We start from the raw sequence: 72,089 nt of genomic DNA, 5'->3' as shown, positions 1-72,089 counted from the left end.
CTAAACTGCTCAATTACACTAATCCAGGAATTTAAGAAAAACAAAAACATTAGCATTGATTACAGCATCACTAGAATATGTAACAAATTGTATACTGAAGTCCTCCTGAAGAATGCCATCTCTCTCATTGATACAGACAAGCCTGTAAAATAGCTTTGGCATTTTAATGCTCGCGCATTCTAAAGTTCCAGATGACAGCTGCATAGCCAACATTTTAAAGTGATCAGAAAACTCATGCTACACAATGGTCACAGCTGGACCCATCGATCAAACTGTTTTTGCTCAAATGAGATTCAGGAGTTGTTAGATAATTAAACAGTGTACGTTCTGGACTTCAGAATTTTAGTCATGGGAGCTAGACCTGGAAGAAAGTAAAATTGGAACGCTTTCTGTGTTGTTTTAGCCTAAGCTGAAGATTTTTAAATCCCTGCATGATTCTAGGACATTTACCAGTGTCTGCATTCAGAACCGTGCCCTATAGTCGTTATCAGCTCTATTGGTCATGAAAGTGGAGAGCATTTAAATGTTTTGGATTGGATTAAAATACTAATATTCACCCATGTGAAAGTACAGTGTTCAGTAGGAGTGAGAATTGCATCTTTCTTCCTGAGCAGAGTAGAGAAAAGAAGCCCTTGGCACCAGTGATCTCAGTTCCACGACTTCTGCACTTATGGGCAATTTGTCAGATAAGATCATTTTCGCTGGACGATACAGAAATCCTGATTGTAATAGTTCAAATTGTGACACTGTTTTTTTTTTTTTTAATTTGATATAAAAGAATTTCAAAGCTCCAAGATCAGTACAATGGGCTTCGGTTCTGTTTCCTTGAGGCTGCCTCAGCTCTGCATTCCTACCTTATTTTGTTTCTTGCTAACACTTATTAACCCTATCTGTGTGCCAAACTTGGTGTAAATGCCTTCGATATGTTTTAATTCATGTACTCCTCACAACAGTCCTCTGAGTTAGACCATCTTGTTTTTCTTATTTTATTCTTCAAATAAGGGGATTTTGGTTTCATATTAACTCATAAATCCTCAAAATATCCCATGAAGTAGGCAGTGTCATTACCCATTTTACAGAGAAGGGAAATGAGGCACAGAGAGATCAACCAACTAGCACAAGACTACATAGCCGGCAAGTGGCTGATTTTGAAATTGAAGGTAATATCCTGACTCCAAAGCACCTACTCTTAACCACTAGGTTGTCTGTCCTCATTGTCTCAAGATGGCACACAGCTGCGGGGAATCCCTTCCCATGTAATCACATGAGGGCAGAGGGGGAGTTCATTCCCTTGTTTTTATTTTTAAGACTCACCCCCCCCTTGTCAGAGGCCCCCCTCTGCAGACTTTCATTCAGGTCTCTTTTGCCACCCTTGTCACCCTTGCCCAACTTCAGCTATCATCAGCAAGAGAATGGGACCATCATGATGGACCCATATGTTCACAATTAGTCCTGTGGCCTTGGGGTGCAGCCAGGTTCTCCTGAAGCCTCCTGGAGAAAGAACATCAGGACAAGGTGAGTGCTCTGCCAGCAAGGACACAGGGGACAATGGATGTGGACTCAATGGCCATCACGTCTGCTGCAGTGTCCCCCTTATGGTCAGGTTCCAGGAATGTGGACATATGGGTTGAGTATCTGAGATCCAACAGTCCTTAGCCTAAGCCCTCCTTTTGGAATCTCAAATCATAGAGTCATTATGCCAGAGATATGCCAGAAAAGAAACACACCTAGAGCAAATTCATTCCCCTTGAATACCTCTTACACTGGAAATTCATTCTTTCCTCTGACAGGTAGCTGGTGAAAAATTTCTCTGTGCTGTTTTTCTGGTGCTAAAAGGCAGTGTTGAACAAACAGATACAGTCAGCTATGTGGAATTTACATTGTGGTTGAGGAAAGACTTCTATAATACATAAATAAACATGATCATTGCCAGGTAAGGGACTAGAGAGTAACTGGAGTGAGCTGGGAGATATTTTAGATAGGATAGTCAAGCAAAGCTCTCCCAGAAGGTGACATTTGGATCATCTTCAATGACATTTGAATCCCTTCAATGACAGGGAGGCAAAAAGGACGTGTCTGGACAGCAATTAGCATCAGGGTTATGAGGTTTGCCTGTATCATTCCAAATCTCAGCACTGCCACACCCGTGCACATATGTCACAGCTCTGTGCATCAGGTCCCTCAAACTGTATAACTGAGATGAGTCATAAGTTTGTTGGGAGGATTAGATGAGTTAACACATCTCACAAAGCATGTGCTACAGAGCGCCTGGGGCATTGTGAGTGCTCAGTAAACGTTAGGTTTTGTTATCATCTCAGAAATATTAGTCCAGATGCAGCTAACGGCAGGTTACCCTGGTAGGAGTGATGCTCCTGGAGAGTAGACACCGAGGCAGGAATAGTGGGGACAGGGAGCTAAGTGAACATGGGAGAACGTGGTATGAAATGAGGTCTGACAGGGATCCGGGGATGAGACCACTCCTATCAGCAACTCTTAACCCTGGTTCTATATGGGGATTGCCTTCGGATGAAGTAAATCAGAAGCTCTAGGAATGAAGGTCAGCTATGAGATTCTGAAGTTCAGCCAAAGAGGAAAATCACTGACGTGCCTTTTGTATTTTAAAGAAAGGAGCTTGAGTTTTATTCTAAGAGAAAAGCCAAGCCATCGGTATGCTTGCGGTGTCCTACCCACTTCCTCCCTCAATCTCATTTCTGCACATGAAGTTCTTGACTATCTTTCAAGGATGTCGCATTCTCTTAGATTGGAAGACTCCTATGACTATCTCTCCTTCCTCTGAGCACTACAACACTTTCTCCTCCTGAAAACACAGGATTCACAGGTTGTGTTCTGCTGTGCATGTTTTTTTATTCCCCACTGGAAGGTAGATTCTCCAGCTGCAGAAACTGTGTCTCCTAAAACAATGTCTTGTACATTAAGATACAAAGGCGTATTTTTAAAGCATGAATTTAAAGGCCTTGCCTAGAAACAACTGCCTAGGCTAAAAGCTCAAGTTATAACAAAGCTCCCATTGCTTTAGCAAACCAGCCCATTTAACAAGCATCCAAATGTCAGGCACTAAAAAACAAAGAGATCAAAGACGGTTTCACCAGGTTATAGTTATGTGTTGAAATCGGCAACACAAAGAATGTCATGATACAGTTAGGGACAGACAGGCATAGTAAGAATGTAAACTACCAGGTCTAAGTGTGATTTCACCCAGCAAGTTATGTAACATACACACAAAGAACATAAAGTTCTAGGTTTCATATCATCATGGTACCTGGTACCCAAGAGCGATGAATTCAATTTGGGAGCAATTTCAAAAGTATCAAGAAAAAATGGTGGAAAAATTAGATCCCTCAATTTAGACTGATTTGTAAAAGAACTGTTGGAAGGCCTAAGTGTACACTCCACTGAAAAAAAACCCACCTAGTTTTACATGCACTATTTATGTTTATATATCAAAATCATTTGATTTTCATGGCTGCGATGGACACCAGTTTGTCGTAAGTTTCCAAATGGATGACTATTGAAGACAGAGGTAGACGATATTACTATCTGGGGCTTCTGGAGTGTTTTGCAATATAATAAAGAAGAAGAAATTAGGTTGTCTGTCTAACAAATAGAAGTGAACTCCATATGGAACAAAGGCGGTCACTTTACATGGGAACTTACCTTGAACAGCAGTCTACAAACAAAATAAAAGTTAAAAATGGCCTTGTCAGTTCAGGGCTGGAAGAGCATTTAAATGTCTGGCCAACTCTAGTTCACATTGTGATATATAGTTCTCCTGGGTACAGACTGTCAAGCTGAGTTAGTGTCAATGAAAGAAAATGGGAGATGGACTTTCAGATGTTCTCATTCAGCTAAAAAGAAAAATACAGTTCAAAGAGCTTTTACCCACTGAGCTTTTCACATAACCACTCAGTAGGATGGACATAGTGCTTGGAAAAGAGGGCTCATAGGAATAGTAAGAGAACTTGATATCTATCATCATTTTATAAAGTGAATCCAGGTGATTGCTTCACAAAAGAGCAAATAGATAATTTCAAAAGAGTGAATAGGTGGTAAAGATAATATAATCACCCAATTCACATGGTCACTTAACTGGGGAAGTGAATTTAGAATAGCTGCTCTTAAGCAGCTTTCATCGAACATACTCTGCATCAACCAAGCCCTGCTTTCCATTCCCTCTCAATCCATACTAGTCCATGTTGGCTATAGCCTGTGACCTTCTCAACTTCACCTTCTACAGACATTATGTCAGGAACAGTGCTGCACGCAGCCCTTAGAATTGACAGCAGGGTCACTCAAGATAAACTAGGTGGGATCTTTGGAACTATTTTTCCCTCTGGACACACAGCAAAACCTAGACCACGTGTGGTGAAATGCACTTGTAGAACTTGGACTGAAATGTTCTTAAGTTCAACTTTTATACAAACTATCTCTGTGTAGCTTTTCCACTGATGACATAAAGTCACCTTCCATTTGCCCAGCATCTGTCAGTTAAATATTTTGAGCTATTTCCTTTTGGATGGTCCTCTGATCAACAGCATGATTTTAGAACATCCTCACCTTTGTCAACAAAGCAGGGTTTGTGTGATCTGCCCTTACGCTTTATAAAAACAGACTAGAAAACAACAACAACAAAAAAGTGCTGATGCATGTTAAGAAGTATATAGTCTCACAAATTTAATGAGGATGGATGCGATTATGCCTCAATAAACTCACTCATCTGGTCCTTAAATTAGCCAACCATGAGTACAACTGTGAAAGCAGAGCTCAAAATGTAGGACATACACATGTAGGAAATACATCTTCAAAGCTGTATCTGAAAACTTCCAGATATAATTAGAGCTTTTGCTTACTTTTTTCTTTTCTGTCTCCAGTGCAGACATTTCAGTTAATTAAGCCTTTAAATTTATGATATATTATTAATAAAGTCTGCATAGGTATTTTCTTTTGTTTTATTAATTTATCCCCCTACACCTAGAAATCTCTGTGTGTTGATGACAGACTAATGCTTTGCCCACTGCCGTAAGACTATTTACTGGTGGAAATGAATACGAAGTTATTTAAATCACTACAGATAAGCAATTGAAAAAAAAAAAAAAAAAACAAGCTCCAAATGGTTATCAACATTAAGACTGAAAGTCTATGAGGTCTTACACTATGTAACTGCTGAATATCTGCAGTGTAAGAAGAAATGTCCCTGAGTGGTTCCAAGGAGGAAGGTATTAAAATCAGGATTAAAAAAGAGGCATTTGATGTAATTCAGTCCTAGCTCTAATGATAAAACTAAGGACTTTATGTAGACCTAGGCCAAAAGTGAATGTACTGGTCAGATTTAATCAAATACTGAGCACAGGGATAAATTGGGAAATTATCTAATGCAAGGAAGCCAAAGGAAAGGATGAGTATCAGAAAAATTCATCTGAGATTTTAGGACCTTGGAATTTTTAAGATGGGAAAATCTGAGTAAATCACTCAGTCAGTGCTTGCCTTCAGACTTACTCTATTAAAATCTCCAGCATCAAACATTTTGTTAAAGGGCCATCTCCTCTGCCTCACCCTGCATCCTGCCTCTTCTTTCCCCACCGTTTACTCTTCAGGTTGGAAACTGCAATGTGACCTCAGAAATCCAAACCAGAACAAACAACAACAACCAAACCCCCGGGTCATTCAAAGTGAAAATGTGTCAAGAGAGAAGATTTGAGTCAAATCCAGATGGCGATGTGCCATGAAGTGCTAACAGAGCTCTTCGTTTTCAGCAGAGAGCAAGAACAGGCAGTGTTTATAATGACGTGTTAACATCTGTCTGTGAATATCATCTCCATGGCACCAAAGTACACCACCCAAACAAAGGAAATTCACAATAAAAGCAAGACTCTACATATTCTTAATGGGGAATTAGTGTTAGAACTGACAAAGACTCATTGTATACTCTTGACAAATCCAGGTCAGGTATACGATCCCTCAAAGAATGACTTTTGTACTAGATCAGACAAAAATAAGAAGGTAGACGCTAAGGAAGTTTTAATGTGAGTCATGTCTAGCAGTTCCTCAGTTAGCAGCGAAGAAGAGTAGAAATAAATACCAGCATGAAAAACATATTTACCTAAATTTAACCCCAGATCCACCATTTATTTGCTGTGTGTCCCTGGGTAAGTCCTTTAATGTTTGTCAGCTTGGGTTTCACTATTTAAAGGAGAAAACGGTAGGCAACTCCTTGTAAGAATAATTAAGAGATGTGGACTCTTCACAAGCAACCCACCTGTTAATGTGTGCTCAATAAATGGTAGTTTTCTTTCTGCTTTCCTCATGAAATAGTCTCTGTTACTTTGATCTAAATTCATAATAGCTCATTCATCATAAATCAGTTAATTTAGCCTAGAAACATAAAATCGCTTTATTATTTTTTTTCTAGGTACTACTTTTGGTCATGTTCGCTTGAACCCCCTTTCTCAGCCTTGAATGGCATCCCAGGAAGATTTTGTGACTTTTGAGATATTTTTCCTTACCAGAAGTTAAGCCATACAAGGTACAATTCCAGTCATATCGAATCCAATGCTTTCCCATGTGCTGTATCTGGCTATGCAGGGGAAATTGTCTAAGAAAAGAGAAATGGTTGGCAATTTTACTGCCCTCCCCCTTGCCCTTGTAAACTTTAAGTCCTGCTCATCGTGACCAGGAGAACGGATGGGGGGAACAGGGCAGGTGTCACTCGAACAGGGATCAGCTGCAGTCTTTCCATGGTGGGTTGCTGTTGCTCCTCTAGCTAATGCTGATTGGCTGGCAGTGCTTTCTGTGAGGAAGGCATCCCAGGGTTGGCCTGCTCCTTGAGCACCCATGTGAGGTCTTTGGAAGGTGCTCCAGAGCCCCCTAGCCCACAGTTCCTGAAATGAGAAACTGGTCTGGGTTTCGTCTCTGGTCTCTAGTACCTTCTCCAGCTCCAGCCCCTGATGGTCCACCTTGAACCCACCCCTACTAGGATCCTTGTATGCAGTAAACATGCCAGAAAGTGCTCCGCTCAACTCCTTCTAGAGATTTCCATTTGGCCCATGAAAAACACACATTCTTGTCATCCTAAACTGGTGGCCCCAGCCTGCTCCATTTCTTTTCTCTCTCTCTGGCTTACTCTTTCTCTCCCAGGTCACCTTTGGCCCTGATCAGGTGGGCATCTGGTAGAGAGGCAGATGTGTTGTGTAAGCAGGTATCCAACTGCAGATCAGAATGCCAGCCTTCCCGGTTTTCCATTTTTGCAGAGAAGCCTTCTATCTTTTATGCCTTCCCCTTAACCCTCCTGCTGTCAATAAACATGGGAATTGGGGCTGGTGTCCCTCTTCCTTAGCTGGGAAGGGAAGGACTCAGTATTCATCACTAATACGACATTCCCCAGGAGGCTAGACTTTTTCTTCCCATCTGGGCATCACCTCAGTCTTAGAAGGCTGGGGCTTCTCCTTTTCATGGCACTGATTCTGCAGGATTCTGGCTACAGTGTTAGTTCTCTTTAAAATGTAAGGAATATGCTTCTGTTAGTTTTCAGCTATGGATATAGGCCACCCATTTGAGGATAAAGGGAAAAGTGTTCATAATATTGGATCGCAATGTCATCACAAATGAAAAGAATGGCAAAGAAAAATCTAAGAAATAATAAAGTTGAATACATGGCAAGAAACATGACTGTTTGGTTTTCATTTGCTTTTCTGTCTATAGTGTTATCACAAACTGACTCTGACTCAACTTTACGACTGGTCTAGTGTTCCCCACACACTCCCACGCAAGTGAGTAGGAAAAATTCAGCCTGTGAGTTCTGTTCTCCACCTCTCCTTCACGTTCCTCTCTGAGATAGTGTTTGATGTGTGAGTTCAAGGAAACTCAGGGGACCTTGGGGAAGATGGGGTTGGGTTCTCAGATCTATACACTATCCGCAAAGTCCATGCCAGTATTTCCTGTACAGTGGCCAGCCTGATCTTTCTTGGGGTGCACATAGCACCTGGTTTCATCCCTGGGTATTCTAATTAGCATCTGCGGCTGAATCTGTAGCTAACAAGAGGCCTATCAGTGCCGAGCTCAGCTGTGGCCAGTTACTTCTCTCTGCAAGCTCAGCCTTCATTTTGCTTGTGCAGAACTAGATACCCCACACCCTCAACAGGTTCCCTGGCCATTACCACTTTTAAGGCAAGTTCATCTCATCACTACCTTGGTGGGTCCCATGACACACCCACTGGCCTTAGACTCAACATCTATCACATGTGGGAACCAGATAGGATTGGAAATGCCAATGAGAACTTTCATTTTATTCCATCCTTTTAATGAGGATACTGGGTCCTCTGTCTTCTCTAGGGTGATTTTTAAAAACTATTGTGTATTTTTCTCATTGATTCTATATAACTTTTAAGTCTCTCTGGGAAATTTTCAATATCCATTGGAGTAAGAGACTGAACTACCAAATACTTAGTTCACTGAGATTGGACAGGGTGGCCATCACCTCCAAGGTAATTTACAGAAGAAAGAAGTCATCATTATTTACTTGGTAGTTTCTCTCTCTCTCTTTTTGAGAGAGAGCACAAGGGAGAGAGTACATGAGAGAAAGAGACCATGAGCTGAGCAGAGAGGGGCAAAGGGATAGGAGAGGTATGGGGGAAGCCAACTCCTTGCTCAGCAGGAAGCCCTATGTGGGGCTTGATCCCAGGACCTCAGGCCAGTAACCAGAGCAGAAGGCAAATGTTTAACCAACTGAGCCACTCAGGAGCCCCACACTTGATAATTTCTAGTAGGCATTTTGTTACACTATTTGTTGCTTTATCTGAATATATAAGGAAATCTTTCTACAACATTGTAATATGACTATTAAAGATAAAAAAATAATGGAAAGAGTTTTCAATAACCACAAAGTTCTAAATGGTTAGTGTGTTACCTTTGTCTTGTGAGGGAATATATAGGTAATAGGTAAATATTATAGAAATCTATGGGACAGAAAATAAAAGGGGCACTTAAGCATATTGCAATTACTATAGAAAATAAACATTTTTTTCCATAATTTTAGAAGCTTTCAAAAAAAAAAGAAGCTTTCTTCTTTTTGGAAAAAGATACATTAACATCATTTAGAGTTTTCAAATGTGTCATCTGTAATCTGATAGTTGAAAGACTACACTTCTAGAAAATGACACATTTGAGCTGAAGGTACTTTTTTTCTTCCAAGAAATTCCAAAATATATCATAAAAGCTATTTAAAAAAAAAAAGAAATTAGTGCCATCATTCTTCCACCTCTTTAATTGATATTGCCTCATAAACCCTATAGTTTACAACTTCGAAAAGCCTCAAACCAGTTTTTCAAAGTTATAGCTGGAGTAAATTTTAAAAGTATTGCTTCCCAAAATATCCTTGAAAATATACTTATGTTAATTTAAATGGTTTAAAGTTAATAAAATTTCCCAGGTTTGGTTACTTTTGCTTTAAAAAATAAATAAATAAAACCATCAATTACTGATGTGTGAATGATGGTATATTAAGCCAATCACTAAAAATGTCTTGGAAACTGGATTTTTAAAATGTTCAGAATAGCAAAATTATTTAGTATTCAATTGAAATCATGATTTTTTAAATTCATGTGCTAACTAGAGCTTCCCTTCAATGTGTGATGCATATTTACTACTTGTTTCAATTACCAATGTTCACTTCTTCTCCAAAAGGATGATTATTAGCTGGACCAAAGATGGGATTCACTTAGTCATAGAGTTGTGGCCAGGTCTGTTGTAACAAAGTGAGGTGGAGAACAGAGGTAACTAGCAATAACTAATAACTACTGAGTGCTCACTTTTCACAGAACGTCCTAGTATGCTCTATGGGTGACTTTAAAGAAAGCAATAGTCTCTAGCTTCACCGTGTTTAAAATTAAATAGGAAAATTTAAAAGAGCATCTATATATATATATGAATAAATATGCTAATTTAAAAGTATAAACAAATATAGCAGACATATCTTGTATTTGTAGCACACACACTTTCAGAGATGAGAATATTATTGCAACTCTTTACTTGTTTGCAATAGACACAGTTTAAGAAAGAAGAATAGGGTGCAAAATGATGTAGGACCATTTTGTTATAATACAGAAGAAATAGCCATAGACTTTCCACTTGAGAGGAATCAGCAAGTCCACCCGTTGGTGTGTCCATGCGATACATGGTTTAGTCAAACTGGTAATACAGTGTTCCTCTGAAGAGCTCCCCAGAAAAATCCAATTCAGAAAATCATAATGGATAGATACCAGGGTCCTCATGCAAGTTTATTATTTGTCCTTCCCTAAAATAGAATCTAAACGAGGACTGCTTTCTGGCACGAAGAAGGAGGTAACAGCAACTCAAAGACCAGAGTTACCATATTGAACCTAAGTTACTTTTAGACATTGTAATAGATAAATTATTGGATTCATCTTAGAGTCTAGCAGGCTATTTAAAATAGTGATTATCTTCTCAATTACATTGGATATGATGTTTCGATTCCTAGAAGCATTTTTTAATTAATCATTTTATCCTCTCTTCTGTAAATTCACTATTTTAGTTGGCTATATTTTATCCGTGGGTTAATTCGGTTTTTGCTGTAAATATGCTGCATAACAAACATCCACTAAATTTCCATGACTTACAAAAACCATCATTTTTTTCCCATATTCACATGTTGGTAGATGATCTCTCATTTGGCTGCTCTCAGCTGGGCTTGTCTCGTCTTTCCTTAGCTAGGCGGAATCACAGGCATCGGGTTGGTCTGAGTTGTCCTTTCAGGATCCAGGCTGAAGAAGAAATAGCTCCCTGAGAAATGTTCCCATTATGGCAAAGGACAGCTATTCCAAGGGTATTGGGTGAACCTTGCCACTAAGGCACAAGTTGGGAAAAGGCGCATGATCATTGCTGTTCAACATTCCATTAGTTAAAGTATGTGTCACTTGGACAAACTCAAAGTCAATATGGTAAGGAAATATACTCCATCCACAGGTGAGTGATAGCACAGCAGGTGAGAGAGGAAGAACTATGGACGCATAAGACAATCCACCCCAGTAATGTAAGAAAAGAGATAGATAATAAAGCCTGGTGTCCAGTACTATCTTCCAAATAGTCCACTAAGAAAATCACAATTGCAAAAGAAGTCAGGATGTAGCAATTTAAACTCCTTAGTAAGGATGACTCAAGCTCATACCCACCCCAGAGTCAGCTCCATACCTATTCAGTCATCTCAGGCCCTGATGGGGAAGCTTTTCCGGCTCAGTTTATAGCACATTCTTTTCCCCTTCTTTTGGTTTAGTATTTCGGCCATGATTCCCCGGACAACAGCTTTTCTTCTGGGTTTAGCTCTGGCCTCTGCCGCAGATTCTCACTCTTACCAAATCCTTCATTGTTACTCAGCCTGGGTAGGTATTCCCACCGTCCAACCCCTCACCAGAAGCATCTGGCAGGTACAGCCTGGCAACCATGACTCCTGACTGGATGCTGTCTCTTGAAAATATCCAACTTCTTATTGAGAATGTTTATACTCAAAACACGAAAGTCATTACGCAGTGAAAGATATTATGAAGTTGGACTTCTTAATCAATAATACTTAAAGAAAATTTGTGATTCGATTTTATATATTCATTTATTCATATTTATATATTCGTTTTTGTTTAAAACAAAGATCAAATATAAGAGATTGGGCTTCTTAAATACCAGAGAAGCCATGAGATATGGTATTTATGCTTTTATCCTTACCTGTGTCATTAAGACTTATAGTCACCTTTTTTTTTTCACCTTTTATATATCTCCCTGTCTTTGATTTCTTGGTAAACTCATTCAAACGATGACAGCATGAGCCTTAAAAGTTTCACAGAATTCTACTCATCTGATACTAAGTATCTGAGACAAGGCCACAACTTTATCTTTGTTAATTAAAGACATATATCTTTGGGGCATCTGGGTGGCTCAGTCAGTTGGGCATCCGACTCTTTGATCTCAGGGTCATGATGTCAGGGTCCTGGGACTGAGCCCTGGACTGGTGTTCTTGCTCAGTGGGGAGTCTCCTTGAGGTTATCTCTCTCTCCCTCTCCATCTGTCCCTCCCCTGTCTCCTCCCCTGGCTCATGCATATATGTTCTCTAAAATAAATCATCTTTCCAAAAAACCAAATATATCTTCTATTCGAAACTAATCCCAATGTCTCACACATGTGTAGTCCCTCCAATTTGAAAGTTGAGAAACTGCACACAAATTTAACAAATACGCATTTAAATGATGCAACTGCTAATTTAGATAGCACTTAACATTTGATGCTTTAGTTTATTATTTATTGGACCATATTTTTCAATGAACATCTGATGTAAAAGTCTTATTCTCACAAACTACATTTTCATATTGTTTTTCTTCACCGACTTAAGAGTCAGTCATTCTAGAGAATATTTGTGGGCCATCTACCATATATTGAGCATTGGACACTTCACAGACTATAGGAACCAGCAGTATAGACAAGGCTTCTGTTGTCAAGGAGATTTTAGATATCATCTGCCAGGAAGAGAGATAAGAGAGAGCAAAATAAATTTAAAAGAAAAAATATATTTTTGGATAGTTCAATGTTTTATGGAGAAAATAAGCAGAGAAATGAAATAGGAAATGACTCCCAGTATGTGTGCTATTTGATTTAGGGGGTCAGGAAAGATATGTAAGCTGAAATCTAAAGGAAAAAAGACATAACCAATGTGGGTCTCCAGCTATGTGGACATCTTGGGGAAGAGATCTCCAAGCTTGGAGGAAAATAGGGGAAAGGGTCTCCTGTGCAAATGGAGCCTGTGGTATCCAACATACAAGGTAAAGACAAGGCACGACACTGCTGCCCAGTGAGTAAGGGGGAGCATGGTAGCTGGTGGGCTCAGTGTGGTGGGCAAGGTCATGTCACTGAGAGTTTTGACACAGATGATGGTGGTTTCCAGGGTGTAGCATATATACAGGCCAATAAAGAAGCAGTTTGCCTAAAAAAAAAAAAAAAAAAAAAAAAAGAAGCAGTTTGCCTATGAAGCAGCAGCAAGGACCAGGTGTTTGGGGATCTTATTCATAGTAATCGCTCTCTCACTGACACACTACACAAACTTGAGCAAACAAAACACTCTTCTGGATCTCATTTTTCTTACCTGTAAAGATAGGAATCTATACTGTCAAGTTGCCATTATAGATATTAATAAATTAAATTAAACAAAAATCTAATGATCTAACATTGACTGACGACTAACATTGTTATATTAAGCCTCTTTATTTTATGTTAATCAGACTTGGAATCTGTTTGTCCTTCAGCATAAAACCATAATAAGCATAGCTTTGTGGGTGGACAAAGTAGTATCCTAGCAACAAAAAAATAAGCACTTTCTTTGTACTAAGCTAATCTCATCACATACAAATGGAAGGGAAAATGCTAGAGCTCTGATAGAAACAAAAATTCTATCACAAGATAACTAATAGAATTTATGTATTCAATCTGTTAACACATGTTTATTCAATCCCCACTAAACGCCAAGCACCTCGATGATCATTGAGGACTTGAAGTCAGTGCCCAGTATAATGTAGGGATTTCATATTTATTAGGTTATTTATTAAGTTAATTAATTATTCATGTTAGTAAAATACTGTACAATGACACTGTTGTTTTAATTGCAAATAGATTGAAGAGAGCCAAATAAGTGTATTTATTTATTTATTTATAAAGAGATTTATTATAAGAAATTTACTCATGTGATTATGGGGATTAGCAAATCCCAAGATTTGCAGAGTGAGTTAGCAGGCTGGAGAACAAGGATAGTAAGTACACAGTCAAAAGTATGAAGGCCTAAGAGGCAGGAAAGCTTGATAGTGAAGTTCCAGTTCGAAGGCTGGCAGGCTTAAGACCCAGGAAGGGCTGATATTTCAAGTCTAAAGCCCAGCTTGAAGGCAGTTAGTGGAAGGAATTCTCCATTACTTGGGACTAATTAGCTAGTCTATTTCTTTGTTCGGCCTTCAACTGATTGGATGAGGCCCACCCACATTGTAGAGGGCAGCCTACTTTGAACAGTCTACTGATTTAAATGCTAATCTCATCACCCTCATGGAAAGACCCCAAACACTGGCTGACCCAATAACTGGGAACTCTGTGTCCTAGTCAAGTTGACAAATAAATCAACCATCATAGTGTCCAATTTGTGAGGCTGATGGAGTAATGAAAATGGGTGATAGTGATGGCAGCAGAGAAGGAAAGAGTTTCAAACATTGAAAAGACATAAGGGAGGTGGAGAGAAATAGGGACAGTGGAGTGTGCAGCAAGCATTTTCCATTCACTCAGATTATCCGATGCTTATTGGAAAAGTCTGGAAAAGCGGTACATGTGATGACTATGGATGCAAAGTGAAAGCACCTTTCCCCACCAAGTACCCTCTGCGCTACTGCCACTGGTTAGCTTTTTGTGGTGGTGGTGGTGACACTGGGGGTGGGGGGTTGCATGTTACTGGTTGTGTATGTGTAGCATGTGCATGACTATATGGCTGGGGGTCGGGGTGCAGAGAAAAAGAAGGTTAAAAAATGGAGAAAATGACCAGACAAAACTGGTCATTGCCTTGCTAGCTCCTGCTGCTTAGAGACAGTGCTGCGGTTTCAAGGCAACTCACAAACACGCAGTTGTGAGCAAAATATTAATGACAACCTTGAGAAGTCATACAGTTCAATCCTCCGCCTTCAAGTTCACACTTACGTCTTCCAGAAATAAAATCCCATCTTTTCATTTTTCTATTTCCCCGGAAAGGAACATCCCTGTGGCGAATTCATTATCAGAACTATTCGATTTCCTTTAAACCATTGTCACACACAATATTAGTACATAATAAGGAGTCTCTTAGAGAACCCAGGTGCTCTGATAATTCTGTTATTGTTGCCACTAATCATGCAATGGACCAGTTCTCGGCTCCACCATCAGGAGACATCAATTGTGTGATGGGGGACTTGCTAACTGGCCTCGCTGCAATTCAATTCCTTTTCAACAGTAAAATGGAAATCTGGATTAGAGAATCATTAAAGCGTCTTCCAGGCTTAATTTTGTATCTATGATTTCTGAAGCTTTAATATTTGATTTTTTTTTTCTCCTCTAGCCAAGCTACCTCCTTGTTTTAAAAGGTACCATGCTGCCCTCATGTGGTCAGACCTGAAATAATACATAGTTACTGAAGCCAGGAAATATATTTGTTTTGTTTAGTTTTAATAAAAATTCATAAATGGTCAGTAACAAAATCATGCTGAATCACGTATCCATTAAAAGTGTCAAGGTTTTACGCATTCACAGTGATGCAAAGTTTTCATGTACGAATAATAACATAAATACTAATATTAGTTAACATTAATGAGCACTACCTAAATATCGGGCCCTACACATATTTTACATATCTTATTCCACTTAATTATTCAAAGATAAGGTGGGGGTTTTTTAAAGATTTTATTTATTTATTCATGAGAGATACAGAAAGAGAGAGAGAGGCAGAGACACAGGCAGAGGGAGAAGCAGGTTCCATGCAGGTCCATCCCAGGACCCCAGGATCATGACCTGAGCAGAAGGCAAATGCTCAACCACCGAGCCACCCAGGCATCCCAATAGGTTCTTTTTTAAATGTATCATTTTTTAGATGCAGAAAATAAAACACAATTGGATCAAGTGTCAGGATATCACAATAAATAAATGGAAAGACCAGTATCAATCCAAGTTGTCTGATGCCATAGCCCTAACTCTTTGACAGCTATATTCTCAACCAACCATTACATATTTATGAGAGCTCATTCCCTGAAATTCCTTTGTTCTAGGAGACATCCCTAAGGAATTGGACAGAGTCCCTGAAAATGTGATAATATATATGAAAACTACAAAATACAATGTTTGATATGAAAAGAAGAGCTCAAAGAATATTATTTGAATTATGCATTCTATTGCTAAGAGTATAACACTTCTTTATTTGATAATTAATATTCGCTATTAACGTGATGTGAATCAATAAAGAGATTAAATATTTTATACCAACCGATGAGTACTCATTTTCTCAATAGTTCAAATGCTATCAAGGTGAGTGCAAAAAGATCTGTTAAAAATTTTGTAATGGAAGAAGATTTTTTTTCCCCAGGTTTACGATTGTATTGAAAAACTTCATAAGGCAATCAGCAGGGGCTGTGTTTCTAGTTGCAGAAAAGAAAAGAGGGCCACGTTTAATTTTAAAAGTGGGAGAATGTATCCACTCAAAGTGTCAGCATAAGACGTTAGAAGTGTAATAGCAGGCTACCTCGCTAATCTCTGGCTCTCTGAGGGCTAGCTGTGTGACTTTAGGTTTTCTTCATCTCATTGGGAACCATCTACTCTGCAAATTAAAGGGACCAGGCTCTAGGATTTGCATATGCTCTGCCAGCTTCTACATTCCATTGTCCTAGTGATTCTAAAAAGTCTTAGGCCACATTCATCTTTGACCCACTTTGTTTAACAATGTCACAATCACTTCTTGGCTCTATGGGTTAAGTTTCAGAAAACCCAATAGGAGGAGGGCTTGTATTTGGTTAGGCTTTATTTAACTTACTCAGCTATTTCTCAACCACCCCCATGAGACTTGAGGTTAATAAATAGTCTTATCTCTTCCTCTAATAACTTAAAGATAGTACCGCCATCAGATCCTTTTAATGCATCACCCAGACACAGAGAGCTATGGATTCAGTTTCATGTGACATCCTCTCTCACCAAATTCCATGCAGAAAGCACGCTCTGCTGTCATGTTACCTCTATTTTCTAGTCCAAACTACAAGAACCCTATTTCCTTAAATATCTTTAAATTAAAAAAATACCCAGTTAAACAAAAATTCCCCAAGTTTCCTGGGGAATGAAACCCACACAAGTTATAGCTATTAGGAAATTACCTTATTTCCCTGATAATAACAATAGCTAGCTCTAATACTATAAGACTATGAAAAACAGTGCTGACATCAGTAAAGAAGATCATTAAGATGCAAAAAAGACAAGGAAGAGCTATAATCTTCACATATGAAAGTATTTTTGTCTAAGGACTTAACAGTGAAGAGAATAAAGTCTACAAGTCTATAAATTGGTTGGAAATCTTGTCTGAAAGGAAAACATTATAGCCAAATAATTACAACTCCTATGAATCAACTTCTCTGACCCAAGTACTCTTTATCTATTACCTCTAATCCTCATAACAACACCAGAACTAGAAATTATTTCCAATGTATGTATAACGTAATCAAGGCTCAAGACAGATAAATAATTTCTTAAGGTCACACAGAGAATACACAAATATAAGAATCCATTTTGGGATGCCTGGGTGGCTCAGCGGTTGGGCACCTGCCTTTGGTTCCTGTCGTGATGCTGGGATCCGGGATCGAGTCCCACATCAGGCTCTCTGCACGGAGCCTGCTTCTCCTTCTGCCTATGTCTGTTTCTCTCTCTTTGTGTCTCTAATGAATAAATAAATAAATAAATATTTTTAAAAATAATCCATTTTTATTCAAATTGAAGACAATGCTTTATTCACTAAACTATGTCACTCACATAGGGTCTTCACCCAAGTATTACCTTGAAGATTTTGTGATGCACAAATATGGTATTTAAAATGGTGATAATCCGGAAGGAAGCAGAGGTTCCCTCTCACCACTGCTTTTCAACATCACACTTAAAATCCTAGCTAATACAATAAGACAAGAAAAGGAAATAAAAGCTTTACATATTAGGAGGGAGAAAATAAACTGTCTTTGTTCACAGATGATAAATTTGTCAGGGTAGAAAATCTAAAAGAATCAACCAAAAACAAAACAAAACAAAACAAAACCCTGGAACTAATAAATGATCGTAGCAAGGCTGCAAAATATAATATTAATATACTAAAGTCAGTTCCTTTCCTATATACTAGCAATGAACAATTGGAATTTGAAATTAAAGGCACAATATCATTTATGTTAGCACCCGCCCCCCCAAACACTTAGGAATAAATCTAACAAAACATGTACAAAATCTATATAAAGAAAGGTACAAAACTCTAATGGAAGATATAAAAAACTAAACAAAAGGAAAGATAGTCCATGTTCATAGATAGGAAAAATCAATATTGTCAAGATGTTAGTTCTAATTTAATCTGTGAATTCAATACAATGTCAATCAAAATCGACAAACTGTGTCTAAAGTTTATGAGGAAAGGCAAAAGATTCAGAAGAGACACTGATATTGAAGCAGAAGAGCAAAGCATGAGGACTGACACTAACCAACTCATAAAAGCTGCAGTAATCAATACAGTGTAATGTTGGTGAAATGGAGTAGAAACCCCAGAAATAGACCCATATAAATATAATCCACTAATATTTGACAAAGGAGCAAAGGCAATACAATTGGTTTCTACAACCAGTGGTGCTAGAACAACTAAACATCCACATACAAGGAAGTGAACCTAGACATAGATTTTATTATACCTTTCACAAAAGTTAACTCAAAGCAAAATTATAAAACTCTTAGAGGGTAACATAGGAGAAAACCTAGACGACCTGGGTATGGTAATGAATCTTTTAAAGACAATGCCAAAGGCACAACCTATGAAAGAAATAAGTCATAAGGTGAGTTTTATTAGAATTAAAAAGTTCTGCTCTGTGAGAGGCAATGTCAGGAGAATGAAAGACAAGACACAGATTTGAAGAAATTATTCGCAAAGGACACATCTGATAAAGGGCTGTTGTTCAAAATATATAAACTCTTAAAATTCAGCAATAAGAAAACGGACAACCCCATTAAAAAATGGGCCAAAGAGCTTAAAAGATACTTTACCAAAGAAGATATATAGACAGCAAGTAAGCACACAAAAAGAGTTCAATACTATATGTCATTAATGAATTGCAAATTAAAACAATGAAATACTATTATATGCATATTAAAATGGCTAAAATCCAAGACACTGACATTATTAAATGTGATGGGATATGATGTCTAAAGATGTAGAGCAAAATGAACTTGCATTCATGAATGGTAGTAATGCAAATGGTACAGCCACTTTGAAGGACAGTTTGACAATTCTTATAAAACTACTATATACTTTCATCATAGTGTACATACAGCAATTGTATTCCTTAGTATTTACTCAAATAGAATTGAAAACTTACGCACACACAAAACTTACACACGGACATTTACAGAAGCTTTATAAATTGACAAATCTTGGAAGCAACCAAGATATCTTTCAGCAGGCGAGCGAATAAATAAATTGTGGTATATCTAAATAATGGAATAATTTCAGCACTAAAAAGAAATGACTTATCAATCCATGAAAAGATATGGAAGGAAGTTAAAAGGATATTGCTCAGATAAATTTAAGCCAATCTGAAAAGGCTGCATACTAAATGATTCCAAGTATATGACATTCTGGAATAGGCAAACTTGTGGAGAGAGTAAAAAGATTCTTGGTTGCTAAGGGTCAGGGGAGGGAGGGATGCAGAATTTTAGGGCAGTTGAACTATCCTGTTGATGCTATAGCAGTGGATACACGTCATTACACATTTGTCAAACCCCACAGAATGTTGAACAGCAAGAGTGAACCCCAATGGGAAATAATGATGCATCACTGTAAGTAACTGATTGGAACAGATGTACCCCTATGATGGGGGATGTTGATAACGTGGAAGGTCGTTCATGTGTGGGGACAAGTATTGTATGGGAACTCTCTATACTTTCTGCTCATTTTGCTCCAAACCCGAAACTTGTCTAAAGCACAAAGTTTATTAATTTGGAAAAATTATGATCAATTGAAAAGTATTGAAACTAAATAACCCTTGGGACGCCTGGGTGGCTCAGATGGTTAAGCGTCTGCCTTGAGCTCAGCTCATGATCTCGGGCTTCTGGGATCAAGCCCCACGTCTGGCTTCTGGCACAGTAGGGAGTCTGCTTCTCTCTCCCCCTCTCCCCCTCCCTCTGCTTGTGCTCTCTCTCTCAAATGAATATATAAAATCCTTAAAAACAAAACAAATTATTGAAAAAAGAAATAAAAAAGGAACCAAATAATCCTTCAAAGCAACAAAGCTAAGTCATTCCGCAGCTAATTGTGTGTGCAGTTTGGAGGCAAGTAGGTATCTTTTTCATATGCTGCCTGAGAGACAGAGTTTTTTATAATTGTTAAGTGTAGGGCTAGATTTACAGTCAGGATGAATCACCCTCACTTACACAATTTTCACCTAAAGACTGATATTCCTATATGCTTGTCCCCTTCCTGTGAGTCCTCCTTTTTTCTTCCATCTCATTTTTGGAACAACATGGTTTTTGTATAGGCAATAGAAGCCAAAAGGTATGCACTTCTCTCAGGATCCACTTGCTTAAGGGGAATGGAGAGCTAATAAAACCGAATGTGCATTAGTATTAACGACATACTCAGAATAAAGGATACCGGAATTATTGTCTTCGATCGTGAACATGACAAATTTCTGCTATTTAAAATCATTACATTTAATAATGTAGAAAGAAAGGGAGTTTTAGGCTCCTGCAAGATATTATTGCCATCCAAAATGTCTTGCTTTTACCTGTGAATCCCAGATTTTTCTGAAATACTTGGGACTATCGAACAGTCAGCCGATGCAGAGAGAACCGACACTCTTTGGCTCTGGGTAGTTAATCATGGTTCTAAGCTAACCCATTAGCTCCGTCTCCACAGTGCAGTAATGCAGCAGAGCTAAAGCATTCCTCTGTTCACATTTATTCAAATGTCAGCAGAATAGAAATGGATTGAGGTTTCTATAGAAACCACTTGTGGTTTCAGGTGTTTCTCAGGGCATTTTGTTCCATTAACTGTTTGGAGAAAGAAGGTACGCATTATGGCTTTTCATTAATGGTATTTTCCCTCCTCGTTAGAAGCTGGTCCGTGGAGTTCCCACATTCTCCTTTGTTTTACCACATTTTTGGCAGCCCCTGTGACAGTCTTTCCCCTCCAGCTGAGAAACCAGAATGAGCTCCTTCTAAAGCCCGACAAATCCTGCCCATTAGCGGTGGCTGTTCAGACAGCATTTCTTCTTTTTTTGGCCAGAAAGGAAATTTGAAAGTCTCGTATCTGGAAATTTATGTAACACATCTTCTTATGCAGAATTTATAGTCCCTCTGACACGCTGCCAATACTAGAGGTTACGGACAACTGCAATGACTGTATAAAGTTGATTGTATAAACCGAACCAACAACTACAAGTGGCAAGGGCATGTAAGTGAGACTTTGTGGCATTGGTAAGATTTTCACTGTAAAGTCCAAGACTGAAGATAATCAAATCTTTCAATCCATACACTAGCTAATTAGTGGCCTGGAGAAATAATATCCTTTCCCATAACATAGGGAGAAAAATTAAAAAGGAAAAAAAACAACCATTCAACACAGAAGTAATGCAATGACCCAAGTACATTATTGGGTGCCATGTCTTTCTATAATTTATATCAGAACATAGAAAGCTCATAGGTCACTGTGAAAGATCTGATTACTAAAGAAAAGCCAACACAAAATAAAAATAAGAAGAAGAAAAGAAATATGCTTCGGTATAACCGAGAGCAGCCTGGTGTAGCTGAAAAACTGTGCAGGAGCTCTGAAGTCTGACAGCTCGATTTACATCTCACTATGGCTACTGACCACTGAGGAGCTAAATAAATTCTTTAATTGCTTTACAAGTCACTTGTCCCATGTGTGAACTGAGGGTAAGAATTCCCACCTTGTGCACCTGTAAGTATTAGAGGTAAGGGACCAACTTCCTCATCAGCATATTCATTATCCGAACCCCTGCAGTGGTGAAGTCTACAGGAATGCAAAATCCTCGTATCATGAAAACCTTCACCAAAGGACTACCTTGTTCTAAAATTAACACCCATTCAATTATTTCCCCGATTTAATACTAACATCTCTCTCAGGTTAGGTTTCAAATTATTTGAAAATCTGTAGCTGATTACCTGAAGTTACAGTATCTTGCTCAATTAGAGTGACCACTGATAACACATTTTTTTTCACTGATAACCACTTAATAATGTTCATCTGAGAAGGTGCAGGATTCCATGAAGTCTATGGATATGATGATGAGGAACGGGAGAGGCTGCATGGCATAAACTAGTGCCAGACGACACAAACTCCAATGCTAGATACACCGGTTACTAGATGCATAACCGTGAGCCAGTATCTTAGCTTTTCTGTGCCTCAGTTTCCCCATCTATAAAAATGATAATACTATCTACTGCAAGTATATGTTAGGAGGACTTTAAAAAGTGCTTGGTACATGCTTGGTGAATCACAATAGTAAGAATGAAAACAAACAAAATAACTTCCATGACAAAGCCATTTAAAAACGAAGTAGAATGTCTAAAAACTGGAGAAAATCCAGAAGGTTCTTGACAGGTAAGAAACAACAATGAAAATGATTTGAATATCCTAGAGGTTGAGAAGCATTTGTGAAAACGGATGAAGGCCTGGATTATTTTCACAGCCAAAACAATCACCATGTTTGTCAAGATGAGGCTTGGGTGGCCGGCCTTGGAGGCAGCACCAAGAAGCCCCACCTTCTGGTGTTCACACCTGGGGGAACCCCAACTCCCACAACGCACCAGGCTTTGGCTGTGAAAACAGGAGCAGAAGGGACGGCGGAGCCCTACCCAGGTTAGGGTAGGGAGGCCCCTGCTGCTCTCATCTTCCTCCTTCCCTTGGCCACTCTGTGCCTCCAAGCCCTCACTTGGAAGAAGACAGCTGTCACACCACAAGCAGCCCTCTGAAGAGCCCAGGTGGGAAGGATCTGAGGGCTTTGTTCAGGGGCCTGAAAACTAAACACTCCTGCCAACAGCCACGTGAGCTTGAAATCAAATCCTCCTTCAGATGACGACAGCCACTCTGTCTGCAAGCTCAGGAGAGAGCCTGAACCAGGACACCCAGCTAAGCTGGTTCCAGATTGTGGCCCCACAGAAACCACGTGGGATAATAAATGCCAGTGTTTTTAAGCTGCGAAGTTTGGGAGTCACGGTCATGCAGCAACAGGGAACCACCACACAGGTGAAGGAAGCTGCGTGTGCTACTGCGCAAATTCATAAGAGGGTTTATACCTCTCACGTTTATTCCCAAAATAGGTGGATACTTGTGACCTTTCCTTTCCCAGATAAAAGCCTTTCGAATCACTTTAAAAACATTTTTAATAGGAACTTTTGGTTCCCCTTTAACTAGCCAGCAAACACCTATATACTCTGTGAGCTTCTCATTTCATCCTCTACTCTTCCCCTCTTTCCACTCTATCCACACTCACTTTCCTTTCATGTTTCTGGAATATGCCAGGCATACTTCCACTTTAAGCCTTTTGCACTGACTCTCCCTTCTATCTTAATTTCTCTTCCCTCAAATACCTGGGTATCTTACTTCGTCTCTTTGATCAGTGTCTCCTCCACCTCGAGATCTGCCTCAAGCACCTAACTTAAAATTGCAACCCCATTCCTTCGCCCTCCTGACTCTCCCTTATCCCTCATTTTTGCTCCATCACGTGAGCAAAAATGAGGGATATCCTCATATCCTCATGAGCATATCCTCAATTTGCTCCACTGATTCTGTGTGTATCTCCCCTCACCGCCTGCCAGCTCTATGGGGTGGGGATTTTTGTCTCTTTAATCATGCACTGACATATCCTCATTACCCAGAACAACACCTGGCACTTAATAGGTGCTCAATAAATGTTTGTTGATGTGAGTTTAGGAAGTAAATTTAGTTCTAATAGCTCATTTATAGTACCAACTACCCTGGGTTAAGAATTATCGCTATACTTAAATTTTCTGACTCACTGGTTGTTAATAAACGGTAGCTATGATCTAAAAGCAACCCTCCATTTCAAAATAAGAATCGTTAGCTTGAGTGACTCACAAGAAAGGACCGGATGCAGAAGAACTAAAGAGGCTGAGATGGGCATTGATTTGTGAACGTATTTTCTAAATTAAATCTTTGCCATTACACATTCTAAGAGCAATATATCTCATCATGCGTGCATATAAAAGGACTCTCGTGTCTTTCCTTTTAATACTCAAAACAGATGTATGTTATTTTTATTACCAATTTTGCATCAAAGAATAGTATTAGTCACTTTACCTAGACAAAAACTAAAGGCATAAATCAGACGGTGGTTCTAGAAAGTCTAAGAGGGCTATGACATCGATTTTGAGGACTTCTGGAAGCCTTGCTTAGAAAAGATTCTCATATAAAGGCCCATTAGCACCACCTTTATGGATGTGGGACCTGTGCAGTCACACAGGGCCTCGTACTTAGAAGGGCCCATTACTTGGTTTAATGCTCTGCTGTTGCTGTCTCGGAATTCCTAATAATTTATGAATAAGGACCCTCATTTTCACTTTATACTGGGTGCTGCAAATTACATAGCTGGTCCTGCGGCCCAAGGAAGACTTACTCAGTTACCACTCACTGCCCAAGGACACAAACAGAGGCAGAATGGCCACAGAAGCATAGAGAAATTTCACAGCTGTACCCCCAGGCCTCCTCCCATCCCCGCCCTCCTCCTGAGAACTGGACAGACAGTAGCAGTGGTGCAGTGCTTGCTACTCCGAGTGTGGCCGGTGCCAGCAGTGGCAGCAACGTGCCTGAGGAGCTTGTTGGAAAAGCAGAATTAGGCCCCACTCCAGACTTATTGGACCAGAGTTTACATTTCCTGTGCACTCTCGATTTGAGAGACAGATGTGTGCTGCCCCAGGAGTAATCCAGGACACCACAATAGTGGACATTTGAAAGAGGTTGCTTTTCTTCAAGAGGATCCTTCAAGAGGATTTCTTGGATTTCTTTTTCCCTTTCCACAAAAAAAAAAAAAAAAAAAAAAAATCCCTCATCTGAGATGGTGCCAGATTGGGATGCTAACTGATTTGAGCATTACTTTTGTTCCTTCTGCAGTCCCTTCTCCAGGATCGGGTTAATATGAAGTGCTGTGGTTTGAAAAAAATTAAATAAAAACAAGAGGAAAGCATGAAGAATGGGTTGTTATGAACAAAGCTGAGAAGGTGGAAAGCGTTTGGAATAAGAAAAAGAAGGGGAGGGACGCCTGAGTGGTTCAGCGGTTTGGCGCTTGCCTTGCACTCAGGGCGTGATCCTAGAGACCTGGGTTCGAGTCCCAGTCGGGCTCCCTGCAGGGAGCCTGCTTCTCCCTCTGCCTGTGTCTCTGCCTCTCTCTGTGTTTCTCGTGAATAAATAAATAAAATCTTAAAAAAAAAATAAAGAAAAAAGAAAACGAAGAGGAGAAAGCTACCTTAAACACACAATAGCTAAAACCGAACACTTGCTATGCCCGGCGTCCTGCAAAGTGTTCAGGTGCCTCACTGTATCTAAGCATCACTACAGAGCCCACAGCAGCGCGGAGTCCCCAGCGGCCACCCTGTAACCGAGGCAGGGGCTGTGCGCCCTTTCGGGGGCTGTGGGGCCCGGCTCGGACTTAGAGACCTCTGCCCGGGGGTGAGGCCTGCGGCAGCTCGCGCACACCCGCATCGGGCCTACGTGTTGGGAGACCGTCGCGGTGGGGACAACAGGAACCAGACCAAGGTGCATTCAAACACCGCCCGAATCGTTCAATTTGAGATAAAAGGAAGAAAGGGAAGAAGAAAGAAAAAAAAGAGAAAAGAGAGAAGAAAGGGACTTCGTCCCGAAGCGCAGGTGGCACAGTGGCCTGCACCGCGGCAGGGGAGGGGGAGGCCCGGGTCCGGGCTCCAGCGGGAACGGCCGGGCGGGGTCCCGGGGTCCCGGGATCGAGTCCCACGTGGGGCTTCTCCTGCACGGAGCCCGCTTCTCCCTCTGCCTGGGTCTCTGCCTCTCTCTCTGTGTCTCTCATGAATAAATACATAAAATATTTTTAAAAAAAGAAAAGGGCAAGGGCCGCCTGAGTCGCCACCCAGCGACCCCACGGGCCGGGCGCTGGGGCAACCGGGCGGCCGAGCTCCCAGCGCCCCGCAGCCCGCCCCCGGCTCCCGCCACGCAAACCCCGACCGGGAGGAGCCAGCGGGCGAAAGAGGAAGCAGCCGGGGGAGCGGGGGGCGGGGCCAGGGGCAAAGGGGGCGGGGCCAAAGGGGGAGCGGGGGCGGGGTCAGAGCGGGGGCGGGGCCAGGGGCGGAGCATGGGGCGGGCTGGGGGCGGGCAGGGGGCGCAGAGGGCGCAGAGGGCGCAGGGGCGGAGGGCGGAGGGCGCGCGGATGGAGCTGCCCGGGGCGTGCAGGGGGCGGGGAGGGGCGGGGCTGGGGGGGCAGGGACGGGGCGGGGGCCGGGGGCGCAGGGCGCGCGGATGGGGCTGCAGGGGGCGGGGAGGGGGCGGGGAGAGGCAGGGCCGGGGGCAGGGCCTGCGGGCAGGGGCGGGTCGGGGGCGCAGAGCGGGGGGCGGGGACCGGGGCGGGGGGGTGGGGCTGGGGGCGCAGGGCGCGCGGATGGAGCTGCGGGGGGCGTGCAGGGGGAACGCAGCGGGGGGGGAGGGGCAGGGCCGGGGGTAGGGCCTGCGGGCAGGGGGCGGGCCGGGGGCGGGGACCGGGGGCGCAGGGCACGCGGATGGAGCTGCAGGGGGCGTGCAGGGGGGGGGCGCAGCGGGAAGGGAGGGGGCGGGGAGGGACAGGGCCGGGGGCAGGGCCTGCGTGCAGGGGGCGGGCCGGGGGCGCAGAGGGGGGGGCGGGGCCCGGGGCGGGGGCCGGGGGCGCAGGGCGCGCGGATGGAGCTGCGGGCGCTGCGGCGCCTCTGGCTGCTTTGCTGCTGCTGCTGCTGCTGCTGCTGCTGCTGCTGCGCCGGCCCCGCGCAGCCCCGCGCCACCTTCACGGCGACTGAGGCGCGGAGCCGCGAGCCGCCGGCGGCCGCCTTCCGGGTACCGATCGCGCCGCCCCGTGTGTTTCCTGGTCTGGGGGGGTGGGGGGTGGGGGGTGGGGCTGGGCCGCCGCGAGCCGCCTCCACCCGGGGCCCGGGCCGCCGTTCGCCGGCCCCTTCTCCCTCCGTTCTCCGCGTGGCAGCTGCCCCGGGCCCGGGGCCCCCGGAGTGCCGCCCGGGCCGTGAACCCCGCGCCCTGAGGAATCCACGGACCCGTCCAGCGTATTCTCATCCGCTGCAAGGGGTGCTTTCCCCGGGCTCCCCTTTTGGCAGGTCCCCGGGCCGGGTCTCCTTGAGGTCGCGAGAACCTACTCCGGGCGGGAACCTGCCGGCTCCTCCTCTGCCGCCGGGGGGCGCTGTCCTGCCCTTTGGTCTTGCCGAGCCGGGGCTCCTCACCCGAACATTCTTCGTGGTGGTGCACGCGGATTTTGAGAAAAGGGAACATTGTGTTTCTTTTCCACGTTATTTTCGAGGATCTTTATGAGCGTGTAAAATCTAATGACCCCGGCGTTAAAACTGGAATGCGCCAAGTTAGCGGAGGATAAGCAGGGTTTCCCGTGACCTTGAGTTACCCATTTAGGGTTTGCGTCACTGGGTTCTGTGTATCTGATACCGCTTGACAATTTATTTTAATCAGGGAAGATGTCATCATTTGATGACAAGAGAAAACTGATTCATTCTAAATCCAAAAGAAGTAAGCATTTAGTAATACTGCTTTCTGGAACTAAGTTTTGGCTTCTTGCTGCTTTAGTCTTGGGATTTCTCCTGGCATTCAATTTTTTTTTTTTTTTTTTAGATTTAATTTATGTATTCATGAGAGTCACAGAGAGACACAGGCAGAGGGAGAAACAGGTCCCCTAGGAGGAGTCTGACGCTGGACTCGATCCCAGGACCCTGGGATCACACCCTGAGCCGAAGGCAGATGCTCAACCTTGAGCCACCCAGGCGCCCCTCCTGGGGTTCTATAGCTGTGCTCTTCTGCTCTTCCTCTCTCCTCTAGAAAATTCCAGTGTGTAGGAAGTCCCAATCTTAACCTGGTTCTGCCCATTCTTGTTTTTTGCCCAAACCAAGATGTGTACTTTTGTCTCTGCTTTATTGCTCTTGAGCTACATTCTAGCTTCTTTGAACCAGAAGCACCAGTACAATTGCTACAAACTTTCTGTCCTGTGTTCTACCCCTGTCCTGAGTTTGGTGGCTATGGTGGTGACCCAAACCCTGCAGGGAGAAAATAGTCAATCTTATCTATAGTGATCACGTATTCATGGACTGAATACATAGAGGGACTGCTGTACTCCTCAAGAAAATCATGTCGCAGGTTTGGAAGCACAAGAAGGCCCAAGTCATAAATGTATTTTTTTGACATTTATAAGCATGTGTATTTACTTACATAGTTATTCCTATTGGTCCTGTGAAAGAGCCCTATATCCAGGAGGCAAATGTCTATTATAAAAGTGCAACTCTTCTCAGGAGAAAGATAAGGATCCATACCTGGAGATGGAGTTTAAGTGGAGGAAGGCAGTTATGAAGGTTTTTAGTACATTTAAAAAACTTGAGTTGAAAAAGCCTGGAAAAGTTTCCAAAGCAATTGCTTCCAGTGGGAGTTTCCTTCATGAAATGGATGCCCAGAAACGAGAGTGTTTAGACTTCAGAACACATTGCTGGAAAGTGGGAACACTTCTTTTTTTTTTTTAAGATTTTATTTATTTATTCATGAGAGACAGAGAGACAGAGAGAGGCAGAGACACAGGCAGAGAGACAAGCAGGCTCCATGTAGGGAGCCTGACGTGGGACTTGATCCCTAGGTCTCCAGGATCAGGCCCTGGGCCGAAGGTGGTGCTAAACGGCTGAGCCACCCGGGCTGCCCGGGAACACCTCTTGGTGTTAGAATCTAGATGTCTGGACCTAGAGTAGAGGGCTGGACGCAGGCAAAGAAAGAAAAGGCCTTGCTTCCTTGGCAGCCAGGAGCATGTGGCCTAGCAGGGTAGACTGAAGGATGTGGTAACTCAACTCAGTATAACTCCACAACGCTTTGCTTCTGTAAGATTATGTCAAATTATGAATTGGGGGAGATTCCCCACTGTTCACCCATCAGGTAAATTGTGTGCAGAATCTAGAAAATGTCCTTGCTTCACAATGAAGTCAAAGTTTTAAAAAATAGGGGCACCTAGGTGGCTCAGTCGGTTGACTGACTGACTCTTGGTTTCAGCTCAGGTCATGATCTCAGGGTCATGGGATCCAGCCTCACATAAGGGCCCTTGTTCAGTGCTCAGCACTCAGCAGGGAGTCGGCAGGAGATTTTCTCCCTCTCCCTTTGCCCCTTCCCCTGCTCTCCAGAGTTTTCTCTCTCTCTCTCTCAAATAAATATGTAAATAAATATTTTACATTTTTTAAAAAAAATAAAGTTTAAAAATTAAAATAGAATCATAAAGTGCTCTGTGTTGGGCCAGAATCTATAGATAGCATAAAAAGTGAACAAATCTATAGATTTGTATAGAGCTATAGTCTTTGGATCTTTGTTTCTTATTTAGGGATAACAAATAGATCACATCATGTTTGCAAAGTGATGGATTAGTAGTGGCTGCCTGAAATATGGCATTGAACAGTATTTAAGGGATTGTAGTTGGATAGAGAGATGGACAGCTAGACAAATGAATGAATGAATTCTGACTCTTGGAGAAAGTGACCAATTGATGAGTCATGTCTTTCATGGTGGTGGGTTCAGAGAATGGTGAAAGGGTCTTGTCATCCCTGCCTTGTGTATCCATAAATTCCTGGGACTATTTCCTTTTTTTTTTTTTTTTTTTTTTTTTTTTTTTAAAACAACCTTTTTTTTTTTTTTTTTTTTAATTTTTTTTTTTTTTTTTATTTATGATAGGCACACAGTGAGAGAGAGAGAGGCAGAGACACAGGCAGAGGGAGAAGCAGGCTCCATACACCGGGAGCCTGACGTGGGATTTGATCCTGGGTCTCCAGGATCGCGCCTGACGTGGGATTTGATCCTGGGTCTCCAGGATCGCGCCCTGGGCCAAAGGCAGGCGCTAAACCGCTGCGCCACACAGGGATCCCCTGGGACTATTTCTTAAATGGAAGTTAGATGACATCTATGATACTTGCCCACAAGCTATCCTCACATTATCGTTGGGTGAAGACGAGGCTGCTCCTTGGTTTGTTGTGGGATGCCTGTCAGGATAACTGATGAGGGGACAAGGGATAGTGACCCCTACCTCTGTTCTTTCACTGCTTTAGAACTTCTGGCACTCAAGAAGAACCTAACTAGGATCCAGCCTACTCTTCTTTGTGATGAAACCGAGGTGTGCACTGATACTGACTGATGCTCATCATTTTGCCACAGATCAGTTGGTATTCTTACGCCTTCGAAAAGTCACAGACCCAATTGTGGAACTAATAAAAGTCATATGTGCTCACTTCAGGATCGTGTTTACATGCCGATACATGTGTGACTTGTGCATAAAATTTCAGAATCGTCACCTTAAAAATTCTTGCCATAATGATATAAAATAAATAAATAATAAAATAAAATAATATATACGTGTAGGCATGTTGTTTCTGTGTAAGTTGAAGATCATAGCATTTTATAACGAGCAATCCTAACTAATGGGTCACGTATTTGCCATAATCAACCCCTTGAAATCTGGTTTGTGTCCTCCAAGTGAACTCTTATACAAGAATGCTTTAAACCACATTTTCTACCTAACATGGGTGAATTTTATGTAAGATACTGTTGTTCAAGTGACCACTTCCAGTAATTCTAGCTTAATGTATGCATTGCCAAAATGGAAATATATCAGGAACTTGAAATCTTGGATCAGAATTTATTCATTCATTTGTCCAGCTGTCCATCTCTCTATCCAATATTTTGATATTCTCTACATATAAGAAGTTGGTCTAGGTTTTCTGCGTCAGTGGGGGAAAAAGACATGTGCCACATTCTAAGAAATTATAACCTAACAAATGGATATTGCATATTTAAACATTGTACTGTAATGCCTATTTCAGTGAACAAATAGAAAAATGTAGACTAATACACTAGAAAAATAATTGCTTCCACCAATTCTCAAGAGTGTCTTTTTAACTCAGTCTTTATATGCATGCACACAGACAATACCGACTACATATTTCTTTTCATTTTACTTTGCATGATAAGTATGCATGCATATTATTTTTACACAGATGTCAACACACATGTAAAATATTCTTTGCGTAGGCAGCTTTTGTAAAGCAACTTTTGTAATAAAGCAGTAAAACTTTGTCAAAGTATTTATTTTTATTTTCCTAGTAGAGGCCTTCTCAACAACTGCACTCTTGACATTTTAGAACGGATAATTATTTGTTGTGGGGAGCTGTCCTGTGCCTTGTAGTGTGATTGGCAGTGTCCTTGGCCTCTACCCACTAGGTGCCAGTAGCGACTATCAAAAATGTCTCCAGATTGCCAAAAGTCTTTGGGAGGGAAGAGAAGGAAGGAGGGAGATTGCCTCAGAAGAGATACACTGATCTAAGATTTGCATCTCCCAAGTTGGAGAGAAATTCTCAGCAATGCCCCAACACTGCATACAAATATTTTACCTTTTGGTTTATCCCTGGGCTTACTACAACTTCTAGAAACTAAAGCACCAGCAAGGAGAACAATTTAAATCCATCTGTACAATATATGATTTATCCTACACCAAACCTCAGAATCTGCAAATGAGGACTTTTAAGGGAAAAGTCTAAGTAACAGAAGTGAGAATGAGTTTAGAGTGCTAAACAAAAGGTGGTCTTCCAAAGTACCTTTTGATTCTGTAGTGATTTCAATGTACAGCTCATCCCGCCAATGCATGGATTCATCGTAAGGGAGCACACACCACATATTGTTAAGTGCAAAATAGGTCACCATCATATGATCTGTCTGTTTTTCACACTTCTGAGACTTTCAAAACTACTAATGATGTTTCCTGTATACTTCTCAATACTTTACTCTCTTCTTTCATGAGTGAAATTAAGGCTCAAGTCTTTCATTTTAATATTTTATATGGATTTAGGATCGTTTATTGTACTGTGTGTATAGTTTATTATACTATTATATCATTATGATATGCTTCATTGCCTTATGTTAAGAACATGTGGTGATTGATCATTTACCGATGATTGATTCTGGACAGAGGTTGTTAGCATGATGAGGCGCAGAGGCTCAATAGAATCACAGTTCGCGATGCTTCTATGAAATCTGCTCTCATGGAAGAAATTGAAGTAGACCGGAAAAGTCACTTGAAAGAGGAGTTCATTCTAGAAAGGAGACACAGGGCTTTTTAAAATTTAAGTGATTTGACATTCTGTTAGGTGGACTTGATATGTGTCCTACTGTTACAGCAAATAGAATAGATATTCTTGGATATACTGATAATATTATTTTACTATGAAAGCTATCTGTTTCTTTCAATAGGTAATTGATCACTTCTAATTCCATGAGAAAGATTAGCCCCACATTAAGGAAACCTGAAAGCATGGTCTTTGAACAACATTTTCTATATCCAAATGCTCTGTGTTCAAAAGAGAAAAAAAAGATACAGCATGGGAGTATTTAATATCTTTCTGTCAGTCACTGTAATTTGTGTTTTCCAAACAATCTCATAATTAATCCTCACATTATTCCAGGTCAGAATTGCCCCATTTGTCAGTGAAGAAAATAAAGACCAAAGAGGTTGAATATATAGCCAAAGATTGCAAGGCAATGTGGTTAAGCCATGTATTGCAAATTGAGAAGAGATTGGAGAAATCTACTGTGTGCGTAGGCAAATGTGCAAGGGAATTGTGCTTTGTTCAGCTTTGTTCACAATTCTCATGGAAAGCACTTTTAATATTATTAGTGGTTTTGCAAAATCCAAAAAGGGAGGATGAAGATTAGTGTCAGGGAGAGGACAAAGTGGAGCACTTTGGGGTTTAGAGGTCTTTGTCTTTGGCAAGAAGTCACATTGTAAACATCAAGTAGCCTCAGCGTGGGCTGTGGACAGCCATGAGATGACAGGAGTCATTGCACTGGAAAGACATAGGAAACTCACCAATGCGATTCTTTTAGAAGTTGGCCTCTGGCTGATATAGGTATTTCGTAGATTCCCACAGTCACATGGAAGAAATTTTCTGTCATGCACTGTTTGGTGAGGATTTTTATAATGAATTAGTTTTGAATTATGTCAAGGGCATTTTCTGCATCACCTGAAAATATCCTACAATTTTCCTTCCTTTTTAAAAATTCTGCTAATGTGGTATATTATGCTGATTGATTTTCAAAAATTCAACCAGTGTAACATTTTTTTAATGAACCTTACGTGGTCATGATGTGTTGTCCTTTTTATATATTGTTGGATTTAATTTTCTAATATTTTCTTAAGGATTTTGCATCTATAGCCATGAGGGCTATTGGTGCGTTGTTCTATTTTCTTGAGATGTCTTTGTCTGGTTTTGCAATCAGGGTCATACTGGCCTTATAAATTATAAAATAAGGTGTAAAGTGTTCCCTTATCTTTTGTTTTCTCAAAGAATGTGTATAAGATTGGTATTATTATTTTTTAATTGTGTAGAATTCACCAACCAAGACATCTGGGCTTAGAGTTTTCAATTTCTCTTACATTCAGCTTTTGTAATTGGTGACTTCCAAGGAGTTTGTCCATTTCATACACGTTATCAAACTTACTGGCTTACAGTTTTTGAAATATTCTTCTAATGACTGAAGCATCTGTAGTGATGGCCCTTTTTTATTCTTGGTAATTTTGTCTTATCCTTTTCTTTTTGTTTTGTTTTTTTTTTTATTTCTTTTTCTTTTCTTTTTGTTTTTTTCATTTCTTTATCACAAGACCAATGACTGAGAGAAATGAGGAGAGGGTCAGGGAGAGCTGTCTGGTTGCAATGTAACTGACCCTGAGTGGAGGAGAAAGTGAAGAAAGGTTGGGGAAAGTGCCACATGCTGCAGTGCAGCCCAAGGAAGGGTCAGAGAAACCATCAGGGACTTGTTAATCATCAGCCAGCTTTCAGGGGAGTCCCACGTTTCCCTAAAATAGGCCAGCCTCAAGGCTCAGTCATTGGCTAGATGCAGCCTTTGTAACCGTGGCCTCTGTTTGTGTAATTGTGATAATTCAGCGTACAGCGCATAAGCTCCTTATAGATGGACAGATGGACGTCTCTGAGGCCCACTCTCATGGCTACTGCATACTTCCCTGTGCAGTCAAATGTCATGCATTCTCAGTGCCTTCCCTGGTTACTCTTACCCCACAAAGATACTCAACCAATACTTACAAAATGAATGCATTTTAAATTCCTTAGCAGTTAGCAGTCTCTGGCTCATATTTGTCACATGGAATATGGCAAAAGATATTTGCTTTGTGTTTCTGTTCTATTTTTATGTTTGTAATCTCCTCACTAAATTATATTCAGAACTCCACTTTACCAGGATTATTTTTAAGTAACTAAAATTTAACAACTGTTTATTATTTTAGTAACAATCCTTCCAGGCATGGTCAATAAGGACAAAATAAGATTATGATAAGTTCCAGTCATAGTTTGCTTAAAAATAAACAGCCTAAAGCTATTAAAGGCATGTTGTATATAAGATGTCACTTGTGTATTTATTCAACAACAAATATTAAGTAAGCACTCATTGTGTGCTAGGCATGTACTCAGTGTGGGGATACAGTGATGAGGCCCTCATTTTATTTACAGGTTTTTGAGACAGACACACAATAAACACAAAATGCATAAACAAATATTTACAAGCTAGAGTTGGAAACTTACAAAACAGTAGTCCCCTGAAGTTTTATCTATCATGCAGAGTTGGTTAGCATTAGGAAATTGAGGCAAGTTCTCATCAAAGTCAAGCTTCAGATAAATTATCGCAAAATTCAGAGCTGAGAAATCTGTAAATGGTGATATTTTCTCTCCAGATAAAGAAGCCAATCTATCCTCCTGGAACATTCCAGGATTATATATCTTTCACAAAGCCTTTTTACCCTTAATGAGATGGAGAGGTCTGTAAAGCTCCAATGGAATCATATTTATTTATTATTTACTTATTTTTTTCGTGCTCTGTTACATTGTGCTTGGAAATACAAAGATAAAGACACACTCTTTGATTTCATAATTGTTTAATCTAATGAGTGTCTATTGGGGACGGTTTCTACTAGTATCTGGGGTTTATTCGCAATTCATTTTATTTTTTCCAGTATGTTAAACAAATACATAGTTTGTGCTTTCAACATGCTTAGTGAAAAGGAATTATATATGCATTAAGACATACCTCTCCCTGCCTCAAAACTATACCTGAAATCAGATAATAGTTTTCATACAAATGTCTATAAATCTGATCTGGAGGTCTTAATGCAATCTTTCATTCTGATCCGCAGGAAATAAATCAAGTTTTGACTTCTAATACCTGAAAAATATGTCCAAGTTAGATACACATACATTGCTCTGCAAAGTTAATATACGTGATGTGAATTAACCTTTTTCTTTTTTCAGGAAAGTCTTAATAGACATCGATACTTGAATTCTGTATTCCCTCGTGAAAACTCAAGTGCCGTCTATGGAATAAATCAATTTTCTTATTTGTCTCCTGAAGAGTTTAAAGGTATGGTGTGATTTTGCTATTAGTTGTTTGGTTTTCTGAATTTAATTTGTTTCCTTAATTTTTGAGGAACTGTTTAATTGCGAATGTAGTAAATGAAGTCATACTTAACATTTATTAAATACTGAATGTTATGCATGTGCCAGGTGCTGACAGAAAAATAGACTCCTGGCTACTGTCTTCTAATTATTGCTTAAGATTTAAATGTTGTAATTACAGATGTTTCCATGTGGCTGTAAGGGCCAGTGTTTCATCCCTTCTGCAGTTTTTTAGTGTCATTTCTATTCTGCACATCCACAGTTCCATGGGTGATGATAAAGCTAATGATGTCAATTATACTTATTTTTACTATTGACAGAGTTCTATAAGACAAGTCATTTTATGTGGCAGTTCCATTCCTGTTGTAGAAATTCCTATCTTTGTAGCTTCCAGTGTCTGCGTTTCATGTTCTAAAGGAAAATCACAAATGGCCGGCTCTACTGGAAAGCTACTGTTTGTGTTTGAAAAATTTCTCCAGAAAGAATCCCAGGAGGCCCTCCCTATAAAATAATTGTGGCTGTCTTTTTATCTCATGTTTCTATTCAGCTATTTATTTAAGAAGCAAACCTTCCAGATCGCCCAGGTACCCAGCAGAGGTGCGAACATACATACGCAATGTGTCTTTACCATTAAGATTTGACTGGCGGGACAAACGTGTTGTAACCCAAGTGAGGAACCAGCAGACTGTGAGTTGTAGGGCTTTTTTTTTTTTTTTTTTTTTTTTTTTTTTCTTTTTGAATCATCTTAGCATGCATGGGAAGTCACCTTTGAGGACCAGTACAATCAAACTTGCAATGAAAGCCATCATTTCTCTGGGTAAAATCACACTCCAGTCATCCAGAAATGACAATGAAGGAAGAATCTCTGGTGAAATGAGAAGCAGGTATCAAGGCCAACTTTTATTTTAAAGATAAACCTGGGGGGCAGCCTAGGTGCTCAGTGGTTTAGCGCCCACTTCGGCCCAGGATGTGATCCTGGAGACCCTGGATCGAGTCCCACGTCAGGCTCCCTGCATGGAGCCTACTTCTCCCTCTGCCTGTGTCTCTGTGTGTCTCTCTCTGTGTCTTTCATGGATGAATAAATAAAATCTTTAAAAAAATAAAAATAAAAATAAATGAAGATAAACCTACTCCTCTGCAACCCCATTGGCATAGGAAATGTCAGCCAACCAGGGGAAATCGACCCTTAACCACAGGAACATAGTCTCAATTTATCTGCAGTGGAAACCTCAGTAGGTCACTCAGCCTCCGTGTATAGTGTTTTTTTTTGTTTGTTTTTTTGTTTTGTTTTGTTTTTTGTTTTTTTTTTAAGATTTTATTTACTTTTTCATGAGAGAAAGCGAGAGAGAGAGAGAGAGAGAGAGGCAGAAACACAGGCAGAGGGAGAAGCAGGCTTCATGCCTGGATGTGGGATTCGATCTCAGGACTCCAGGATCAGGCCCTGGGCCGAAGGCAGACTCTAAACCACTGAGCCATCTAGGGACCCCCCCACCCCCCCCACTGTATAGTGTTTTAGACCAAGCAGTTTCTCAGTCACTGTCTAGTTGGAATGATACATTTTTACTTCTCAGATTGTATATCTCTTATTCTTTTTTTTTAACATTTTATTTTATTTTATTTATTCATAGAGACAGAGAGAGAGAGAGGAAGAGACACAGGCAGAGGGAGAAGCAGGCTCCATGCAGGGAGCCTGACGTAGGACTCAATCCCGGATCTCTGGGATCACGCCCTGGACTGAAGGCGACACTCATCTGCCAAGCCACCCGGGCTGCCCTCTCTTATTCTTTTAAAAATATCTATTGTTATGATTTAAACTTTACCACCAAATCATTTGCTTTATTATTGAATTCATAATGAAGTGTGAATTAGCCAGAAACTGAATCCTTCCAGAAAGTATCTATCTTGTATTAAAGGAATACAATTCAATTAGTAATCTTTAATTAAAGAAATATACTGGAGAGATATTTTTGAGCACAAACTGCCTTCTGGGGCAGCCACAGGGAGGTAAAGTAAAGCTAGCTATAGATAAGGTATTAGCAACCTGTATTCACTTTTCCCAAGGGGTAGAGACCTAGAAATAGAGTTCTTTAGCACGTATCTTCCTATGCCATAGGAATTGGAGGTATAGACATAAGACACTTAAAGCCATAAACTTGCTTGACACTACTTCACAAAGACAACTAATTGTTCTCCTTCCTTTCTTTGCCTAACTCCGTAGCACTTGTCTAGTGATGAAGTCAGTTATGTCCAACTCCTAACCTTACCCTTACCTTTGCCTTTTCTATGAAGTCCTCTTTCTTGTGTGTGACAATTCAAAAACATTGATTTCATTTCCTCCATCTTCTCCCTTTTTTTCAGAACCAGCCTTTTTATTCTTTCATTCTAGTCTATCTAGTAAAATCAAGTTAATAAATCCAGAATCAGGAAGATTGCCAGCCAATGTTAGAATGAGGAGTGACTGGTGTGGGTTTTTATCATTATGACATTTTATGTATATCTGTGATATGCCCATACTGGCACCTTGACAGCCTAAAAAGTAATTCAGTCCATCAAATAATGAGTGGAGCATAGACGACATACATCCTCATCCCATGTCACCACATCACTGCCTCTGCCCCTTAGGGTGGAGACAGTGGATGCCATAGAGGCAGAGTATCAGGGAAGAAACAAGATGGATTGAAGAGTGGGTGGGTATAGGAGCACCTCATAAAAACAGAAGTCACATTCAGTGAACTGATTAGTCTTTTAAAAGATCATCCAAGTGTTCTCTCGATCGCTAAAATTCGCTTTTACCTTGCATTATCTAATTGACAATAGTGATCATCAATTTATCTCTAATAATTATATTTTGGTGCTTAAAAGAGAATTATGGTTTTCTTTTCTTTTGCCAGTTTGAAAATCTACAAGATGGGCATTAATATTCTGTAGGCCCCCAAATTGTACTCACTTAAAACTTGATAACTTGTAATATTTAGAGATGTTGCCAAACTTGGTTTGAACATTATTTGATGATAAATACAATGCTATTTCTGTTTTTTTTGTTTTGTTTTGTTTGTTTGTTTTTTTTGTTTTTTTCTATTTCTGTTTTTAAACAGTGTGGAGGATGCTGGGCCTTCAGTGTGGTGGGTGCTGTGGAATCTGCATATGCAATAAAAGGGAAGCCTTTGGCAGACATAAGTGTACAGCAGGTCATTGATTGTTCATATAATAATTACGGCTGCAGTGGAGGCTCTACTCTCAATGCTTTGAACTGGTTGAATAAGGTAACTAGTATCTCAGCCTTTTAAACTCTATGTTTCAGAATTTAAATAGTTTACTCTCATATACCAAAGAATGTTTTTTAATTCAGAAATTTTAGATGTCCAGAGCTTGAATTAATCAGATTTAAAAATGAATTGCTTTCAGGCAGGTCAGCCATTGAGAGATCAAAGTGTGAAAAATCTTACCTGGATTTGTTTTCAGAAAAATACATATATTTCTTCCTTAGCATTTATTAACAGGTAAATGTTTTTTTTCATAGATATGAATTGTATAACGTCTCAGAAAGATGAGAACATATGATTACTTATTGCCATAGGATTTTTGAATATTGCGATTATAAGCAACCTTAGAAATCAGCAAATTTAATAACACTTTATGTAGATGAAGAAATCAGACCTGAGAGGAGAGGTCATGTTGCCAAGTCAGTAGCTGAGTCAGGACTGTGTCTTAAGTCTTCTGCCTCTCACTGGAGGGCTTTATCCAATACACCACCGTGTGCTCCATGTTCTTAGGACACTCTCTGACATGGTCCTATATCCAGTATCAACTTCATGAAGCCAGCCAATGAGGATGTTACTATGTTTTGTAAAAGTTGTCAAGCTGGAATTTCCCAAACTTGAATATTCTTTCCTTGAGTGTTTGCCATATTTTGAGTTACTACATGCCAGGAGTACATGTTCTGCATCCCCTGGCTTCTGTAAGACCAGGATCAGAAAAGGAGGATAGTCTATCAACAACTAAAAATATGAGGCATGTGCTAAATGAATAGCATCTAGAGACTTGGATGGAAAGAATGCTTGAATTGACCATTGCCAATGCTGAATGCATCTCAAAAACTGGCTGACAAAGCCAGAAGCTCTGGAAGGAAAATTGAGTTGCCCCATTGCAACCTCAGGAGAAAAGCAATGACTAATATCAAATGGAAGTTAGTTCTAAGGTAGGAAGATAGAGGAAAAACAAGAGTAAAAGAGAAAGATGCTGAGTTTAATTACTTAGAATATCCATAACAAACACCTAAAGGTTGAATTTAAGATCTTAATAACCTAAAGGGTATCCACATGAGGAGGATGTGGCCAACTTGAATCTTATTTTGACGCATCATAGTTAAGTTCTATTTGATTTCTAAAACAACTGCATTTTAATTAGAGAACACTTTGGATGGTTTTTTTCTTTTAGACACAAGTAAAACTGGTGAGAGATTCAGAGTACCCATTTAAAGCACAGAATGGCCTGTGTCATTACTTTTCTGATTCATATTCTGGATTTTCAATCAGAGGTTATTCTGCATATGACTTCAGGTAATTGTCTCATTCTATTGTGTCTTTCTCTGTATTAATTTCTGATCAGTTGTCCATTCAGAATCAATAACTGGATTGAAGGCATCACTGCATACTTGTAATTGTTTTGAGACCTACTTTTTGATACAGAGACTAATGGAGTACTATGGATGTTGTTTCTTAAGTACGATCTACTTATTTTTCCATTTGTGTTTATAATGGAATTAACACATTTTAATCCGGTGTAAGGTATAGTTTATATTTAACACCTTCCTTTTGACAAATTGAGTTATCCTAATTGTCATTTGTCTCACTGTTGAATTGATCCAAAATTGCTTTGTATAGACTCTCCAATTAATATCAAGCAGTCCACTTACCAAGAAGTAGTTTTTGAACACCCTTGCATTTTTTTAAGGCATCAGCTATAAGAAAAACATAAACTGAAAGTTTCATAATAGTAGCAAGTAGTCTTGCTCTACTGATAATCTACCTAGCTCTACTGGAGATAGATTCTGTGGCACACGCTATAGGCACGATGGGAGTACAGGGGTAGATAAGGACAGGCAGAAGAAAGGGGTTTGTGTTGGAAGCTGAAAGACGTGATAACTTTGGATAGGTTCAGGGGAAAACAGTCATTAAAACAATGCTTTAAAAATGCATAGAGAGGGCAACCCGGGTGGTGCAGTGGTTTAGTGCCGCCTACAGCCTAGGGTGTGATCCTGGAGACTTGGGATCGAGTCCCATGTCGGGCTCCCTCCATGGAGCCTGTTTCTCGCTCTGCTGTGTCTCTGCCTCTGTGTGTGTGTGTGTCGCTCATGAATGAATAAAATCTTAAAAAAAAAGTGGTAGTTTAGAAAAAAATACATAAAGAACTGAAAGCCAGCTAGAAAACCATTGTGACCATTTGATATGATGTAAAATAGGTATTCAGGGATAATAGGACAAAGGAAAATTCAAAGAACTCCATTTTCATTTAAAATATATATATATAAAGGGACCTTTGTATACTCTTTGAAACAGAAAACAGAATGTAAATTATATTCAGCCAAGGTGACAGACGACCCTAAAACATACTGATACTGAACATTAAAGGACGTCTTGATCCAGATGGTGCCTGCCTGTGAGAGCTCAAGGAAATCAAGGGTGACATTAGATCATTGAACAAAATGGAACCCCTCTAAATATGCCTAAGTGTACCAGACAACTGGCAGATTGTCAGCACAGCTCCTGTCTTCAGGGGCTCTCGGGGTGACCCCAAGAACCACACGCCAGAGAGCCTCAATTCCACTGATGGCAGGCTACAGACAATCTATAATAAAATGTATAGAGTCACTGAGTGCATTGTTCCATATCTTTTGTGAGGGAAACACACTTTCAAAAATGAGGAAGTGTGTCTCTATAAGCTGTCGATTCCTTGAGAGTGTAAGGGAAGCATGTGTACAAGAAGGAACTAAATTTTCAAAATGACACTTAAATTTTTTTTTAAAGACAAAAAACCCCACTAACCCTACAAAATGTCACTTAAAAACTTCAGGAAATCCCTCATGAGTAGCAAAATGAAAAAAAAAAAAAAATGAGACAAAAAGGAAGAATAGGCATGAGTCTGAATTAGAGAGAGAGAATATAAAAGTGACTGGCATTGGACCTGAAGCGTATTTTATCTAACCCTTTGGTTAAGAAGAAAGAGGTCCCTATAAAAAAAAACCTTTACATTTACACTGAATATAATAAAGATTCTTATAATACAGTGCTGAGCTAATTGTGTTAGGCTCTGAAAGATCTTTCATTGATTTACTCGTTCATTAAATATACATTGAACACTGCTTCAGGTTCTGGGGATTCGGCAGTGAACAAAACAGACAAAAAAAACCCTGAGCATATTTTAGTGATAGAGACAGTCAATAAAGAAAACATAAAAATATGTACAGAATGTTAGATATAATAACAGAGAATTAAGTAAAACAGTGGGGAAAAAGAGGAAATACCAGAGTGAGGGAAAGGGAGGGGCTCCTTGAGAAGACGACATTTGAGCAAAGACCTGGAGAAGTGTGGGAACGTAACCATGCAGACATCTTGGAGATTACTGTTTCAAGCAGAAGGAGCCAGAAGTGCAAAGGCTCTGAGGCAGAAACATGTTTGGCATATTTAAAGGATGATGAGGAAGCCAATGGGACTGTAGTCCCAAGATGCACAAGACTAGTAGGAGATGAGGTAATAAAGGTTATCAGGTGATGATAACCTTGGAGCAGCGCTAGAAGAATGGTCTTAGGATTGAGACATAATAGGTTAATACCCCTCGTGGAATATAAAGCCCCACAGAGTATATTGAAGGATTATGTGGATTATATGGATGAGAGAAAAGTGAGTCAAGGATGAATCCAGGCTTGGATTCAAAATAATCTTCTGTAGAATCTGAAAAGATCTAAAAATGAAACCAATCAACCAACCAAATGAGCAAAACCCCACTGAATCATAAAAACAGTCTAGTCCTAAAGTAAAATGACCATGTATACCCAGGATTCTTCATGCCCTGTTCATCAGACCTCAGGAAAGACCTTTCAAAACTCAAACTAAATATGAGGATGACTATTTAAACAGAGAAACTCCATATAACAAGGGATTGAAAAACTAGAGCACAGTACCACACCCTGAATTCTAGGAATGAGAAGATAGAAATCCACATTCTCATGAAGGGTTGGTAACCTACCAACCTACCTTAATCACTAAATCTTGATGACAATAAAATTCAGAATTCTTTAAAGAATGTAGGATTTGTATCTTACTTATCTGTGAAATAAATATAATAAGCATAGAGAAAGATTTGGTAATATACCCATTATCAATAATATGTATTTCGATAGTACACTTGACCTTCAAACTACACAAGTTTGAACTACATGTTCCACTTAGAAGCAGATTTTTTTTAAGAAGTACAGTATAGTATTGTATTTTCTCTTCCTTCTGATTTTCATAAAAACTTTCTCTAACTTTATCGTGCGAATACAGTATTAAGTACATATAACATAGAAAAATGGGTTAATGGATTGCTTATGTTATCACTCAGTCTCCCGGTTAACAGTAGACAAGTTTTGGGAGGAGTCAAAAAGTTACTTTCGGACTTTCAACTGTGTAGGGGTTGGGCACTCGTAACCTCCAGTTCAGTGGTCGATTGTAATTCTACATCGGGCTAATAATGGAAAAAAAGATGCTGTTTGGAGTATATTTGGACTTACTAAAAGCCAGCATCTTTCTAAAACACAAATGATAGCAATGCTAATCAGTTCTGGGGCAAAAAGGAACATTTGCTTGCTGGTCCAGACTATGGCATATCCTCCTATTTCATACTATTCCATACTTTTATTTTCAGTAGACTTCTATATATAAATATCCTGTCATGTCATGGGTCAATGTCAATTGATTGGTCCCTCCAATCAATTTTGAGGACAACCTTGTTAAAATAATGATAATTTATGATTTAAATAATGTGCATTCTCCACTTGAATGTTTAGAATAATTGTTGGGGAAAAAGAAAAGAAATTGTTGTTTTATCATGCACCTCTAAAATTCTTTTTTTTTTCCTTTTCCTAATTCTCTGGAATTGTGTGTGTATCTTCCTTTCATGCGCTCCGATTCAAACGTATTTTTCCATTAATTGGAGTCTGACACTAAGTACAGCTCACATTTAGTTAGCTAGTTTATGTAGGCATCACGTTACTTTTTTAATATTTTGCTCAGAGCTACTAAACAAGAACTAAACTTTAAAGAAACATGCATTCACAAAAAACTCTGAATTTTTCAAGGCTTGTTACTGTCTTACTCTTGCTTCAAAACAGAAACTATTACTCAATTGTTTCTTTGATCTTACAATGTTAATTTTTTAGAATTGTACTCTAAAAAAATATATTTCCTTCTTGATCATTCTCTTTCCATCATGCTGTTCCTACCCCTAGACCTTTGAGGTCATATATTTACAGTATATCTTTTATTATCTTAAAAAGATATAGGCACTTGTGCATGCTTTTACAGAGAGAATCCCGTTTGTCATATCTGGATAACAAGAATATTCAAAATTTTGAACACCAATTGTTCAAAAGTTTGAATACAAGAAAATATACATTATACACTAAAAACCTATGTAAACAAAATTCGCTTATTAGATAATTTAGAAATAAGGAAAGGAAACTATTTTAAATTTACAGTATAATTTTTTTTTAATATTTTTTTCAATTTTTATTTATTTATGATAGTCACAGAGAGAGAGAGAGAGAGAGGCAGAGACACAGGTCGAGGGAGAAGCAGGCTCCATGCACCGGGAGCCCGACGTGGGACTCGATCCCGGGTCTCCAGGATCGCGCCCTGGGCCAAAGGCAGGCGCCAAACCGGTGCGCCACCCAGGGATCCCAAATTTACAGTATAATTTATGTGTTAGGCTTGCTATAAAACTTAGGCCTACAATTTTATCCTTATATTGATTTTACAACATAGGTGACTTCAGTCAGTTACCTGCTTGAGTCACTGGACTCTCCAGTGTGACCAGAATGTCTCTAGTCTATAGCTGGAATTTGAAGCCAGGTATGCAGAACCTCAAAGCCTATATCCTACTATGCTGCCTTTTAGGAATTTTGTAATTTTGCCTGTCTCAGGGTAATCTTAATGAATACAAGTTATTATTACAGTAGCAAAAATTAGAATTGACTGCTTATAGATCTCTAGAAAAGGATCTTCACATTAACAGGTAATATAAATGTTTAGAATGAATGTGTAGTTTCTGTCTGAATAAATTCTCTTTTCCACTCCATTTTTTTCCCCACTTGTGGACAAAATAGCCCCTTGATAGAAACTGATCCCCAGCTGGATATGATGATGGATTATTTACTTTTGGGAGCTACTAATCTACCCATGGCTTGCGGCAGCAATAAACTACCACATGCTATCTTAATGGCTTGAAATATCAGTAACTTGGTTTCAGTGTCCTTCACTCATAAGGTTGACCTTTAAAAGTGTAAATAATGGTTTAATCATACTTCCAAGATCGATGATGGCCAAATGTTGTGTAATATTAGACTTTATCAGTAGGTGTCCATGTGTGAGAGCAATAACTGGGTCTTTCACAGACTTCACAATCTAGTACTAGTTCTCCTGGCATCTTAACATTGCTTCTGTCATATAATTACATTTGCCACCTTTGTGTTACCCTACACTATGGTTTCTGCATTTGGCATTCTCTCACATAAATTTGTCAATCTGGATTCTCACATGGTATGGCAGAAATATATTTCCATGCATCCAGTCTTCTTACTTTCCTTATTAAAAGAATCCCCCTATAGTAGCTGAGCACTGCCAGCTAGCTACAAAACCCCATTTTCCATCTTCCTTGAAGCTAAACTTAGCCCCATAACTGAGTCATAGCCAATGAGATCCATATAGACATATGCAGAATGTGTGTGTTACTTTTGGGAAGTCTTCTCAACGGGAATGTAGCACCTCTCTCTTTTACTCTCTGAAATATGTGTTAAATGGCTAGAGCTCCAGCAGCCACCTTGGACCATTAAATGGCCTTGGCAATGGAAACCTCACATGATTGAACAAGCACATAGAAAAATTCTGGCTTCCTGCTATCTAGGAGATCCATAGTAGTCCTAGACTACCCAGTCTCCCAGAATTCTAGTCTCCATCTTTTAGGTCTTCTGTAATTGCAACCAAACCTACTCCTAACAATACACAGATTAAATAGATTATTTTTATAAAATATCTTTACCTTAAAAACAACTCCTTAACCATGTATTTCCCCTTTCGATAGTGACCAAGAAGATGAAATGGCAAAAGTACTTCTTACCTTTGGCCCATTGGTAGTGGTAGTAGATGCAGTGAGTTGGCAAGACTATTTGGGAGGGATAATACAGCACCACTGCTCTAGTGGAGAAGCAAATCATGCAGTTCTCATAACTGGATTTGATAAAATAGGTAAGTGCTGATAAGGCTTGATTGCTTTCCAGCTTGAACTCTGACTGACAAATGGTCAACATCCTTCAAAATGCTGAAATTTGGTGCCTCTATGTCTAAGTCTTCCTAAGACCTTTACAGATTTTCAGTAGACTTCTATATATAAATATCCTGTTATGTCATGGGTCAATGTCAATTGATTGGTCCCTCCAATCAATTTTGAGGACAACCTTGTTAAAATAATGATAATTTATGATTTAAATAATGTGCATTCTCCACTTGGAATGTTTAGAATAACTGTTGGGGAAAAAGAAAAGAAATTGTTGTTTTATCATGCACCTCTAAAATTCTTTTTTTTTTTTCCTTTTCCTAATTCTCTGGAATTGTGTGTGTATCTTCCTTTCATGCGCTCCGATTCAAACGTATTTTTCCATTAATTGGAGTCTGACACTTAAGTACAGCACACATTTAGTTAGCTAGTTTATTTAGGCATCACGTTACATTTTTAATATTTTGCTCAGAGCTACTAAACAAGAACTAAACTTTAAAGAAACATGCATTCACAAAAAACTCTGAATTTTTCAAGACTTGTTACTGTCTTATGTTTGTAGGAAGTACTCCATATTGGATTGTGCGGAACTCATGGGGAAGTTCATGGGGAGTAGACGGCTATGCCCATGTTAAAATGGGAGGCAATATTTGTGGTGAGTCATGAATTTATGTTTAAAACTTCAGGCTAAATGTCCATTTGAAAATATTAAAGTTATGAGCCTGTATGCTTATAATTTAAGTCCATAGTATGCTTCCAGTGTACTCAGATCACTTTTACAGAATAATTTTCATTCTTTAGCCAATTGATGAAAATAAAATAGTGTTCTTTAGAGACACACGTCATACATGTTCACATTTTGAAAAAGAAGAAGGACTGCAGGGAAAGCAAATATGTGCAAAATATGATAAAATAGAGTACTCATTTACCAAAGGTAATTTCAAAAACCATATAAACCCTCAACTTAGGAGGCTGAAATTCCCAAAAACATCTCCAAAGTTTATTTATTTCATTTATTTTTTAAGTAGGCTCCACACCCAACGTGAGGTTTGAACTCACAACCCTAAGATCAAGAGCTACACATCCCACCAACTGAGCCAGCCAGACACCCCCCAAATTTATTTTTTTATAGATGAATCAATTTTCCTCAATTTGTGCATTGTAATACCTGCTCGAGGATAACAAGAAGCACTTTTCTTTGTGGCAAAATGTATGAAAATCTGAGCACTATGATTGTTTCTGATTTAATATGCCCCTTGTCACCTACAGATTCAAGCAAAAAATATACTGGAATTAAGGGGCTGATGTGAATACCAAATAATACATTTTTTACTGAATAACAGCTTTGTTTTTGGTTAGCCACAAGCCAAATTAAAATAGCTAGTTAAGTATTTTAAACTGTTCTACAATGTATGCTATATACTAAAATTTTGATCTGGAAAATCAGCACAGTTTATGAATCAAGTTCCACCCCAACTATATTGCATATTAAAGTGATCATTTAATTTCTCATTACAATGATTCCTAACATGTATATAACTTCTTAAAAACTGTAGAGCCCTCCAGAGAGTGAGACTGAGAAAAGAGAGTTATAGGAAAGTTTGAGAGTTTAAATGTTGATTCAGTCTGGTGACACTTGGCCAATAGTTCCATAATGTAGGATCCATGAGAGTTAATCAGTGGTCCGTTCTATCACCCCAGTAAATTTTTTTAATTAAATTATTTATGAAGGAGGGTGAACATCACAGAAATCTTCCAGCCAGAGCACTATTAAGCCAATCAGGCTTCTACTTTTTAGCAACATGGGGACTTTTACATTTTTGGAACTTGAAGATAAATTACTGGTGCTATTCATGGACCTTGGTTACTAAACTTAAATTATCTCTACCTATCAAAGTTGTGGTACCTGGATCTGGGCCGAAGGGTGGCTTTTTCAAGGCTCTGGCAAGGCTCTGATGTTTGTTCATAGTTGCCTCAATTATGACTCTGTATCCACCACCCCCCGCCCCCGCCACACACACACACCTCTTCTTCAGCCCCCATCTACTAAGAGGGAGTTGAAATACTTTCTCCTCTCTACTTGTGTTCCAACTTGATCCTTCAAGGGCCTGCCTAGTTAGTAATTATGCAGGGGTCCAAATCCTTCCTGAAAATGAATATTTGGTGAAAGTTACATACCTAATGATCACAGGTCTCTTAGAGACAATGGTATAACACAGATAGCATCCCATGCCCCAAGAAATTTTAAAGACATAGCTCATTACAATGACATCCAATCTTCAAATGGACTATTTATTGCTTCCACCATGATATTGAGATCTATGGTCTTATGTGCTAAGAAAGCATAGTACATTTGTGATTTATTTAAATTTTGCTGAAGTTTAAATCTTAGAGTTTGAAATTTCAAATTGTATTTAAAACAATCCTATAAATTACTGTATTCCTCTAAGCAATACATATGAGTGCCATAAAGATTTCAGATACATTCATCTATTTAGGTACTTAGTCATTTTGGGTTTTTTGTCATTTCTTTTTTTTTTTTTTCAAAGATTTTATTTATTTATTTTACAGACAGAGAGGGGAAGAGCACTTAAGAGTGAGGGGGAAGGACTAAGGAGGAGGAAGAGGGACAAGCAGACCCCACACCAAGCAGATCCCTGCTCAAGGCTCAGTCTCACAACCCTGAGGTCATGACCTGGGCCAAAACAAAAAGTCAGTTGCTTAACTGATTGAGCCATCCAGGTGCCTGAGTAGTTTCTTGAAGCAAAACTATTAGCCATCTCTTCTAATATCTGTTTTTGAAGTTACCATGCTTATACTGACAGATAGCTATAACCATTACATTATTTCCTGGAGGAAATAGACCAGCGCTAAAAATTTCTTTTTTTCTAGGTATTGCAGATTCTGTTTCTGCTGTATTTGTGTGACATGTTGGGCAGATCAAAGGACAACGACAAAAATGAAGGTTCATAATGAGTTGTAGCAAAGAACTTCATTCTCAGCATTGTTCATCTTTGGGCCACCAGCTCTCTTTGGGCCACCAGCTCCATGGCTTGGGAGGAATCTGTAGAACAGTTTCTTACTCTGGGATAAAGGTCACATTAGGAATCTCTTCAATTTGAAGAGGCTTTTATCTGGTTTGATTGTTGTTTTTGTTTGCTTATTTTTAATGATATACTTCCAGTAGGTTAAAAAGGGAATACGAATGTCTTTTCCTTTGTAAAACATAATCACCAGCCTTAACTTACACTTCTATACAAGAATAGGCAGCCTAAAAAATGAGGTGTGCTTCTCACAAATATATTCACAGCCCTCTGAGATGGAATTTCTTAAGGATTTTGAAATGCCAGTTGCTTTACCTCCACAAAAAATGTTTACCTCTCAAACAGTAGAAAGGTCATATAGAAAGAAAAAAAAAGGACAAAATCCCTTTTTAAGAGAAGTGGATTGAAATTAAAGGACCAGTACGGCTACTCTGTGGCAGGAAAAACTCTAGTAGCATTGCATGAGAGACAAATTGCTGTTTGGAAATTCGCCTTGTTGATAGACTTTCAGCAGATCTTAAGTCTTCCTTGTTCTTCCTGTATTAAAGAGCAATGCATTTCCCCACTCTCTTTCTCTTGTTCGTTACTGTGACACTCCTACATTTTCCTGGTGGTTTGGCTCCCCTGGCTAAAGAAGTCTCATTTTTTACTTTACAATTCTATTTTATAACTATTTATTTGGCTCCATTTGCCTCTAAACCTTTATCAAATCAAGATCTCACCTTTCTGTTCCCACTTTTCTGCTTTCCCCATTCTAACCACATTTTTTTATGCATCCCCCTGGCTTCCACCTGGTTCTGATTCTTGATGCAAGTTTCTGTTTTCTCTTGCAGAAGTCATTATGTGTGGGTATGTGGCAATATAAGAACCTCAGAGCAGAAGAGCTGATCTTCTGTTTGAATAGAAGTACAATTAAGTATTAAATGGATTAATAAAAGAAAATCATATCAAATATTGCATATGTAAACATTTCTTCTCTGCAATTTATGGTTACCTTCTAATGTAGACTATCTTAGCAAAAACAAAATTTTAAATGTAATAGCAACCACTAAAAAAATGAGGACATTCCATTTTTCCCATCGCTTTTGACCTTTATCTATCCATCTGCTTTATTAGAAAAAGAAAACTCAATTACAAAAGACTGTATTTCTTTGGTTTGTACCAACCAGATGCAACCTCAAATGAATACATGTTGGCTCAGGTTTAGAAATGTTCCAGGAAGAAAAATATTGATATGCTGATTACTTTTTTAATTAGCCAAGTGTGTCAAAAAAGAACTGTGTGCTGGTTGTTCTAGTTGTATTTATCTCTGTATTTACTGACTTCTATACAATATAAGTGCTTTTCTGATACTCTTTTTCAAATGTTAAAGATTTTTTTTAATTACAAAATGATTAATACCTCTCAGCTATTCTGGATTTTGATGACATTTATAATAAAACCACCTATATTTGACTTTGGGTGAAGAAGACTCTTGATAAGTGTATGACCTACATTTTGTGAAAGTGTTGATGTGCTTTACATTCACTTAAGAGTTTTCTCAGCTCCAAATCCATATATTCAATTTTTGGTTTTCTCCATAGACCTCAATGTCTGCAAAATTATCTCCTCTTCCCTCCTTTTAACAACAACAACAACAACAACAAAATTTCCACACCTCCTAGAGTCTCTGTTTTGGTTAACAGCATCAACATTATGTAATTAACCGATCAATAAAAGTGAGGGAAATATTGTTGAATCAGGTCAACTACACCTTAGCAACCCATCACTTATTCACCTATGTTCTTGGGGCGCCTGGGTGGATCAGTGGTTGAGCATCTGCCTTTGGCTCAGGTCGTGATTTCAGGTGTCCTAGGATCAAGTTCCACATTGGGCTCCCCACAGGGAGCCTACTTCTCCCTCTGCCTATGTCTCTGACTCTCTCTCTCCAAATAAATAAATAAAATCTATAAAAAATCACCTACACTCTCTGTTTCTACTTTCCTTTCCTAGATGCGTATTACTTAATTATATCTTAACTCCACTAGTCAGTAGTCTACTTACTAAACTCTATGTCCCTTAATACAGAGGTTCTCAAAGTATAGTCCCCAGACCAGAAGCCACTTGAGGACTCATGAAACACTTTATTTATTTATTTATTTATTTATTTATTTATTTATTTATTTATTTATAGAAAGAGAGAACATGCATTTGCATGCACGAGTAGAAGGAGAGGCAAAGGGAGAGAATCTTGCAGATTCCCTGCTGAGCATGGAGCCTGATGGAGGGCTCCATCCCAGGACCCATGAAACTATGACCTGAGCTGAAACCAAGCATCAGCTGCTCAACCAACTGAGCCACCCAGGCACCCTGACACACTTTGTCTTTATAAGTGCTCTAGATGACTCTGATGGATGTTGTTATAATCCATTTACTATGTGTCCCCTGGAATTGCATTTCTGTAAGACATTATGTTATTTCCCTGCTTTAAACAGTTCAGGAGCTCCTCAATGCCTAAAAGATAACATGCCAACTTTTTTAAATGACCTTTCATGAAGAACCCCCTTTTCTACCTTCTTTGCCTCGATCTCTGCTGTTCTATATAGGCATTTGCTGTGCTCCAGCCATAAGAAGCAACTTCAAGTTTACCCAGTGGGGCTAAAAGGAAAGCGATGAAATTTTCACATAATAATTAGGACATAATGAAAATCATCAAGATGTTCCTGTGTGTGATTTCACAAAGATCTCAAAGTGAATACTAAATTAGGCAAGCTTACACACTCTGTAACTCGTTAGAGAATTATAATTTAAAGTGGATCATTAACACTAGCAAGTTTGAATGGGAGCAAGGATAGAAACTGGCATTACAAATTGTTTTGACTTTTACATTAGAGTTACTGATAAATCCCTTGGAAAAAACTCTTACAACTACATAGTTTAATCATACCAGAAAATAAAAGAGCTAAGTGAGATCATTTAGTCTGTTACAAGAATAAAGCCTGACAAATAGCATTTATTCTAAGATTCCAAAATATCTTGGTGACAGAACATCTATTAGCATATTTTTTTCATTACTTCATGAGAAGAATAAAGATCGAGATAAGTATTTTTTTAAAGATTTTATTTATTTATTTATTTGAGAGAGAGACAGAGCACGAGTTGAGGAAGGAGCAGAGGCAAAGGAAGAGGGACAAGCAGACTCCCCATCAAGCTGAGAGCTGAATGTGGGGCTTGATACCAGGACCCTGAAATTATGACCGCAGCACAAGTCAGATGCTTAACTGACTGAGCCATCCAGGCGCCCCTTAACATAAGTAGTTTTATCCCCACCATATAGATAGTAAACTGGGGCTTAAAATTGAGTTTGTACTGGAATGGGTAGTTAATAAATGGCAATGCCAGAATTTGCTCCCATGTGCACTGATTTCGAAGCCATTGCCTTTAGCCACGATGCTACTTGTCTCTATATTTTTTAGCTTAGCCACCATCAGGTACTATGTACATGTGTGCGCACACACACACACACGCAGGCACACACACATGAAAGGGCCTTATAGGTAAAAGCAGTTAGATGTAACTGTCTAGAGATAAACTAGACAACATGATCTTTATAAGAAAAAACTTATAATTGAGACCAAAGAATAGTTCAATTCCATGAAGAATTTGCTGCTCACTTACAGATAATCGTTCCAGGTCAAGGTTGATCTACATTTAGATTCCTTTGATAGTATTTTGCCCTCCCTCCATAAAATAAATCTTAAGTATTGCCAATTTCCATGCTGATCTAGAAAAAGAAGAATAAAACTCCTGTCTGATCTAAACTCTTAGTCTAATACTTGTTATTAGAAATGAGCTAAATCACTATGTAGTGTGTTTCTCCTTCTGTCTTCTGAAACAACATTCTTCAGTTGAGGGAACTATCACTCATTATAACCTCAATCCTGCATTGACTCTGCCTCCCGGAGCTGGGAAGAGCACCTTTGCCTTTCTGGTCAGGAGGTGTTGGAAGCTGAGACCTTGCCTGAGGGAGAGCTGGGAAGATAAAGCCAACACCTACAGAAAAAAGTGGTGAGACGCAAAGGGCCCTCAAAGTGTCCTTCTTAGCGGATCCTCATAGTACTCCAGGAACTGGACCCATGCCCAGGCTCCTCTCAATTCTTTGAGCTAGTAGACTTGTCCAGCATGTCCTTCCTTCTAGGCAAGCTTCAGATAGATTCCTGTCATTGGTCATCAAGAGTCCCAATAAACACAAGCAATGTTTCCAAAATAGTATGTGGAAAAAAGGCTAATTCTTATTATTTCTTAAATATTTTGATTGTGTAGATCTTTGTACAGAATGACACATTTTATTGCAGAAAATATTTGAAATAGCTGAAGTTTACAAGCTCATTAAAGTATGAAATGAGACGAACCTGTTAAATGGTTATATTAAGGTAAATATCAAAGGACAGAGTTTTTAATAGGAAAACCTTCTATGTACAATGGTACAATTCAATTGAATTAACTTCTCATCTTAATGTTTAGTCTTATCACAAAAATGAGTTAATAAAATTATTTACAGGATTGAATCAAAGGACCACAGGGCTTACCTATAGTATATACATATATTACATTAGGACTCTTTGTATATCATGAAATTCATAGAAAATTTTAAAAAACACAGATTGAGTAATCGATGTCTTCATAGATTTTTGCAGATGGTTTTAATCTGATTCTTCACTGCTGAAGTAAGAGCTGTCACAGTATTCAGCCGTGTAAAGGAATTTATGAATAATTGGGTTCATCTTCGGTATCCAGTGTCGGGGAACCAGATATGTTGAAAGATTAAATAAATCTACAAATACCTTGTATCTGTCACTGGAAAAACATAAATATACAGATGGTGTATATTTATTGACATGAAATGTTTAAAATTGTTTATCAAAAAATTTTCATTTCTCAGGAGATTTTTATGTCATAATTATTATTTAATGTTATGCTTCCTTATACATTATATATTACATTTTGTGTATATTATGTATGTATTAGTAAGGAGTTAAGGCATATAACTTCTTAAGATCATCTTCTTTTCGTTCCATATCCAAAGTTCATGCTCATAAAATAGTATTATGTGTTTCCTTGATCCTAACCAGGCTGGTTCAGATTAAAACCTAGAGTCTTATGATTGTCATGCTACCTTTATAAAGATAAGGGAAGGTGTACTCTTGTGTCTGACTTTTAAAAGATAGTATGCAAAATTAAAAAAAATTAAAGCATACAAAATTCTTAGTTGAATGTTCATTAGAAAATATTTCCCACCTCCAAAGTAGCTGTCAAGTAATTGACATGGATGGATTAATAAATTAAAATGCCAACTTTTAGATTCATAGTAAATATCTATAAAGGTTGTTTTAACATTTACAATCTTGTGTGTTAGTTATTTGAATTGTTGCTGTTTTATAGCAGACGAGCATTTGCTTTTGAGGTCAAATTAGAGTTCATTTCTGCTCTCTGTTACTTTGCAACTTGTGTGACCTTGGATGAGTTGTCTAACCCTCAGTGTCTTGGTTTCTAACTCTGTAAAATAAAAACTAGAGCCCCTTCTCCCGACCAGGCCTTTGTAAAGACTTAATGAGATAATGGCACACTAGAAATGCTATTTGTGTTCATTATTACCACCATCCACTGATGTGTAGGGTCATGTGGTACAGACAATCATTTACTGTTTCATGTTTACAGAATGTATTCCCCAGGGAAAGAGAAAATATGTGATGACTATGAAAATTCAAATCAATGAATTTTATAAGTAGTATAGAGTGTGTTTCTAAGTGAAAATTTATAAGAAAGATGAAAAATTGAACCTGTGTGTCTTATAATTGTCAATCTAATAATAAGAGTAGGGATGGAAACCATATACAATATGAAGAATTTTGGAGACTAAATGTGAATATGTATACAATGGAATATTACTCAGCCATTAGAAACGACAAATACCTGCCATTTGCTTTGATGTGGATGGAACTGGAGGGTATTATGCTGAGTGAAAGAAGTCAATCGGAGAAGGACAAACATTATATGGTCTTATTCATTTGGGGAATATAAAAAATAGTGAAAGGGAATAAAGGGGAAAGGAGAAAAAAATGAGTGGGAAATATCAAAAAGGGAGACAGAACATGAGAGACTCCTAACTCTGGGAAACTAACAAGGGGTGGTGGAAAGGGAGGTGGGCAGGGGGTGGGGGTGGACTGGGTGATGGGCACTGAGGGGGGCACTTGATGGGATGAGCACTGGGTGTTATGCCATATGTTGGCAAATTGAATTCCAATAAAAAATAAATAAAATTAAATGTTCAAAACAAAAATAATAAAAATAAATGTGAATATCTAATTTATTCTTGAGCTGATTCTCCTTTCTTACGGGGCCTTTTAAGTTTTCCCATTTTCCTATGTATGTATCTATCTTTATATCCATCTATAATGTTGGGAACATTAAATACATTAAAAACACAAATGTCCTATAGATCTTTCTAGCATGTTTTAGGTGCTAAATAAATGTTGGTGCCTTTCCTTGACCTCTTTCCTTCCTGGGCACTCTCTGGAATAGATGGAAGTAGTATTTATAACACAGAGTCATACTAGGAAATAAGAAACTATTTTTTCAGCTGTGTCATTCACCTGGGCAAGAGGACATTAGCCGAATAAATGATAATTGTTTGAGTCTAGTCCAAACTTGAGCCAGAATGAGTTGAAAATGTTCCTACCTGGATGAACTCCCTCATATCCTCATAGGTCATGCCACCACAAATAATGCCTCATTTCATCTCAGGATCAAAATGATGAAGTTCCAGAACTAAGAATTTTTATAATGACCTCTCTAATAGGAATGCCTTCATCTAACCAGGATAAATGTGTTGTTAGCAGTTCGGATGAGAGCAAGTATAAATCACATTTCCTAGATAATGTATGTGTATGTAGACGAACCAAGAATCAGTGACTTCCACCAAGAAAAACAGGTGAATTTCCCCCAACTTACCTCACTGTTGAGCGCAGATAATGATAGCCAGAGGACCCACCAGTGCCAGCTTTGCTGCCCAGCATTCTGTGCACCATGCACACGTGGTTATCTAGGCAAACACACAAATTAACTCCATGGATCTTTTTCTGCCATTAGTTCCACAATTTTCTAAAAGCAAGTGGTTGGTAATGATTATTGCTCCCTGAGAAAATGTTCACACCTTATCATTTAGCCGTATGGAAGGTTTGCAGGTGAGAGCCTGATGAGACCAGTAGGTTGCCTGGCACCCCACTTGGCTCAGGCTACATGCATATGAATCCATCCAAAATAATGATGGACTAGCCTGTGAACACAATAGGAAAGAGTAGGGCCAAATTATGACTTTCACAAGCCCTCACCACCTTTGCCTTCATGGGTCCCTTTCTCCATTTTTTATATATATATATATATATATATATATATATATATATATTACACAGACATATATATGTATATACATATATATACACACATATACATATATACATAATATATATAATATACATATATACACACAAGTAATACACACACATATAAATTATATTTTAAAATTGTATTGGCATAAGGATGAATAAGATATGGTTATATATTAACACATTCTATTTAACCTGAAGTTATTTTTTTCTTCTGACTATTAAATAGTTTCATGGAGCCCCAAAGATAGTCTGGGCCCTTGGTATTATGCTTGCTGCGTATAATGGGTAAATGGCCCTGGGAGAGAATAACTGTTGGGCAGATTTAAAAAAAAAAGAAACAACAACAAAAAACACAATTCATTCACACACAAAGGAGGAAAGAAAAGATAGCAGGAAAGGGAGCAGACAGATGGAGAAAAGGATTCAAGATATAGGATGAGAAGGAATAATTATCAGGGTTGAGGTGGTCATGCTGGAAGGTGTGAGGAAGGGACACCTGGGTGGCTCAGTGGTTGGGCGTCTGCCTTCGGCTCAGTTTGTGATCCTGGGATCTGGGATCAAGTCCCGCATCAGGCTCCCTGTGAGGAGCCTGCTTCTCCCTCTGCTTGTGTCTCTGCTTCTCTCTTTCAGTCTGTGTCTCCCATGAATAAATAAATCTTAAAAAAAAAAAAAAAGAAGAAGGTGTGGGGAAACTTACATCTCCATTTAGTCATGAGTGTGTCTATGTCCATGAGAGAAGTCAGCAACTGAAAAGGCACCTGGAATCTAGGCTCTTCCCTAAAGAAGAAATAATAATAAAAATATATCTATTGAAGCAACTCTAGTGTGTTCAGAAGGGCATGAGTTTTGTAATCTGTTGGCTCTCCAAACAAATGTCAACTTCACCTGTTAAGAGCTGCAGCAGCTCTGAATTACTCTCTCAGTCTTAGTTTCTTAGTCTCAAAAATGAGGATACTACTAATCAGCTTATAGTATTTGTTTAAAGGGTCTAGAATATTCCATGTAATACATGTAACCAGCCAGAATCACACTCAACATTGACACTCATTAAAAGATAGACATAGGAGCACCTGGGTGGCTCAGTTGGTTAAACTTTGGATTCTTGGTTTCAGCTCAGGTCATGATCTCAGGATCCTGAGATCAGGGTGCCCATCTGGCTCCAGGCTGAGTGTGAAGTTGGCTTCAGATTTTTCTCTCTCCCTCTCCTTCTACCCTTCCCCCCAGTTCCCACACATGTGCACACATGCTCTCTCTCAAAAAAAAAAAAAAAAGCCTTAAAATTAAAGAAACAAAAAGTAGACAAATACTCTATTTCAGATTCACCAGCTTCTTATAGGCAAACTATATTAAAACTTCTAGGCAAAAATATTAAAACACAAAAACAAAAACTGCTTTTTTATTTCCTCTAATACATTTTTTTTCCCTTTCTTTATCTAGTCATTCAACACTCAGTACATTTTCTGCTTCAGGTACATAAACTTGAGTGGCATACATTTAGTAGAAGTTTAGGAAAAGAGTAAAAAATTTTGTTGATGTTTCTGAAGGAATGAATTTGAGAAGATTAAAAAATCAAATATAAGAGGTCCAATAAATGCGGGGTTTATTTTTGTTTTTGTCTTTAATGTTTACTAGTGTGCTCTCCATTGTTCTGACACATTTAATTTATGAAACATGAAGATAAGGCCTTCATACCAATGGAGTGGGAGTACATGGACATTTAAGGGACACCCCAAACACTTTGGACAGTAAAGACAATTTTACTTGAAATTGCAGAATAAAGAGAAATCAGTTTATAAAGTTGCTTTCACTTTATCACTTTTTAAAAATTTCATAAAACAGGAATACTCTACAACAATGTTTAATGATGGAAGACATTTTATGACTGAGTTTCTGAGTAGATTAAACTTAGGCCATTTAGAAAATGTCATGTCATATAGAATATTGTAGAATTCAATAAAAAGCAAGTTTAATTGGTGTGTGGTATGTATATTTTTACCCACTATAGGGGTAAAGTTACATTCTTACTATCTAGAATACAAATTAATGAATGTCACAATTATTTTCTAAGATTTCTCCCAAAACTAAATGACTTCTTAAAACTATGATTGCAATTCATAAGCTTTATACTTGATATATTATCTGTACCCACTCCTCAGCTTCTGCTTCTACTCTTCTTTGCTTTTACCTGTAAAAATATATCATCAAGGCCCCCTGAAGTGCTCTGTATGACAATCGTCTTTCACCTGCAAGAAACAGTGAGTTTCAATATAATGAGGAATTTAAGGCAGTCATATTAATTTGGCATCATGATCTTAAATAATTGAGTTTCATATGTTTTTAGAAAACAGTAGTTTGGTTTAAATTTTTTATTCCTTAGATTTTACAAAGCAAATTAATATATATTTCAAATATATATGTAATACATATTTTATATATGCACACTTTATATATATAATACATATGCCTTTAAAATATATATGTATGCATTTTAAATTTTCATGACCTTTAAGTATCATGTTAGGAAAACTTGATATAGAAAATATTTAACTTCTATACTAAAATATATTTAAGTCAAATAGTATAATGACTTACTTTATAAAAAATAAGATTAATTCCGAGGTTCATTTGAAAGTAGTTTTTTTTTTTTTCTAATTCACTCAAAATAACCTAAATTACTTGAAATAATTTGGCTTCAAGGAGTACAACCATTATATAAAATCTCTTATAAAAAATAAAATAAAATAAAATAAAATCTTTTATGGGTGCTCTACTAAAAGGCTTTCTTCTATCTGCAGAAAAACAAGATTTTTGCTATTCTTTACAGGGATTTTATAGAAAACAGACGAACAACCTTTAAGTTTGTAGCATTTCATAGTAATTTCATATACCGCTATGCCTTGTACTTATGTTATAAAAATTAATTTTACCTTCTATTCCACTCATTTCCAAAAAAATTATAAGTAATTTGTAATAAAAGTTCCAAATGAACACAAAAATTTCAAACACATAAAAGAGTTAAATAATGAAGGTATTGATGATATTACTGGTCAATGAGCTTCAGAAAATAATATCCCAACATTAATTATGCCAGAAAATCTAAATATGTGCTTTCCCCTGTCTATTTGGGAAACTGATTTCCTCTGTCAAACCACCCTTGCCCTCACAATAATTATTCCTCTGCTCTGTACTGCTGTATTATTTACAGTTACACTGCTTATCTTCATTTCTGTCTCTATTTGGCTGTGAACTAAAATGCACTCCTATTCAATTTCTCCTGGTATCCTGTATGTCTGATACATATGAAAGCTTCTGACTAATGTCTTTGAGATATATTGGACACACAAACTTACCATATAAAGTTATAGCAGAAAAAATTAACCTTATTCATGTTTCTGTGAGCACGATATAAAGTTTCATTTTATTTCTCCCACATAAGATTTGGTATTTTAATCTCACAGTCATATATTACGGGGAAAGGACTCAGAATAAAATACTCACCTTTACTATAGAGATGTTCATGACGTTTCTCATCAAATAAGGAGAGTAACACTTCTTTTTGTTTCTGAAATTCAGCCATCTGTTCCTCTTTTTCCTCTGACTCTTCTTTAGCCTTTGGGAAAAATATTGCATTAATATTCTCAAGAGAGATCACAGATTCTAATTTTGGAAAACATCTCTTGTGAGAAATAGACTCACAGGAGCAGAAAGAGTATAGTTTCTGAAGGAATATTTGCCTTCTCATCTAATAATATAACTTGGAAATTATGGCTTATGAGATGAGTCTTCCTCACACTCCCTGGTTCTATCCTTTTATTTAAGTTTACATGATTTGTTAATCTCAGATGTTATTTTCATAAATATGAGAAATGGACTCAGATGGGCAAAACTGGAGACAACTTACAAGTGGCCAATAATCTATTTTTAGACAGTAATTTTTTAAGACAGGAAGGAAAGTAATTTCACGTAGGAAAGGTTAAGAATTTCCAGCCAGAAAAACTATTAACTCTATTAAAATTCTATATTCAGTATAGAATTTATATTCTATAATTTCTTAGATATTTTCCACACTCAGATATTTATTCATTTGAAATCTGTTGAACCATTTAAGGAAATTCTTATACTTCTGCCTACTACAAATGCTTTACTTACAATTCAATTAATTGGGCTGAAGCAAAAATCAGTTAAGTCAATTATTTCAGTTTGAACAATCACTCATGTGGTAAGAACTTGTATGCACATTATTGTCAATTAATTATTCATTTATTTAGTAAATGTCACGCTAAGGTGATAGAGATAAAATTGTGAGCAAAAATTGAGTTCCCTGAACTCATGCAGTAAGTATACCATCTGGTGGGAAAAAGACATCGAACAAATAATTACCTAGGCATTATACTGCAAGTGTGGACAGTAGAATATAGGAGCAGAATATATAATGCCATGAGAACTTAACAGTAGTGAGGAGGTCAGGGGAGATCCTTTTTTTTAGGATTTATTTATTTTACAGAAAGAGAGTATGAGTGCATGCATGTGAACGGAGTTGGGGGGAAGGGAAAGCGAGGCAGAGGGAGGGATCTCAAGCAAACTCCCCTCTGAACACGAAGCCTGATCCCAGGACCCTGATATTATGACCTGAGCCAAAATCAGGAGTCCAACGCTCAATGGACTAAATCACCCAGATGTCCCAGGGGGAGATCTTTTTGAAGTTCTCCTGGAGCCAAGACTTGAAGAATGGAAGGAGTACCTGGGGAAGAATATTCTAAGCCCAGAGAATAACATATAAAAAGACTCCGTGGTGATAAATTCAAAGATTTAAATTTACTGTAAAGAAATTCAATATAGTTGGACCACATGAGATGATGAATCACCTTGAAGATATGTTAAAGGTTTTTATCTTAATTTTAAAAACAATTGGGAGAAAAACAGGTTTTATGCAAAAACAAAATGTGATCAGATCTGCATTTTAAGAAGATTGCTCAAATTGCAGTATGCAGGATAAATTGGAATGGAATCATATTGGGGAGAAGTAGAATAGTTGAGAGAAATTATGAGTCCAGGTGAAAAACAAGAGTAGTTTTCATGTGATTGAGGGTGGTAGATAAAATGGAGATATCTGACACCTATTTAGAAAGTAAAATTGGTAGGATTTGGTGATAAGTTGAAGAAGTGATTGAAGAAGAGGGAAGCGCCAAGGATCAGTTGTACATTTCAGACTTGACAAACTAGATGGTTTATAAGAAAAAAATTTCTTCAATTTGTAGAAGATTGAGTTGATATGAGGAGGAAAGGAAAAGGAAAGCTTGGTTTTATCATTATGTTTTTGAGAGGACCAGGGGGAAATTATAAAGTAGGGTGTGAGATAAGTAATTTGAAACTTAAAGAGTTATTTATGCTGGAGATGAATGTTTGGGAGTTATTGGTATATAAGTAGATATTAAAACATTAGGTATAAATGAGTTCATGTGGTGAAAGAGTGCAGAGAGAGAATACAAAGTGTCTAAGACAATGCATTGCAAAATCCTACCACTTATTGGTCTGAGAAGAAAAATGAGCCAGTAAAAAAGGGACAAATCAAGACAATAAGGGCCAGTGATCTAAAGGAAGACAATGTCATATATTAAATCCAAGGGGAATTTTTTTCAAGAAAGAATAAGGAGCCATTATTATTGAATGCCACTAGGAGATGAAGTAAAATAAATTAAAATGAATCCATTGGATTTATATACCTGGAGGCCTCCTATGAATGATGGGACAAGAAGACAGACTGATTTGGGTTGAGGATTTGATGAGAAATAAATAATTATGCTAACTATGTGCTAAATACTGTACAGATATTAATCTAACTTAATGCTCATAATAATCCTACGAGGAAAATACTCTTATTTTCTATTTTACCATTGGTGAAAGCAAAGCAGAGGGAGGTTACATAACAGAAAAGTTCAATGTCACAGTCATTAAGAGATGAAAGTGAGACTTGAACCCATGCAGTGTGACTTCAAAGTCCCTGCTTTAAGAACTAACCTGATACAGCCTCCTCAGATATAGAATTGAAACAATTCTTTCGAAAAAATGTAGTTATGATGAGAGGATGAGGGGGTAGCTTGAGGGAAATGAAGAATCAACAGTATCTTTCTTAAGTGAAAGAAATTTTAACCGAGAGGCAACAGGAAGGGTCCAACAAATATACATGAGCCCATGGTAAATTATATGGTTAAATATATTTGGTTGACTGGTCTTTTGTGAGCCTACTTCTGTCTAAAATTGCTCATGATATGAAATTTTCAATAGAAATAAAAAGGTCTATTAATCTGATATATTTATCTAAAATAAAATCATGCCGATTATGAACTCTTTATTTTGTATTATACACAAATAAAATCATTCATGTAAAAAAAAAATCATTCATGTAATATATTTCTTGTAGATGCATTTGTGAAAGAAAAAGAATATGAGAAAAATGGAAGTTTAAGAGAAAGCTGGAGATTTCTTAAATAAAATTTCCAATAAATAAAATATCTACTTATGGCATCATAAATACCTGAATTCTTATGAATTCTTCTTCCAGGCCCTTGACAATGTTGTTTTCAAGCTTTCCCCAGAAGTTAAATCCATGTGGCTCTAAACCTGGTGTTCTTTCCAGCCATGCCTGAAGCATTATTTTTTTAAGTAAATATATTGTAGAATTTTAAATAATGTAAAATACATTGTATCTAATATCTATGAACTTGAAATAGGAAATTTTATTAATTTTGAGAAACATATGTCATAAGTGTTTTTTATGTATATTTTCCCTTTCCCTTCAACTTCTTCACTTAAAGAACAGCAATTCATTATATTTCATTTCTTAGTCTTTAAAGCAATCATATAATAATATTTACTCATTATTTATTAAGAAATATAGGATTACAGAAATCCCAATTTTGTTCTATAAATGTATGCGCATATCTAAATGTTGTTTGAAGTCTTCTGGTTTATTCTCAAAATAAATTATGGCTTAGGAGCTGAAGGAATTATGACATGCTTATGATATGCTCTCTTCTAAATGTAGAAGCATAGTATACTTAACAACTTTGGCATGAACTAACTATTGGATTATTTTAAGAGTCCACAAGAATTGTTTTTTTTTTTTTAATGTACTTTACTTTGATTCCAGTATAGTTAACACAGAGATTTTTTTTTCATGTAAAAATGAAACAAAATTCATGCATCTCTTTGGATTCTCATTTAACCTATTTTTGGTTTTGAAATTAGCTTTGTGATTCTTTCCCTCCCATCTTTATGAGCTATTATTTGGCATCATATATAGCATATTCACCTAAATCCACATTTACAATACCAAGGGCATTAGTGTGCAGAGTAGAAGTCAGTAAAGAAAACTTTAATTTGCAAAGGGAAAAACCATTATGAAGGAAATCAAAACCATGTAACCTTGATTTAATAATTTACTTATGGAGAAACAGTAGTCCCTTAAGACCTTGTATAGACTCATAGAGAATTAAGATATGAAAAGAACAAATTCTGAAGACTCTACTCTTAGTAATTTACTTTAATTGAGAAAAATACTTAACTTGTGGAACTGTTCAATTATGGACTATATTTTTAAAAGTAAAGCTCACTAAATGACTATACTTAGCTTAAAAATCAGCTAAGTGTTGTTTAGTAGGCTTGTTTAAAAGAATTGCCTTATAACATGAGAAAGTTATTAAATATGAACATAATTGATTATATAAATATTTCTGAAACTCTCAAGAGAGTTCGTTATATTTTAAACATTTTAATTAGTTGAGTTTAAGTATTTTTATAAATTCTCTCTGTTCCTACTTACAATTAATGTGACAAAACAGCTGAGTTTTAAAATTTTGACCTAACAGAAGCTAAATTAATAAGATGTCAGGATAGTATTTGAGCATACGTACCTCCACCAGTTGCAGTAGTGTTTGCTCCTGCTCAGACTTAAGTAGCAGTTCATTATCTTCTCCTTTGAAGTTATCACGATAATGTCTTCTGTTGTAAGGGACCCTCAAACTCTGAAGGACACCTATCTTGTTTTCTAATAGTCGGAATTGCAAACTCTGGAAGCCTGATGCTGGAGATAAGTACTCTCTGAGGACAAATGGAGGAAGGCAAGAGAAGAGAAAGAAGAGAGGAGCTGACATTACAAAACACTGATTTCTTCTATTTTGAGAGGTCATCAGTTTTACTCTCTTAGGTATTACCAAGAACACTGACGCAAAACTGCCTAGAGTTGGACCAGTGATTTGACCTTGCTGAAGAAAAACAATGAGCTGTCTAAATATCATTGTTGCTGTCGATTAATACATTTAAAGATGGAATGTTTATATAGTTTGGGCAATGGCATATATGCATGTGTGTACATATATATACGTATACACGCACATACGTATATGCACATATGTTTATGTGTTTGTACACCAATTTTTTTTCCTGAGATAAAGACACATGGACATTGAGCAATACTGCTTATTCTATAGTGCTGAAAAGATTCTTTATACATATTATTCAATCCCTCCTAAAATTTGTATTCTTGGGGGATCCATGGGTGGCTCAGCGGTTTAGCACCTGCCTTCAGCCCAGGGTGTGATCCTGGAGTCCCGGGATCGAGTCCCACGTCGGGCTCCCTGCATGGAGCCTGCTTCTCCCTCTGTCTCTCCCTCTCTCTCTCCCTGTGTCTCTCATGAATGAATAAATAAAATTTAAAAAAAAAATCTGTATTCTCGGATGTCATCATTGACCTCACTACCTAGTATTATTATGAGCACCAATGAGATACTACCAGTAAAACAAATGAGATATCACCTTGCACAAAATAGGCAATCAAAAAATGTTATAATTCCCATCCTACATCCTTCTAACTCGTCTATTCTTCTAAGCTTTCTTCACCTAATTGATTGTAAGACTTCAATTTTTAAAAACTACCACAAAGGAATTTTACTTGACCATCACACATGTTGGAGACGCTGCCTGTGATATCCTTAAATGCACCTGATGTTCTTAAGAAAATCTCTTCTCCAATTTTAGTATGAAAAAGCTTTTTTTAAAAAAAATATATATATATGGCTTTGGCTGCCTGGAAATGCAGAGCTGATGCTTATAGTTCAATCCATAACTTAAACTGATACTTTTGCTGACAGGCTTCCTGTCAACTCTTGTTTCTCTTGTATTTTTAGTTTTGCTATTTTTAAAAATGTAGTTATATGCATTGTGTCAGTCATGTTAGCCATTTTGATAAGTTGTCCAAAATTCCTTTTTTCAAAAGATTTTATTTATTTGAGAGAGAGAGAGAGAGCACACGCAGGGGGAGGGGCAGAGGGAGAGGGAGAAGCAGGCTCCCCACTGAGTGGGGATCCAGATGCAATGTGGTGCTTGATCCCAGGACCCAAAGATCATGACCTGAGCTGAAGGCAGATGCTTCACTGACTGAGCTGCCCACATGGCCTGTCCAAAATACCTTTTAGTGGCTTCTTGGCCTTTTGGCTAAAATCAAGTGTAAAATTCTTTTTAGATAAAAACAAGACACACAACAATGAATTGAAGTTAATTGATCATATTAGGTTCATCTGTAAAAGTGAATGAGGGCATATTTTTTAAAACTTTTCAAATGCTTTGTGATCAAGACTCCCATATGTTTGTAGTGACTCAGTGTCGGTAGGACAGGAGCCTTACTCAGCACACATGTTCCCCTTCTACCCCACCCAAATGAAAAGGCAAATCCCACCGCATTCTTACAAGCCACAGATAGACACCTGAAGTCGTTGAAGTCCAAAGCTGTCATCGTTTCCAGAACGGAAAACTGCTGCACCAGTAGTTTAAGGATCACGGCCACTCGGTGCATGCGAGTGACAACCTTGAGCATGTTCCTTTCATCCCTGACCTGATGGTTAAGAAATGGAACACAGAGTAATCAATCCTGATTTCTAGAAATACAAAATGGACTACAAACAATAATGTACTCCTAGTAACTTTCTCTGTTTTAAAGAGGAACATTGGGATTAAAATTTGCCATATATATATATATTGAATTAATAGCGACTAGAAGTTGTGTGCAAAGACTGTCTGCAAATTTGGAATCATTTTTCTTTAAAAATAGAAAATTATGTGGAAGTAACTAAGAAGTCAGTTTTGAGACCCAACAGCCACTGATTTCAAAGTCAATTTCTCTCTTAGTTTTCTTTAAGGAGTAAAGGTCAAGGAAACAGAGAAACTTCTGGCTGAGGACTAAACAACACCTGTTTTTATGTTAAGTGTCCATTAACATAAATGGGAATTGTATTGACATGTATAAGAGGAGTATTGTGTGCGCAGAGTTGTCTTGGAGCAGGAGCTCAGAGGCTGCAGGGACTAGGTTGTGTCCTGCTTGGGGAAGGTGTGTAGGAGGAGCAGGGGGCAGAGCTCAGGGTGGAGAGGGTAATTCAGACGTCTGCAATCACCTCAAGCTCTACCCTGCTCTCCGCCCACTCTTGATCCTCCCCAGGCTTTCCCTCGGTATTCCTTTCCTATTCTCTTTTTTCTTTTTCCTTCATCTTCTTTTTCTTTTAAGTTTTTTTAAAAATTTTATTTATTCGAGAGAGAGAGAAAGAAAAAGATACAGTGAGAGAGAGAATTGGGGTGTGCATTGGGGGAAAAGCAGACTCCCCGCTAAGTAGGGAGCCTCTCCTCTCCCACCTCCATCCCAGGACCCTGGGATCATGACCTGAGCCAAAAGCAGCTTAACCAGCTGACCCACTGAGGTGTCCTCTTTTTCTTTCTTCTACTACTCCCTTCCTCCCGCCTCTCTCTTCTTGTTTTCACTTTCCTCATCATTGTTCCTATCATCCCATATCAAATATTCATTAGAAAAAATCTTTGAAGAAAACACACACACACACAAAAGAAAGAAACATAATTCTGGTACTTGTTAGTTAAAGGATCTATGTTAGCTATTTTGGCAATCTACCGTCATACACAACAACTTTCTTTAAGGGCAAAAAAAAAGTTCTAAACAAGAGGCCTGAAATTGAAATTTGAAAGGAACCTTAAAGCAATCCATAGCAATGGCACTGAAAGTATAATTCCACTCTTGTCCATTCAGAAAGGTTTTTAAAATGTTTCCATTAATAATTCCATCATTTGGTGTTAAGTTTTTCTAATAAACAATATTTTTCTACATGCTCAAAAAAAGTATAAACCCAATATTGTGACAAAATTAACTTACATGGCCATTCTGAAAGATCTCTCGAACAGAATCTAATTCCCAGAGGATTTGCTTAAACCAGAGTTCATAAGCTGCAACGAGAAACATCATTGTCAATTGTAAAGTTATGGGAGCTTTTTTTTGACCATAATTCTCTGAAAGACAGGATTAACACATTGAAAAAAATAAAATGTAATTTTAAAGCAATAAATACCAATATAGTCTTACATTTATGTGAAGAGTCTAAATCTTCATCATCTACCTCTCTTAGTACCAAGCACAGTGCTTAGCATGAAATAAATAATAGGTGATTATTTTACGAACAAAGGAACTAAATAACCAATGTAGTCATTAGATGAGCATAAAATATCAAAAATCTTAGAGATTCCTGGTGCATTCTAATTTGGTGCTATTGTATGGGTAAGGCTATGTTTCTGTACTAAGTAGAGGAATCAAATATAATTTTAAATTACATTTAAGAAGACTTCCAAGGGATCTAATTTTCATATTTGGACTAAGAGCAAATCAAATGTTTATTTCTCAGTTTCTATATCTTTTTTTCAAGTTTAACTTTGTGTGGCTAGTTCCATAACCCCACTGACCACATATCATAACTGAAGGCTGGAAGGACAAGTCTCCCTACCAAATCATGATAGCTCCCATTTCTTGTATGCTTATCACATGCTACACCTTGGGGTAAGTGCTCAATGCACATTAGTTTATTTCATCTTCACAAGGACGCTATGAATGAGAAGATAAAATAATTGTCTCCATTTTGCAGGTGGAGAAATAGAATTCTTGGTCAAAAAACCTGACCAAAGTCACACAATTTGTAATGGTACAGATGGGATTCTGAACAGTTTTCTGATTCCAAATCTGGGCTACCCTGCCATGATACTTCTATTAATTTTGTCTTGGCTAAGACAATAAATGTAATAAAAATGTAAGCATGAAAACAGGAGAGGTAACATATCAAGTCAATTATTTTCTATCTTATTTTTTTACTCTAAGGTGTTGATCATTTTAACCAGTCAGTGAAGCAAACAACCATTTGAGAAAAAGACATGAAGAACAGATAGGGAAAGAAAGCACATCTAGAAATGGACCACTGACTAGCATGAGTCATTGGACCTTGTCAGACAAAGGACTATATTACGGCACCTACAATCTTAGAGTCAATTTTAATATTCTGAGATCACAGACCTCTTTAAGACATATATTCAAGAAATTTTGTGCACAATTTCAATGAGTTCAGGGACTTTCTAAACTCCCAAAGTCACAGATTCCTATGTTAAAAACCACTGTCCAGAGGTAAGAAGCCTGAGGAGAATAAACGCACACTTTAGACAAATTTTACATTTCTGTTTTGTACCAGATTATGATTATGTAAAGTCACAATAAATTTGAGTGTCTATTTCTTGAAAATAGTTTTTTATTTTATTTTATTTTATTTTATTTTATTTTATTTTATTTTATTTTATTTATTTTTAAGATTTATTTATTATTTTTACAGAGAGAGGAAGAGAGAGTGAAGGGGAGGGGCAGAGAAAGGGGGATAGAGACTCTCCAGCAGACTCCCCCTGAGTAAGTAGCCTGATGTGGGGCTTCAACCACAACCCTGAGAAGATCATGACCTGCCCTGAAATCAAGAGTCAGTCACTCAACCAACTGAATCACCCAGGCACCCCTTGAAATTAGTTTTTTAAAGTTCCAGGTTGAAAAGCAGTAACATCTTATCTTGCAAATTCTTTGTGAATTCCAAGATGTAGAATGTTCCCTTGGGTTTAGGAAAAAGCTAAAGTCCTACATGATTCAGTTAGCAATGAAGTTACATAAAAAAGACTGTTACAAAATTCTAAAAGGATGCCTTATGAGAATTTATCTGGCAGCAAAATATTTTCAAGCATTTCTAAGGGAGGTGATTCCTTCATCTTTCGCCATCTTAAAGAATTGTGGCTCTCATTATTGTTGGGAAATGCTTGTGGAATAATGACTATCCAACCTTTTGTGCAACTTACCTTGATGAGTTATGATAAAAAGATGTTCATCATGGATTTTATTTCCTTTTATTTCACTTTGAAGTTCCTGTGCATTCAAAACCTTTTCCAACTTTAAACAAAAAATAAAAAGACTAATTTTGTATAAACTTCCACGTATAAGATGGATAAGTAATGAGGATCTAATATATAGCATAGTGATCATAGTTAATCAACTGTATTATATACTTGAAAGTTGCTAAGAGAATAGATCTTAAGTGTCCTCACCACAAAAAAAAGAAATGGTAATTATGTGAAATAATGCAGATGTTAGCTAATGTTATGGTGGTAATCATTTTGCAATATAGAAGTTTGTCAAATTAACATGTTATATACCTTAAATTTACACACTATTATACATTAATTATGTCTCAATAAAGCTAAAAAACGATTTTTAAAAAGAAAGATTAATTTTGAAGTTGTAAAACTTTTTTTTATCAATTTAAATAAGAAGTAGAGAAAAAGAAAAAAAAATAAATAAGAAGTAGAATACAATGCTAAAAAAAAAAGAATACCCAAATTCTCGGGAAGCATTCTATGTCTTTTTAACAAATCATGAGTCTTAATCATAAAGAATGAGTTAAATTTATGATTTTTATTCTTTCCAGAAGAACTTACATTGGGTAGGATTCTATCATTACAAATACAATTGCACTCAATGAGTAACCATATCCTTCCTATCTCTTGAAACTAGTGTGATAAAAGCTTGGTAATTTAGCTCACTGTTTACCTCCCGCTCTTTTACTACCCAAAGAGCCTATTCTAAAAAGATCGTAACATTTTTTATCAGCTCATCCTTAGAAACCCATCATTGAAAGTATCAAAGGCTCAAACAATTCACTTCTTAAAAAATGTAGAAGACAAATAGAATGGAATTTACCCCAGAATTATCTCCAAATACTTCACTTGTAATATTCCTCTTTCATTTACTAATAATTTCAAGAAAACCTGTATCTCCAACATTTCTACTTTATGATAAGCGATTTTAAAAATACATTTTTCTGGACACATTTGCAATGATCTAGGCTGGGATTTAGTGACCATGTCTTATTTACACAAGTTGTGCAATGCCTGCCAGTTATCTACACTTCATCTTCTCATGTCTACTCTTCTGCTCTAGATTATGCACTCTGCCGTGTACTGTACCTCTGTCAGAGAAGTGAATTTTCACATACAAGTCTCCTGAATTGTTCTAACAAAAGTTGAAAAAGCATACATTTGCATATTTATGTCCAGAAAACTTTTTGATGACTGAGAAAACAAACAAACAAACAAACATACAAACAAACCAAAACACGAAAATGTCACTTCGCAGAATTTAGCTCCTAACCGTGGAAGCTAAACACTGCAAGGCCTCTACCACTTACATGCAGGTAGTTTCCATAGATAAGTCCTCCTTTGCTGGCTCTATTCACACCAGTTTGTGATTTGTCTTCTTCATTGTCTTCTACAGATAATTTTTTAAAAGCACAGCTACAGGTTACGTAAGTGAGGAAAAAAAATAGGAGATCTTGAGAAAGCATAGTAACTAATAAGACGAGTGATCAAAATTCTCTGGCTAATTGATTTTAAAGGAGATTTTTAATGCAAGAATAGGGATGATAATTTTGAATGCTTTTAAAACTCAGAATCAAAGCATTCTTAATTGGCATTTCTAAGAAGAGCTTGGCCATACTTAAAATAGAGGTAAATACTCACCCAAAGTTGTTGCCTAAAAATGGGCACCCACTCATGGTGAGAGCACTGAGGAGAGCTGAGGTTGGACTCTAGACAGAGGATATCATTGACCTTCCCAGATGTTCTACAGCTGCCTCTTATATATCCTGCCCTCCCTGAACCAGCCAATCAGCCCTCTCTGTGTGCTCTGAGGTAGGCTCTCATTTCAGTCTGTCCAGAAGCTGAACTCAGTAAACTTTGGAGAGCATTTGTGTTGGGGACTGTTTGTTTGCTAAAAAAGCAAGATTTCTGCCAGACCAAATCATTTGACTAGCTAAGTTCTGTTTTTATATCCAAAACAACAAAAGTTAAAAAAAAAAAAATCAATGGAGGCTAGAAAAAAAAAAAAAAGAAAAAAAATGACATTTAATTATTTTATTCCAAGGACACATTTGGCACAATGTTAGGATATATAATATAATGAGCTTGTAAAAAACAAATATTTATTCTCTCAGTCTCAGATTTGGCTATTCTTACTACTATTCAGCCAAAAGCTGAACTTGAGTGTGACAGAGGCAGGGTACATGCTCATACCCCATTTCCATCTCGTTTTTATTGTTTTTCTGGTCTAAATCTCATCTAATAATTAGCAGCAGGTGGCCTGCTGTATTGTATTGGAACC

At 38.2% G+C, this 72,089-nt stretch overlaps 2 protein-coding genes across 2 annotated transcripts; one reads left to right on the top strand and one right to left on the bottom strand.

Moving 5' to 3' along the window:
* The first annotated feature begins 26,693 nt into the window (after window positions 1–26,693).
* On the top strand, window positions 26,694–50,555 carry CTSO (cathepsin O). Its single transcript, XM_025439042.3, has 8 exons — window positions 26,694–26,878; window positions 35,383–35,491; window positions 36,074–36,213; window positions 38,622–38,789; window positions 39,964–40,085; window positions 45,865–46,028; window positions 46,619–46,711; window positions 48,949–50,555. Exons 1-8 carry the CDS (start codon window positions 26,729–26,731, stop codon window positions 48,981–48,983), a joined length of 981 nt encoding a protein of 326 aa, XP_025294827.1. The 5' UTR covers window positions 26,694–26,728; the 3' UTR covers window positions 48,984–50,555.
* Window positions 50,556–52,684: 2,129 nt separating this feature from the next.
* TDO2 (tryptophan 2,3-dioxygenase) lies at window positions 52,685–71,561 on the bottom strand. The gene is made up of 12 exons (XM_025439184.2): window positions 71,450–71,561; window positions 71,119–71,224; window positions 69,734–69,824; window positions 67,737–67,807; window positions 66,289–66,416; window positions 64,441–64,627; window positions 63,063–63,170; window positions 60,026–60,137; window positions 58,713–58,770; window positions 57,225–57,304; window positions 56,091–56,181; window positions 52,685–53,936 (listed from the first exon to the last, which is right to left on the bottom strand). Exons 1-12 carry the CDS (start codon window positions 71,482–71,484, stop codon window positions 53,783–53,785), a joined length of 1,221 nt encoding a protein of 406 aa, XP_025294969.1. The 5' UTR covers window positions 71,485–71,561; the 3' UTR covers window positions 52,685–53,782.
* Between the last annotated feature and the right edge of the window lie 528 nt (window positions 71,562–72,089).

This window comes from Canis lupus, chromosome 15, assembly GCF_003254725.2.
Source record: "Canis lupus dingo isolate Sandy chromosome 15, ASM325472v2, whole genome shotgun sequence".
Taxonomy (NCBI): Eukaryota; Metazoa; Chordata; class Mammalia; order Carnivora; family Canidae; genus Canis; species Canis lupus.
Note: the sequence above shows the minus strand (reverse complement) of the source record. Positions and strands in the feature narration are given on the sequence as shown.

Excerpts from the sequence above, each read along its gene's own strand:
- TDO2 (XM_025439184.2), bottom strand. The coding sequence starts at position 71,484 with ATGAGTGGGTGCCCATTTTTAGGCAACAACTTTGG. Across the intron at positions 69,825-71,118 it reads TCTATGGAAACTACCTGCAT|TTGGAAAAGGTTTTGAATGC; the intron begins GTAAGTGGTAGA and ends TTTTGTTTAAAG. Across the intron at positions 58,771-60,025 it reads TGAACATCTCTATAGTAAAG|GTGAAAGACGATTGTCATAC; the intron begins GTGAGTATTTTA and ends TGTTTCTTGCAG.
- CTSO (XM_025439042.3), top strand. The coding sequence starts at position 26,729 with ATGGAGCTGCGGGCGCTGCGGCGCCTCTGGCTGCTTTGCTGCTGCTGC. Across the intron at positions 40,086-45,864 it reads TATTCTGCATATGACTTCAG|TGACCAAGAAGATGAAATGG; the intron begins GTAATTGTCTCA and ends CCCTTTCGATAG. Across the intron at positions 46,712-48,948 it reads AATGGGAGGCAATATTTGTG|GTATTGCAGATTCTGTTTCT; the intron begins GTGAGTCATGAA and ends CTTTTTTTCTAG.